We start from the raw sequence: 72,089 nt of genomic DNA on the forward strand, positions 1-72,089 counted from the left end.
GTCTCCACGAAGATCTTCTTCTCGTTCCCAGGTGGCTTCTTCCTCGGTGTGATGACTCCACAAAACCTTGCAAAACTTGATGATCTTGCTGCGAGTAACTTTATTGGCAGTCTCGAGAATCCTGACGGGTTTCTCCTCATAGGTCAGATCACTTTCAAGATGTATGGCCTCTAGGGGCTCTGTGTCTCTTAACGGAATATAAGTCATATCAGCATGGCATTTCTTCAACTGGGAAATATGGAGAACATCATGAACTCCGGACAATCCTTCTCGCAATTCCACCTTGTAAGCAACTTCGCCTCTACGTTCAAGAATATTGTAGGGGCCAATGAATCTGGGAGCTAACTTTCCTTTTACACCAAACCTCTTGATTCCTCGAAGTGGGGACACACGAAGGTATGCTCGGTCTCCCACTTCGTATGTTACTTCCTTGCATTTGCTGTCAGCATAACTCTTCTGTCTGGACTGAGCTATCTTGAGTCGGTCACGAATCAGTTTGACCTTCTCTTCAGAATCTAGGATAAGGTCGGGACCAAAAAGTTTTCAGTCTCCAACACCATTCCACATCAATGGTGTTCGACACCTCCTTCCGTATAAAGCTTCGAAAGGGGCCATCTAGAGACTGGTCTGATAGGTGTTGTTGTATGAGAACTCGGCATAAGGCAAATTGTCGTCTGATGACCCACAAGTGTAGGGGATGTATCATAGTCCTTTCGATAAGTAAGAGTGTCGAACCCCACGAGGAGCAGAAGGAACTGACAAGTGGTTTTCAGCAAGGTATTCTGTGCAAGCACTGAAATTATCGGTAATAGATAGTTGTGTGATAAGATAATTCGTATCAAGTAGCAAGTAACAATAGTAACAAAGGTGCAACAAGATGGCTCAATCCCTTTTGTATCAAGGTACAAGCCTGGACGAACTCTTATAAGAGGTAAAGCGCTCCCGAGGACACATGGGAATACCTGTCAATCTAGTTTTCATCATGTTCATATGATTCGCGTTCCCTACTTTGATAGTTTGATATGTGGGTGGACTGGTGCTTGGGTGCTGCCCTTACTTGGACAAACATCCCACTTATGATTAACCCCTCTCGAAAGCATCCACAACTACGAAATAAGAATTAGGACTAAGTCTAAACATAGAATTAAACTAGTGGATCCAAATGAGCCCCTTACGAAGCAACGCATAAACTAGGGTTTAAGCTTCTATCACTCTAGCAACCCATCATCTACTTATTACTTCCCAATGCCTTCCTCTAGGCCCAAATAATGGTGAAGTGTTATGTAGTCGACGTTCACATAACACCACTAGAGGAAAGACAACATACAACGCATCAAAATATCAAACGAATACCAAATTCACATGACTACTTATAGCAAGACTTATCCCATGTCCTCTGGAACAAAAGTGACTACTCACAAAGCATAATTATGTTCATGACCATAGAGATATCGAATAGCATTAAAGATCTGAACATATAATCTTCCACCGAGTAATCCAACTAGCATCAATTACAAAGAGTAATTAACACAACTAGCAACCATACAAGTACCAATCGGAGTCGCGAGACGGAGATTGGTTACAAGAGATGAACTAGGGTTTGGAGATGAGATGGTGTTGATGAAGATGTTGATGGAGATCAGTCCCCTCCGATGAGAGGAGTGTTGGTGATGACGATGGCGACGATTTCCCCCTCCGGGAGGGAAGTTTCCCCGACAGGACGGCCCTGCCGGAGCTCTAGATTGGTTCTTCTCAAGTTCCGCCTCGTGGCGGCGGCGGTTCCTCCCAAAAGCCTCCTTACGATTTTTTCTGGAACCAAACCCTCTATATAGCGAAAGATGAGCGCCGGAGGGGCAACAAGGGGCCCACAAGCTACCTAGGCCCGGCGAGGGGGTAGACCGGGCATGGCAGGCTTGTGGCCTCCTGGTGGCTCCCCTCCGGTACTTCTTCCGCGTAGTATTTTTTATAAAATCCAAAATAATTCCTCATTGATTTTCACGGCTTTTGGAGTTGCGCAGAATAGGTGTGTCAAACTTTCTCCTTTTCAGACCAGAATTCCTGCTGCCTGCATTCTCCCTCTTCATGTAAACCTTATAAAATAAGAGAGAAAAGGCATAAGTATTGTATCGTAAAGTGTAATAACAGCCCATAAAGTGATAAATATGAACATAAAACCATGATGCAAAATGGACGTATTAACTCCTCCAAGCTTAGACCTCGCTTGTCCTCAAGCGGAAGCCAAGATCAACAAACATGCCCACATGTTTAGAGATAGAGGTGTCGATAAAACAAAATACGGACATGCAGGCACCATGATCATAATTAGAACAGCAATATCGTCATATAACCTCTTATGCTAAAGTGACAATTCCTTCACAAAGTAAAGTATGGATCAAGAACCTTATTGAGAATTAACAACCAATAGCCTTTAATCATTGAAGCAATTGCAATTTATCATAACATCGGAATGAGTCAAATGAGAGCTTGTAAAGCAAATCCACATACTCAATCATCCTTTCGTCTTCAACAAATTCTAAAACTCACGTGGTACTCATGAGATCAAAGTTTCAGTTGGACACACAGAAAGATAGGGGCTTATAGTTTTGCCTCCCAACTAATTACCTCAAGGGTAATGTCAATAATAATAATTCCTGAGTACTTACTTCCAAGTTGACATATGAATCTAGATCCTTCCCTAGCACATGACGTTAGCCAAGATAAAGGCGAAATAAGGAATTGGTGTCGATCACCATGACTCTTTTAAGGATAAAAATTAAAGGTACAAGATAGGCCCTTCACAGAGGGAAGTAGATGTTGTCATCCGCTTTTGATGTTAGGAAGTGTGATCTGTTAGTGTGGAGGAACGTCACTTTATATTGCCTCCTGTGATAAAGAACTTTATTTTGCAGTCTGTCTCTTTTATGTCTTCTTCATCACAGGTTCGTACAAAGCTTATTTTCCACACACTAATAGATCATACATATTTAGGGAGCAACTTTTATTGCTTGCACCGATGACAAATTACTTGAGGGATCTTATTCAATCCATAGGTAGGTATGGTGGACTCTCATGGCAAAACTGGGTTGATGGTATATGGATGCACAAGTAGTATCTCTACTTAGTGCGGAAGTTTTGGCTGATATGAGGTGGAAGCAAGCGTCACATGCTAAGGGATCTCTAGTCATATAACATTTTTCGGAACCAAGCAAACATAATTCATTATGTTGTCTTCCTTGTCCAACATCTACATCTAATCATGTAATAGTTTAATGAGTGTTCACAATCATAGATGGTGCCCAAGATGATATATTTATATGTGAACCTCTCTTTCTTTATTACTTCCTATTAATTGCAACATGACCAAGGTCTATGTTTGTCCATCCGCAACAAGTTTCAATCAACATTATTTTTATATGTGAAGTCATCACTTCCCATAAGATCATTACTTGATCTTTCATGCTATTGTTCTTTTATTATTCTTTTCTTTTGATCATGGCATGAGGCAAGGCCCTTACCTAAAACACTCTTTTTTATATGAATCACGAACTCGATTACATCGAGGGTGACAGAAAGGAAAACTCAAGCCTAGATCATACTAAGAACTTTATTCTACTAGAAAAAAGATAAAACCAAAAAGGATCGAACTAAGAAAAAGGTAAAGGCAAAAGATGTGATGGTGATATGATACCGGGCAAACTCCCCCAAGCTTGGCACAATACAAGGGGAGTGCCCATACCCGTGCTTAATTGTCTGCCCTAGAAGGTGATGGTGGTGGAGTTGTTGCAATATGGGGTTGATTCTCCATCTTCCAAGGCAAAGGTGCTCCATCATGGAAAGATGATCGAGTCTCCAGAATCCTCAAATCTGCAGCCAACCGTATTGATTTGAATCTATACTCATACTCACAGTTTTGGTTTTGCAGGTCGTAGAACTGGGCTTGGAGGTGATCAATTCTATCATAGAGCCTAGAGAGGTGCTTCCCGATGTCATTGCCATCGATCTTGTGCTTGTTGGTGAACTCCGTGATCATCATGTGGTTGGCGTTGAGTCCGCGTTCCACCATCCCTTTGCACTTGAAGACTTGCTGCTCCATTCTTCGAGCCTCGCCTCCATGCTTCCGGTCTTCTTGGGCCCCTCAACATAACGGATGTGCAGCACCCCCTCATGCATCTCGATAGGTTGAGAGTGTTGCAGCACTCCTGCGAGGTAGGATTGATGACCTTCCCGAAGAACTTGTCCTTCGGAACTTTTGGGGACGCCATAGTGATCTAGATCTGTGTGCATAGCAGCTCGAAACAAAAACAGAGGAAATTTGCGTGATACGAGGGTTAGACCTTTCGGGAGAATATATAATGAATTTTTCACGACCAAAAGGAGTACTCCGTAAGAAAATGGAGTCCGAGAGGAACACGAGGTGCCCACAAGCCACCCAGGCCCGGCCAGGGGGGTAGGCCAGGCCTCTCAGGCTTGTTGCCTCCTCATCTGCTTTCCGGACTACTTTAAATTTTTCTATTTTTCTAAAAAATTCCAAAATGGAGAAAAATTGCTACTTGCAACTTCTCAAACAACAGCGCCAGAAATTGACACGTTGACGAAGACTTGCTTGCGTTGGTTTTTCCCTTGAAGAGGAACTGGTGATGCAGCACACGAGCAGTAAGTATTTCCCTCAGTTTGAGAACCAAGGTATCAATCTAGTAGGAGAATCTCGTCAAGTCCATAATACCTGCGCAAACACAAAAGAGCTTGCACCCAACGCTATAAAGGGGTTGTCAATCCCTTCAAGATTGATTGCAAAGTGAGATCTGAAGGCGGAAAGTGCAATGAAGTAAAAGAGTAAGGCTGAAAATATTGTGTGAAGTAGACCCGGGGGCCATAGTGTTCACTAGAGGGTTCTCTCAAAATAGAAAATATTACGGTGGGTGAACAAATTACTGCCGAGCAATTGATAGAACCGCGCAAAGTCATGATGATATCTAAGGAAATGATCATACATATAGGCATCACGTCCGAGACAAGTAGACCGATACTTTCTGCATCTACTACTATTACTCCACACATCGACCGCTATCCAACATGCATCTAGTGTATTGAGTTCATGACAAACAGAATAACGCCTTAAGGAAGATGACATGATGTAGAGGGATAAACTCAAACCAATGATGAAAACCCGATATTTTTACCGTTGATGGCAACAACATGATGGGTGCCTCGTTACCCCTTCTGTCACTTGGGGACGTCACCGCACCGTATGAACCCAAAACCAAGCATTTCTCCCATTGCAAGAATCATAGGTCAAGTTGGCCAAACAAAACCCACAACTGGAAGAGAATTACAATGATATGAAATCATGCATATAAGAGATCATAAGAAACTCAAATAACATTCATTGATAATTTAATCATAAATGCACAATTCATCGGATCTCGACAAACACACCGCAAAAGAAGATTACATCGGATAGATCTCCATGAAGATCATGGAGAACTTTGTATTGAAGAACCAAGAGAGAGAAGAAGCCATCTAGCTACTAGTTATGGACCCGTAGGTCTATGGTGAACTACTCACGCATCATCGAAGAGGTCATGGTGTTGATGAAGAAGCCCTCCGTATCCGAATCCCCCCTCCGGCAGGGCACCAGAACGTGCCCCAGATGGGATCTTGCGGAGCCAGAAGCTTGCGGCGACGGAAAAGTACTTTCGATATCTCCTGATTTTTTCTAGGATTTTAGGGAATATATAGTCGAAAGACCTAGGGCAGAGGAGGCCCAGGGGGCCGACAAGCCTGGGAGGCACGGGCCCCCCTGGCTGCGGCTAGGGGGCTTGTGGGGTCCCTGGTGACCCCCTTCCTTGGTTCTCAAGTCTCTCGATTGTCTTGTGTTTCAGAAAAAATCTTTTTGGAAGTTTCATTCCGTTTGGACTCCGTTTAAAATCCTCCTCTGAAAAGGGTCAAAAACACGGAAAAACAGGAACTAGCACTTGGCACTGAGTTAATAGGTTAGTCCCAAACAATATATAAAAGGCATACAAAACATCCAAAGTTTGATAAGGCAATAGCATGAAACCATCAAAAATTATAGATACGTTGGAGACGTATCAAGCATCTCTAAGCTTAACTCCTGCTCATCCTCGAGTAGGGAAGTGATAAAGACTGAATTTTGGATGTGGAATGCTACCTAGCATAGTTTTACTTTGTAACTTCTTTCATGTGACATGAATGTTCACATCCGTAAGATTCAAAACAATAGTTTGCTATTGACATGAAAACAATAATACTTCAAGCAAACTAGCGAGGTAATCATGAACTTTCGAAATAACAAGCCCAAAGAAAGTTATCCCTACAAAATCATATAGTCTGGCTATGCTCCATCATCCTCACACAACTAATTTAAATCATGCACAACCCCGGTATTTGCCAAGTAATTGTTTTCGCACTCTTACTTTCTCAAACCTTTTACAACTATAACGCAGTACATGAGCATGAGCCATGGATATAGAACTATATGTGGAATAGAGTGTGGTGGTGGTTGTGAGACAAAAAGGAGGAGATGGTCACATTGACTCGGCGTATCAAAGGGTTATGGAGATGCCCATTAATAGATATCAACGTGAATGAGTAGGGATTGCCATACAAAGGATGTACTAGAGCTATGAGTATGTGAAAGCTCAAAAGGAGAACTAGTGGGTGTGCATCCAACTTGATTGCTCATGAAGACCTATGGCAATTTGAGGAAGCCCATCATTGGAATATACAAGCCAAGTTATATAATAAAGATTCCCACTAGCATATGGTGGTGATGAAACGAGAGGCTCTCAATCATGAAGAACATGGTGCTATTTATGAAGCACCAGTGGAAAAAGATAGTAGCATTGTCCCTTCTCTCTTTTTCTCTCCCTTTTTTTATTTGGGCTCTTTGGCCACTTTTTCTGTTTTTTATGTGGGCAACTATGGCCTATTTTTTTATATCCTCACATGGGACAATCACTACTTAAATTCATAAATTTGCCGTCTGCTAAAGCGGACGGCAAAGGGTACAACCACGGACGGCAAAGGCTTTGCCGTCGGTCAGCAGACGGCAAAGTAGACGGTAAAAAAAATCCGGTGAAGAGGTTCTTTGCCGTCTGCTTTCCCAAAGCGGACGGCAAAGAAACTTTGCCATGAGGGGGCAGACGGCAAATTAACTGGGACGGCATATATTGCAACGTCCCCGTTAAGTGTTAACGGCAGGCCTCCTCCCTTTGCCGTCCGCCTCCCCCCCTTTGCCATGTGGGGGCAGACGGCAAAGAGGGGAGAGAGAGGGGGCAGATTCCCCCCTTTGCCGTCTGCCTCCCCCCCTTTGCCATGTGGGGGCAGACGACAAAGAGGGGAGAGAGAGGGGGCAGATTCCCCCCTTTGGCGTCTGCCTCCCCCCTTTGCCATGTGGGGGCAGACGGCAAAGAGGGGAGAAAGAGGGGGCAGATTCCCCCTTTGCCGTCTGCCTCCCCCCTTTGCCATGTGGGGGCAGACGGCAAAGAGGGGAGAGAGAGGGGGCAGATTCCCCCCGTTGCCGTCTGCCTCCCCCCCTTTGCCATGTGGGGGCAGACGGCAAAGAGGGGAACCAGCCCCTTATTTATTTATTTTTTGTTATATCCAGCATTTTAACAATAATCAGGATACATATATATATATTTTACATAAACAAATTTCTTTCCGTACTCATAACCATATAAAAATAACCTCTTATATCCATCTTTCAAGTTGCATCCACGTGCATACAAAGTTTCATATATTACACCAGTGTCATCGAGGTGCATACAAAGTTTCATATATTCATATACTACAATAGTTTCAATACAACCCATGGTACAAGAAATCATCTTCAAGCATTCCATCAATATTTTCCAAGCTTCCCGCGAAGTGAAGGTAATCTGCAAAATGACAAATAAGAAAGTTGGAAGAATAATACTAGATGAAGTAGTGTATATATAGCTTATTTCGGAGAGAAATTAGCTAAGTATAGACCATTTAGGAGCTAACTAAGCTAATTATGTCATTTAGGTGGAACCCTAGCTAACTATAGGTCGTTTCGGAGCTAACTTGGGTAAAATAGGTCATTACGGAGCAAAATATGCTTATTAAGCCATTTTTGATCTAGCTAGGCTAATTATATGCCATTTAATACCTAAGTTAGGGTGAATAGGTCATGTTGCAGCTAGGTAAGCCTTATTATGTCATTTAGGAGAGAACTTAGCTAAGTATATGTCATTTTTTATTAAATAGGTCATTTTGGAGCTAACTAAGCTAATTATGTCATTTAGATGGATAATTAGCCAATTTAGGCTTTTTTGGATGAGTCTAAGCTACGTAGAAGAAGAGAAAGAGAAGAAGAAGTAAAAGAAGGAGGAGGAGGAGGAGGAGGAGGAGAAGGAGAAGGAAGAGGAGAAGAAGAAGAAAAGAAGAAGGAGAAGGAGAAGGAGGAAGAAGGAGGAAGAAGAAGGAGAAGGAGGAGCTCCGTCTCCTTCTTCTCCTCCTTCTTCTCCTTCTTCTTATCCTCCTCCCTCTCCTTCTTCTTCTTCTCCTCTTCTTCTTCCTTCCTTCCTTTCATTTTTCCTCTTTCTTCTCCTCTCGTCCCCTTCTTCGGGCGAAATTGGCTAAGAATGCCTTTTTGGAGCTAATTATGTCATTTCAAGGATAATTAGCTAAGTATAGGTCATGTTTTATTAAATAGACCATTCAGGAGCTAACTAAGCTAATTATGTCATTTAGATGGATAATTAGCCAATTTAGCCTTTGTTGGATGAGTCTAAGCTACGTAGAAGAAGAGAAAGAGAAGAAGAAGTAAAAGAAGGAGGAGGAGGAGGAGAAGGAGAAGGAAGAGGAGAAGAAGAAGAAAAGAAGAAGGAGAAGGAGAAGGAGGAAGAAGAAGGAAGAAGAAGGAGAAGGAGGAGCTCCTTCCCCTTCTTCTCCTCCTTCTCCATCTTCTTATCCTCCTCCCTCTCCTTCTTCTTCTTCTCCTCTTCTTCTTCTTCCTTCCTTTCATTTTTCCTCTTTCTTCTCCTCTCGTCCCCTTCTTCGGGCTAAATTGGCTAAGAATGCCTTTTGGAGCTAATTATGTCATTTCGAGGATAATTAGCTAAGTATAGGTCATTTTTTATTAAATAGGTCATTTTGGAGCTAACTAAGCTAATTATGTCATTTAGATGGATAATTAGACAATTTAGGCTTTGTTGGATGAGTCTAAGCTACGTAGAAGAAGAGAAAGAGAATAAGAAGTAAAAGAAGGAGGAGGAGGAGGAGGAGAAGGAGAAGGAAGAGGAGAAGAAGAAGAAAAGAAGAAGGAGAAGGAGAAGGAGGAAGAAGGAGGAAGAAGAAGGAGAAGGAGGGGCTCCTTCTCCTTCTTCTCCTCCTTCTCCTTCTTCTTATCCTCCTCCCACTCCTTCTTCTTCTTCTCCTCTTCTTCTTCTTCCTTCCTTTCACTTTTCATCTTTCTTCTCCTCTCGTCCCCTTCTTCGGGCTAAATTGGCTAAGAATGACTTTTTGGAGCTAATTATGTCATTTCATGGATAATTAGCTAAGTATAGGTTATTTTTTATTAAATAGGTCATTTTGGAGCTAACTAAGCTAATTATGTCATTTAGATGGATAATTAGCCAATTTAGGCTTTGTTGGATGAGTCTAAGCTACGTAGAAGAAGAGAAATAGAAGAAGAAGTAAAAGAAGGAGGAGGAGGAGGAGGAGGAGGAGAAGGAGAAGGAAGAGGAGAAGAAGAAGAAAACAAGAACGAGAAGGAGAAGGAGGAAGAAGGAGGAAGAAGAAGGAGAAGGAGGAGCTCCTTCTCCTTCTTCTTCTCCTTCTTCTCCTTCTTCTTATCCTCCTCCCTCTCCTTCTTATTCTCCTCTTCTTCTTCTTCCTTCCTTTAATTTTTCCTCTTTCTTCTCCTCTCGTCCCCTTCTTCGGGCTAAATTGGCTAAGACTGCCGTTTTGGAGCTAAATATGTCACTTCGAGGATAATTAGCTAAGTGTAGGTCATTTTTTATTAAATAGGTCATTTTGGAGCTAACTAAGCTAATTATCTCATTTAGATGGATAATTAGCCAATTTAGGCTTTGTTGGATGAGTCTAAGCTACGTAGAAGAAGAGAAAGAGAAGAAGAAGTAAAAGAAGGAGGAGGAGGAGGAGGAGGAGACGGAGAAGGGAGAGGAGAAGAAGAAGAAAAGAAGAAGGAGAAGGAGAAGGAGGAAGATGGAGGAAGAAGAAGGAGAAGGAGGAGCTCCTTCTCCTTCTTCTCCTCCTTCTCCTTCTTCTTATCCTCCTCCCTCTCCTTCTTCTTCTTCTCCTCTTCTTCTTCTTCCTTCCTTTCATTTTTCCTCTTTCTTGTCCTCTCGTCTCCTTCTTCGGGCTAAATTGGCTAAGAATGCCTTTTTGGAGCTAATTATGTCATTTCGAGGATAATTAGCTAACTATAGGTCATTTTTTATTAAATAGGTCATTTTGAGCTAACTAAGCTAATTATGTCATTTAGATGGATAATTAGCCAATTTAGGCTTTGTTGGATGAGTCTAAGCTACGTAGAAGAAGAGAAAGAGAAGAAGAAGTAAAAGAAGGATGGGGAGGAGGAGGAGGAGGAGAAGGAGAAGGAAGAGGAGAAGAAGAAGAAAAGAAGAAGGAGAAGGATAAGGAGGAAGAAGCAGGAAGAAGAAGGAGAAGGAGGAGCTCCTTCTCCTTCTTCTCCTCCTTCTCCTTCTTCTTATCCTCCTCCCTCTCCTTCTTCTTCTTCTCCTCTTCTTCTTCTTCCTTCCTTTCATTTTTCCTCTTTCTTCTCCTCTCATCCCCTTCTTCGGGCTAAATTGGCTAAGAATGCCTTCTTGGAGCTAATTATGTCATTTCGAGGATAATTAGCTAAGTATAGGTCATTTTTTATTAAATAGACCATTTAGGAGCTAACTAAGCTAATTATGTCATTTGGATAGATAATTAGCCAATTTAGGCTTTGTTGGATGAGTCTAAGCTACATAGAAGAAGAGAAAGAGAAGAAGAAGTAAAAGAAGGAGGAGGAGGAGGAGGAGGAGAAGGAGAAGGAAGAGGAGAAGAAGAAGAAAAGAAGAAGGAGAAGGAGAATGAGGAAGAAGGAGGAAGAAGAAGGAGAAGGAGGAGCTCCTTCTCCTTCTTCTCCTCCTTCTTCTCCTTCATCTTATCCTCCTCCCTCTCCTTCTTCTTCTTCTCCTCTTCTTCTTCTTCCTTCCTTTCATTTTTCCTCTTTCTTCTCCTCTCGTCCCCTTCTTCGAGCTAAATTGGCTAAGAATGCCTTTTTGGAGCTAATTATGTCATTTCGAGGATAATTAGCTAAGTATAGGTCATGTTTTATTAAATAGACCATTTAGGAGCTAACTAAGCTAATTATGTCATTTAGATGGTTAATTAGCCAATTTAGGCTTTGTTGGATGAGTCTAAGCTACATAGAATAAGAGAAAGAGAAGAAGAAGTAAAAGAAGGAGGAGGAGGAGGAGGAGGAGAAGGAAGAGGAGAAGAAGAAGAAAAGAAGAAGGAGAAGGAGAAGGAGAAGGAGGAAGAAGGAGGAAGAAGAAGGAGAAGGTGGAGCTCCTTCTCCTTCTTCTTATCCTCCTCCCTCTCCTTCTTCTTCTTCTCCTCTTCTTCTTCTTCCTTCCTTTCATTTTTCCTCTTTCTTCTCCTCTTGTCCCCTTCTTCGGTCTAAATTGGTGGTCGGTCGTCGGGAGTTGGGGGTTTGGGGTCGGGGGGTCAATGGTGTCGGGCGTCGGGAGTTGGGGGTCGGGTGTCAGTGGTGTCGAGCGTCGGGGGTGGGGGGTCGGGAGTCGGGTGTCATTGGCGTCGGGGTCGGGGGTCGAGGGTTGGGGGTTGGTGGCGTCAGGCGTCGAGGGTTGGTGGCGTCGGGCGTCGGGGGTCGAGAGTCGGGTGTCGGGGGTCAGTGGTGTCGGGTGTCGGGGGTCGGGAGTCGGGTGTCAGTGGCGTAGGGGGTCGGGGGTCGAGGGTCGGGGGTTTGTGGCATCTGGCCTCGGAGGTTGGTGGCGTCGGGCGTCGGGGGTCGGGGGCGGGGGGTCGGGGTCCTTTTCTTTCTTCTTCTCCTCTCTCCTCTTTTTCTTCTTCTTCTTGTATATCCCTTGTGACCTCACTCGGCCTCCATAACTCTAACTTTCTATTAACCCCCGTTACTAGAAATGGAAACTATCTAGAATCTAGTGTTTTTTTTTAGATTTTTGCTTTCCTCCTTGAAAGAAGAGACCACCATTGCAAAAGCACAAAGAAGCAACTGATGCATATATCTCGGGATAACTTTTATTTCTTATATGTGCCACCGGAACTGTCCGTTCCTTGCGTTGCCCCCCTTGTGCCTCCCTTAACCAGGCCCGTGGATTGCTTTACATATGACTGGACGCAAAAGGCCCAAATTCTAGGAAATATAAAAGGAGATCAGCCCACTATTATGGAAGCAAAGAGGCCATCCTAGTACACCATACGAATAGTTATCCCTAAAAGGAGATCAGCCCACTATTGTGCCTTTCAAACCATAACAGTGTAATGGTAGAACTACACATCAACAATTAGCTTGAAAATTACTGATCATTGATACTAATACTTGGAAATAAAATTTCATATTAATATGGAATGTAATCTTTATTTTGTTTACTGAAGAATGACCAAATATAAACTAGCTAGGGGGCTATTTGGATCAAAGCACATAAGCATTCAACCAAAAAATTCGGGGTTGACCAGATGATATATTGCCTCTGTTTTGGTTAAGGTAAAATTATCTAGAGTCAGGTACAAGGAAACTTCATTGTCAGATGCACTGCAATGAAAAAAAGAAATAAAAAAATGGACTCACCAGGGAAGTTGCCGCGGGAGGGGTGTGGCCGCCGGGAGGGTTGTGGCCGCCGGGAGGGTTGTGGTCGCGGGGAGGGGGTAGCCGCAGGGAGGGGTCGCTGGGAGGGGTGTGGCCGCGGGGAGGGGTGGCCGGAAGGAGGGGTCGCCACGGGGAGGGGTGTGCCCGCGGGGAGGGGGTGGCCACGGGGAGGGGCCGGGGTGGCCGTGGGGAGGGGGTCGCCGCGGGGAGGGGGTCGCCGGTGGGAGCGAGGCGGAGCGGTGGCGGGCGCCGCAGGGAGGGGTCGCCGCGGGGAGGGGTGTGGCCGCGGGGAGGGGGTGGCCGCGGGGAGGGGCCGGAGTGGCCGCGGGGAGGGGAGCGCCGCGGGGAGGGGGTCGCCGGTGGGAGCGAGGCGGTGCGGCGGCGGGCGCGAGCGACAATGAGCGCGAGGGGGAGAGAGACAGTACTGTGTGGGGGGGACAGAGAGAGACAGTGAGCACGAGGGGGAGAAGACGGCCGTTACACGGTCGGCCCCTTCGTCGTCCGCCCCCCGACGGCAAAGGCCCCAAAGGTAGACGACAAAGGCCGACACACGGCAAAGCTAGCATTCCGTCGGGCACGGCAGGCATGGGACCCACCCGTGCTCTTTGCCGTCTGCCCTTGGTCCCTTTGCCGTCCGATGGCAGACGGCAAGGGGCCGACACATGGCAAATAGTACTTTTGCCATCTGTCATCCCTTTGCCGTCCGCCTTGTGTTAACTGACGGCAAAGAGGTTCTTTGCCATCAGCCAGCAGATGACAAAGGGATGGCTGACGGCAAAGAACTGGATTCCAGTAGTGAATGCTCTAATAATGATGATCATCACACTTTTATTTACTCACAACTCAATACTTAGAGCAATGATGACTCTATAGGAAATGCCTCCAGCAGTGTACTGGGATGTGCAACGATCTAGCTTGGTGTATGACATTGAAACATCTCTCTAGCTATCTTACGATCATGCAATGGCAATATGAGAGTGACGGCACAAGTCATGAGACGGAACGGTGGGAGTTGCATGGCAATATATCTCAGAATGGCTATGAAAATGCCATAGTAGGTAGGTATGGTGGCTGTTTTGAGGAAGGCATATGGTGGGTTTATGCACCGGCGAAAATTGCATGGCAATAGAGAGGCAACCAATGGTGGAAGGTGAAAGTGCATCTCTACCATGGACTCACATTAGTCATGAAGAACTCACATACTTGTTCAAAAGTTTTTATTAGTAATTGAAACAAAGTGCTAAAGCATACTCCTAGGGGAAGGGTTGGTAGGTGTCAACCATCGCGCGATCCCGACCTCAACACAAAGGATGACAATCAATAGATCAATTATGCTCCGACTTCCTAACATAGCGGTTCACCATACGTGCATGTTACGGGAATCACTAGCTTCAACACAAGTATTTCTAGATTCACGATACCCTACTAACATAACTCTTAATATCACCAAATCCACGCCTCAAAACTAATTGAGAGGAATCAGAACTTCTCTTTCTACTCAATGCACATGAAGATGGAGGTTTTTGTATCCTCTTTGGGTACCTATCACCTTTGGTACTACTTTCATAGCGCAAGCCAACTACCAAGTCACGCATCGCTGTGCTCTAAAAGATCTAAGTGAAGCACATAGAGCAAAATGGTCTAGGTCAAAAGGTACAAGTGAAGCTCGATGAGCATTCGAGCAAAATCACGATGAGTGTGTATCTCTCTCAAAAGGTGTGCAGCAAGGATGATTGTGACACAACAAAAAGAAAAGACTCCTACGATACAAGACGCTCCAAGAAAAACACATATCATGTGCTGAATAAAAATATACCTCCAAGTAATGTTACCGATAGATTGAAGACGAAAGAGGGGATGACTTCCCGGGGCATCCCGAAGCTTAGGCTTTTTGGTGTCTTTGAATTTGGCTTGGGATGCCTTGGGCATCCCCAAGCTTGAGCTCTTTCCACTCTTTATCCCTTTGTCCATGAGAACATCACCAAAACATGAAAACTTCACAACACAAAACTTAAACAGAAACTCGTGATATCATTAGCACAAGAAAACAAACTACCACCTCTTTAGGTACTGTAGCAATCTTGATTTCTATTAATATTGGTGTTAGATTATTGTATTCTCACTTTTCCATGGCTAGTAGCCCCCTATACTATCCATAGTTTCATCAAAACAAGCAACCAACTCAACAAAAACAGAATCTGTCACAAATAGATCAGTCTGTAGTAATCTGTATATTTCGTATACTTATGGTACCTAAAATATTCTGAACAATTACGACTGCCTGGGCAAAACGCATATCAACCAGAAGCAAAAATAATCAACTCAAAATCTATTTCTGAATAAAAATGAAAAATAATCTCGTGAGCGAAAAGTTTCTGTCTTTTTCCAGCAGGATCAAACAACCATCACCAAGACTAGTCATAAAGGTTTTGCTTGGATCAAACACAAAAAGAAACACAAAAGACACAATCATAACAGAATTATGATGGTGTGGACGCAACAAAACAGAAAGAAAAAGATAAATTCATTGGGTTGCCTCCGAACAAGCGCTATTGTTTAACGCCCTTAGCTAGGCATTGATAAATCAATGATGCTCACACAAAAGACAAGAATGGAAGCACAACAAGAGCATCATAAAGAATGTGAAAATCACATCTAAGTCTAACATACTTCCTATGGATAGGCATTTTATAGGAGAACAAATTGGCAAGACAACCAATAGTTACCAAATGCAAGGAAGAAGAAAGAGACAATAGCAATCTCAACATAACGAGAGGTAATTTGGTAACATGAAAGTTTCTACCACAATATTTTCGTCTCTCATAGAAATTACATGTGGTATCATAATCAAATTGAACAATATAGCTATCACAAAGGATATTCTTTTCATGATCCACATGCATGCAAAGTTGACGCTCTTCAAAAATAGTGGTATTATCATCAACTAAAGTCATGACTTCTCCAAACCCACTTTCCATATTATTGCAAACATCATAATCATCATGAGGGTTAAACAAATTTTCAAGATCATAAGAAAAATCATCACCCCAATCACGATTGTTGCACCAAGTAGTGGACATAAAAAAACTAGCATCCCCAAGCTTAGGGTTTTGCATATTTTTAGCATGATTGTCATTAATAGAATTTATAATGAAATCATTGCAATCATGCTTTTCATTCAAGGAGCCCTCGTGAATCAATTCATAAATTTCTTCATCACGATTTTCAGATTCACGCATCTCAAGCAAAACTCCATAGAGAAAGTCAAGTGCACTCAACTCACTAGCAATTGGTTCCACATAAGTGGATCTCTTACAGAGATTAGCAAGTGGGTGAGGATCCATATCAATAGATTTTCAGCAGGCAAAGATGCAAACATATTGAAGGCACATAGCACACAAGCAAAGGAAAGCAAGCGACAAAGGCAAACAAAGAAAAGGGCAAATGAAAAAGGCGAACGAAAAAGGCAAATATTTTTGTAAATTTTTGTTTTTCAGAAGTGGGGGAGAGGAAAACGAGAGGCAAAATAAATAAATGCAAGAGATGAGTTTGCGACACTTGGATGAGTTCTTGACTTGATCCTCCCCGGCAATGGCGCCAGAAATCCTTCTACTACTTCTCAAACAACAGCGCTAGAAATTAACACGTTGATGGAGACTTGCTTGCGTTGGTTTTTCCCTTGAAGAGGAAAGGGTGATGCAGCACAGGAGCACTAAGTATTTCCCTCAGTTTGTAAACCAAGGTATCAATCCAGTAGGAGAATCTCATCAAGTCCAGAGTACCTGCGCAAACACAAAAGAGATTGCACCCAACGCTATAAAGGGGATGTCAATCCCTTCAAGATTGATTGCAAAGTGAGATCCGAAGGCGGAAAGTGTAACGAAGTAAAAGAGTAAGGCTGAAAATATGGTGTGAAGTAGACCCGGGGGCCATAGTGTTCACTAGAGACTTCTCTCAAAATAGCAAATATTACGGTGGGTTAACAAATTACTGCCGAGCAATTGATAGAACCACGCAAAGTCATGACGATATCTAAGGAAATGATCATACATATAGGCATCACGTCCGAGGCAAGTAGACCGATACTTTCTGCATCTACTACTATTACTCCACACATCGACTGCTATCCAGCATGCATCTAGTGTATTGAGTTCATGACGAACAGAGTAACGCCTTAAGCAAGATGACATGATGTAGAGGGATAAACTCAAACCAATGATGAAAACCCCATATTTTTACCCTTGGTGGCAACAACATGATGCGTGCCTCGCTACCCCTTCTGTCACTGGGTGAGGTCACCGCACGGTATGAACCCAAAACCAAGCACTTCTCCCATTGCAAGAATCATAGATCAAGTTGGCCAAACAAAACCCACAACTCGAACAGAATTACAAGGATATGAAATGATGCATATAAGAGATCAGAAGAAACTCAAATAAGATTCATAGATAATCTGATCATAAATCCACAATTCATTGGATCTCGACAAACACACCGCAAAAGAAGATTACATCGGATAGATCTCCATGAAGATCATGGAGAACTTTGTACTGAAGAACCAAGAGAGAGAAGAAGCCATCTAGCTACTAGCTATGGACCCGTAGGTCTATGGTAAACTACTCACGCATCATCGGAGAGGTCATAGTGTTGATGAAGAAGCCCTCTGTATCCGAATCCCCCCTCCGGTAGGGCACCAGAATGTCCCCCAGATGGGATCTTGCGGAGACAGAAGCTTGCGGTGGAGGAAAAGTACTTTCGATGATCTCCTGATTTTTTCTAGGATTTTAGGGAATATATTGGCGAAAGACCTAGGGCAGATGAGGCCCAGGGAGCCCACAAGCCTGGGAGGCGTGGGCCCCCCTGGCCGCGGCTAGGGGCTCGTGGGGTCCTTGGTGACCCCGTGCCTTGGTTCTCAAGTCTCCCGATCGTCTTCTGTTTCGGAAAAAATCTTTTTGGAAGTTTCATTCCGTTTGGACTCCATTTAAAATCCTCCTCTGAAAAGGGTGAAAACACAGAAAAAATAGGAACTAGCACTTGGCACTGAGTTAATAGGTTAGTCCCAAAAAAGATATAAAAGGCATGCAAAACATCCAAAGTTTGACAAGATAATAGCATGAAACCATCAAAAATTATAGATACGTTGGAGACGTATCACTACTGGAAAAGTTTTGGAGTCGGTTTACTTACCGAATCACATTCCTCTTTGTTTCCGGAGTCTGAAACAGGCTGATAAATATCCCTTATGTACTCCTCCGGAGTTACGGTATTAATGATATTGCTTTCAACATTTATGGGACTACCTGAGATATAATGCTTGATTCTTTGCCCATTTACAACTCTCGGAAAATTACCTTCCGTGTTGTTGATCTTGATGGCAACGGAACGATACACTTCCTCCACAATGTAAGGACCATCCCATTTAGAGAGAAGCTTTCCTACAAAAAATCTTAAACGAGAATTGTATAGCAAGACATAATCAGCTACATTGAACTCACGTTTCTGTATCCTTTTATCATGCCACCTCTTAACTTTTCTTTGAACAACTTGGCATTTTCATATGCCTGAGTTCTCCATTCATCAAGTGAGCTAATGTCAAATAACCACTTGTCACCAACAAGTTTGAAATCAAAGTTTAGCTCTTTGATTGCCCAATAAGCCTTATGCTCTAGCTCAAGAGGTAAATGACATGCTTTACCGTAAACCATTTTGTACGGAGACATGCCCATGGGATTCTTATAAGAAGTTCCATAAGCCCACGGTGCATCATCAAGCTTCTTAGACCATTTCTTTCTAGACCTATTAACAGTCTTTTGCAGAATTAGTTTAATCTCTCTATTGCTTAGGTCTACTTGACCATTGGACTGAGGATGATAGGGCGATGCAATTCTATGGTTGACATCATACTTAGCAAGCGTTTTACGGAAAGCACCATGAATAAAATGTGAACCACCATTAGTCATAGATATCTAGGGACTCCAAATCTAGGGAAAATAACTTCTGTAAGCATCCTAATAGAGGTGTTATGATCATCACTACTAGTTGGGATAGCTTCTACCCACTTAGTAACGTAATAAACAGCAACTAGGATATGGGTATATCCGTTGGATTTTGGAAAAGGTCCCATATAATCGAAACCCCAAACATCAAATGGTTCAATAACAAGTGAATAATTCATGGGCATTTCCTGACGTTTACTGATATTACCTATTCTTTGACATTCATCACAAGACAAGACAAACTTACCGGCATCCTTGAAGAGGGTCGGCCAATAGAAACCAGATTGCAATACCTTGTGTAAAGTTGTATCTCCTGCATGGTGTCCTCTGTAAGCCTCGGAGTGACACTTCTGTAGGATTTGTCCCTGTTCATGTTCAGGTACACAACGTCTAATAACACCATATACTCCTTATTTATAAAGGTGAGGATCATCCCAAAAGTAATGTGTCAAATCAAAGAAGAATTTCTTCTTTTGCTGGTATGTGAAACTAGGTGGTATATATCTGGCAACAATATAATTTGCATAATCAGCATACCACGGTGTACTACATCAAGAATTGATGACATTCAGTTGCTCATCAGGAAAGCTATCATCAGTAGGTTGTGGGGTCATCAAGAACATTCTCCGACCTAGACAAGTTATCTGCTACGGGGTTCTCAGCACCCTTCCTAACAACAACATGCAAATCAAATTCTTGTAGCAAGAGAACCCATCTGATAAGTCTAGGTTTAGCATCTTTCTTTTCCATGAGATACTTAATAGAAGCATGATCAATGTGAATAGTAACCTTGGAATCAACAATGTAAGACCTGAACTTTTCACATGCAAACACGACTGCTAAAAATTCCTTTTCAATATTAGCATAGTTTATTTGGGCACTGTCTAGAGTTTTACTAGCATAATGAATAACATTCAATTTCTTATCAACTCTTTGTCCTAGAACAGCACCAACAACATAGTCACTAGCATCACACATACTTTCAAAAGGTAAGTTCCAATCAGGTGGTTGAACAACAGGTGCAGTTATCAAGGCCTTCTTAAGTATTTCAAAGGCTTCCTCACAATCATCGTCAAAACAAAAGGAATATCCTTTTGCAAGAGATTGGTAAGAGGCCTGGGAATCTTAGAAAAGTCCTTAATGAACCTTCTATAGAAACCAGCATGACCAAGGAAACTTCTTATACCTTTAATGTCTGTAGGGCATGGCATTTTCTCGATCGCATCAACCTTAGCCTTATCGACTTCAATACCTCTTTCAGAAATTGTATGTCCTAAGACGATGCCCTCATTAACCATAAAGTGGCACTTCTCCCAATTCAAGACAAGGTTGGTATCTTTACATCTCTGCAAAACTCGATCAAGGTTGGTGAGGCAATTATCAAAAGAAGACCCGTAAACGGAAAATTCATCCATGAAAACCTCAACAATCTTTTGACAAAAGTCAGAGAATATAGCCATCATACATCTTTGAAAGGTAGCAGGTGCATTACATAAGCCAAAAGGAATACGTCTGTAAGCAAAGGTACCGAAAGGGCAGGTAAAAGTGGTTTTCTCCTGATCAGATTGTGCAGCAGGTATTTGAGAGAAACCAGAATAACCATCTAGAAAGCAGAAGTGTGTGCGTTTATACAATCTTTCTTGCATTTGGACAATAAAAGGCAGAGGGTAATGATCTTTCCTAGTGGCTTTATTCAATTTCCAAAAATCAGTTACCATCCTATTGTTGGAAATATGCCCTAGAGGCAATAATAAATTAGTTATTATTATATTTCTTAGTTCATGATAATTGTTTATTATCCATGCTATAATTGTATTGATTGGAAACACAATACTTGTGTGGATACATAGACAAAACACTGTCCCTAGTAAGCCTCTAGTTGACTAGCTCGTTGATCAAAGATGGTCAAGGTTTCCTGGCCATGGGCAAGTGTTGTCACTTGATAACGGGATCACATCATTAGGAGAATCATGTGATGGACTAGACCCAAACTAATAGACGTAGCATGTTGATCGTGTCATTTTGTTGCTACTATTTTCTGCGTGTCAAGTATTTGTTCCTATGACCATGAGATCATACAACTCACGGACACCGGAGGAATGCTTTGTGTGTATCAAACGTCGCAACGTAACTGGGTGACTATAAAGATGCTCTACGGGTATCTCCGAAGGTGTTCGTTGAGTTAGTATGGATCGAGACTGGGATTTGTCACTCCGTGTGACGGAGAGGTATCTTGGGGCCCACTCAGTAATACAACATCACACACAAGCCTTGAAAGCAATGTGACTTAGTGTAAGTCGCGGGATCTTGTATTACGGAACGAGTAAAGAGACTTGTCGGTAAACGAGATTGAAATAGGTATACGGATACTGATGATTGAATCTCGGGCAAGTAACATACCGAAGGACAAAGGGAATGACATACGGGATTATATGAATCCTTGGCACTGAGGTTCAAACGATAAGATCTTCGTAGAATATGTAGGATCCAATATGGGCATCCAGGTCCCGCTATTGGATATTGACCGAGGAGTCTTTCGGGTCATGTCTACATAGTTCTCGAACCCGCAGGGTCTGCACACTTAAGGTTCGACGTTGTTTTATGCGTATTTGAGTTATATGGTTGGTTACCGAATGTTGTTCGGAGTCCCGGATGAGATCACGGACGTCACGAGGGTTTCCTGAATGGTCCGGAAACGAAGATTGATATATAGGATGACCTCATTTGATTACCGGAAGGTTTTCGGAGTTACCGGGAATGTACCGGGAATGACGAATGGGTTCCGGAAGTTCACCGGGGGGGCAACCCTCCCACCTATATATACGGAGGTATTGGGGCTGATTTGAGACGACTTTTCCACGGCAGCCCGACCACATACCTCCACGGTTTTTCCTCTAGATCGCGTTTCTGCGGAGCTCGGGCGGAGCCCTGCTGAGACAAGGTCATCACCAACATCCGGAGCGTCGTCACGCTGCCGGAGAACTCTTCTACCTCTCCGTCTCTCTTGCTGGATCAAGAAGGACGAGATCATCGTCGAGCTGTACGTGTGCTGAACGCGGAGGTGCCGTCCGTTCGGCACTAGATCGTGGGACTGTTCGCGGGATAGTTCGCGGGGCGGATCGAGGGACGTGAGGACGTTCCACTACATCAACCGCGTTCACTAACACTTCTGCTGTACGGTCTACAAGGGTACGTAGATCACTCGTCCCCTCTCGTAGATGGATATCACCATGATAGGTCTTCGTGCGCGTAGGAAAATTTTTGTTTCCCATGCGACGTTCCCCAACAGTGGTATCAGAGCTAGGTTCATGCGTAGATGTCTTCTCGAGTAGAACACAAAAGTTTTTGTGGGCGGTGATGTGCGTTTTGCTGCCCTCCTTAGTCTTTTCTTGATTCCGCGGTATTGTTGGATTGAAGCGGCTTGGACCGACATTACTCGTACGCTTACGAGAGACTGGTTTCATCGCTACGAGTAACCCCGTTGCTCAAAGATGACTGGCAAGTGTCAGTTTCTCCAACTTTAGTTGAATCGGATTTGACCGAGGAGGTCCTTGGATGAGGTTAAATAGCAACTCATATATCTCCGTTGTGGTGTTTGCGTAAGTAAGATGCGATCCTACTAGATACCCATGGTCACCACGTAAAACATGCAACAACAAAATTAGAGGACGTCTAACTTGTTTTTGCAAGGTATGCTTGTGATGTGATATGGCCGACGATGTGATGTCATATATTGGATGTATGAGATGATCATGTTGTAATAGATAATATCGACTTGCACGTCGATGGTACGGCAACCGGCAGGAGCCATAGGGTTGTCTTTATAACTAAAGTTTGTGCTTGCAGATGCGTTTACTATTTTGCTAGGACGTAGCTTTAGTAGTAATAGCATGAGTAGCACGACAACCCCGATGGCGACACGTTGATGGAGATCATGATGATGGAGATCATGGTGTGACGCCGGTGACAAGAAGATCGTGCCGGTGCTTTGGTGATGGAGATCAAGAAGCACGTGATGATGGCCATATCATGTCACTTATGAATTGCATGTGATGTTAATCCTTCTATGCACCTTATTTTGCTTAGAACGACGGTAGCATTATGAGGTGATCTCTCACTAAAATTTCAAGACGAAATTGTGTTCTCCCCGACTATGCACCGTTGCTACAGTTCGTCGTTTCGAGACACCACGTGATGATCGGGTGTGATAGACTCAACGTTCACATACAACGGGTGCAAAACAGTTGTGCACGCGGAACACTCGGGTTAATCTTGACGAGCCTAGCATGTGCAGACATGGACTCGGAACACATGAGACCGAAAGGTCGAGCATGAATCGTATAGTTGATATGATTAGCATAAAGATGCTTACCACTGAAACTATTCTCGACTCACGTGATGATCGGACTTGAGATAGTGGATTTGGATCATGTACCACTCAAATGACTAGAGAGATGTACTTTTTGAGTGGGAGTTCTTAAGTAATATGATTAATTGAACTAATTGTCATGAACATAGTCTAATGGTCTTTGCGAATTACGATGTAGCTTGCGCTATAGCTCTACTGTTTTTATATGTTCCTAGAGAAAATTTAGTTGAAAGTTGATAGTAGCAAACTTTGCAGACTAAGTCTGTAAAACCGAGGATTGTCCTCGTTGCTGCGCAGAAGGCTTATGTCCTTAATGCACCACTCGGTGTGCTGCACCTCGAGCGTCGTCTGTGGATGCTGTGAACATCCGACATACACGTTTCTGATGACTACACGATAGTTCAGTGCAAAATACTTAATGGCTTAGAAGCAAGGCGCCGAAAACGTTATAAAACGTCACGGAACATAAGTGATGTTCTAAAGAGATGAAATTGTGATTTCATGCTTGTGCCCTTGTTAAGAGGTACGAGACCTCCGACAAGATTCTGTGTCCACAAAGTAAAGGAGAAAAGCTCAATCGTTGAGCGTGTGCTTAGATTGTCTGAGTACGACAATCGCTTGAATCAAGTGGGAGTTAAGCTTCCAGATGAGATAGTGATGGTTCTCCAAAGTCGCTGCCACCAAGCTGTGAGAGCTTCGTGATGAACTATAACAAATCAAGGATAGATACAATGATCCTTGAGCGATTCGCGATGTTTGACACTGCGATAGTAGAAATCAAGAAGGAGCATCAATAGTTGATGGTTTGTAGAACCACTAAGTTTCAAGAAAGGCAAGGGCTAGAAGAGATACTTCGTGAAACGGCAAAACAGTTGCTACACTAATGAAGAGACCCAAGATTAAACCCAAACCCGAGACTAAGTGCTTCTGTAATGAGGGGAACAGTCACTGAGGCGGAGCAACTCTAGATACTTGGTAGATAAGTGGGCTGGCAAAAGTCGAGAGAAGTATATTTGATATACATGATGTCAATGTGTACTTTGCTAGTACTCCTAGTAGCACGAGGGTATTAGATACCGGTTCGGTTGCTAAGTGATTAGTGATACGAAATGAAAGGTACGACATAAACGGAGACTAGTTAAAGGCGAGGTGACGATACGTGTTGGAAGTGTTTCCAAGGTTGATATGATCAAACGTCGCACGCTCCCTCTACCATCGGGATTGGTGTTAAACCTAAATAATCGTTATTTGGTGCTTGCGTTAAGCATGAACATGATTGGATCGTGTTTATTGCAATACGATTATTCATTTAAAGAGAATAATGGTTACTCTATTTGCTTGAATAATCACCTTCAATGGTTTATTGAATCTCGATCGTAGTGTTACACATGTTCATAATATTGGTGCCAAAAGATACGAGTTAATGATGATAGTACCACTTACTTGTGGCACTGCTGCTTGAGTCATGTTAGTATAAATTGCATGAACAGGCTCCATGCTGATGGATCTTTGTTCTCACCTGGTTTCGAATCACTAGTGACATGCAAATCATACCACATGAGCAAGGCCTTGTTTTCATTGAGATGAAACAAGATAGTAACTTGTTGGAAGTGATACATTTTGATGTATGCAGTCCAATGGGTGCTGAGGCATGCAGTGGATATCATTATGTTCTTACTTCACTAACGACTTGAGTAGATACAGGAGTATTTACTTAATGAATCACAAGTCTGAAATATTGAAAAGTTCAATTCCGTTTCAGAGTGAAGTTCGTCGTAACGAGAGGATAAACTGTCTACGATATGATCATAGAAATGAATATCTGAGTTACGAGTTTTGGTACGCAGTTAAGACAATGTGAAAATTGTTTCACAGTTCATGCCACCTGGAACACCATAGTGTGATGATGTGTTTGAACGTCATAGCCATGCACTATTTGGTATGGTGCATGCTGTGATGTCTCTTATCGAATTACCACTATCGTTTATGGGTTATGCATTAAAGACAACCGCATTCACTTTAAATAGGGCACCACGTATTTCCGTTGAGATGACACAGTATAGACTGAGGTTTAGATAAATCTAAACTGTCGTTTCTTGAAAGTTTGGGGCTTCGACACTTATGTGAAAAAGTTTCAGTCTGATAAGCTCGAACCCAAAGCGGATAAATGCATCTTCATAGGATATCCAAAACAGTTGGGTACATCTCCTATCTCAGATCCGAAAGCAAAGTGTTTGTTTGTAGAAACGGATCCTTTCTCGAGGAAAGGTTTCTCTCGAAAGAATTGAGTGGGAGGGTGGTAGAACTTGATGAGGTTATTGAACCATCACTTCAACCAGTGTGTAGCAGGGCGCAGGAAGTTGTTCCTGTGGCGCCTACACCAATTGAAGTGGAAGCTGATGATGGTGATCATTGAGCATCGGATCAAGTTACTACAAGCCTCGTAGGTTGACAAGGTCACGTACTACTGCAGATTGGTACGGTAACCCTGTCTTGGAATTCATGTTGTTGAGCAACAGTGAACCTACGAGTTATGAAGAAAGCAATGGTGGGCCCGGATTCCGACAAATGGCTGGAGGCCATGAAATCCGAGAGAGGATCCATGTATGAAAACAAAGTGTAGACTTTGGAAGAACTACTTGATGGTCAGAGGACTATTGAGTAAAGATGGATCTTTAAAAGAAGACAAACGATGATGGTGATAAGTCACTATTAAGAAAAGCTCGACTTGTCGCAAAGATGTTTTCGACAAGATCAAACAGTTGACTATGATGAGACTTTCTCACTCGTAGCGATGCTAAAGGTCTGTTAGAATTATGTTAGTTGTTGATGCATTATTTATGAAATATTGCACGTAGGATGTCAAAACATTGTTTCCTCGACGGTTTCCTTGAGCAAACATTGTATGTGATACAACCAGAAGGTTTTGTCGATCCTAAAGATACTAGCAAGTATGCAAGCTCCAGTGATCCTTCAATGGACTGGTGCAAGCATCTCGGAGTTGGAATATACACTTTGATGAGATGATCAAAGATTTTTGGGTGTGTACAAGGTTTATGAGAAACTTGTATTTCCAAAGAAGTGAGTGGGAGCACTATAGAATTTCTGATAGGAATATGTGGTTGACATATTGTGGATCAGAAGTAATGTAGAATTTCTGTAAAGCATACAAGGTTGTTTGAAAGAAGTTTTCAAAGGAGTACCTGGATTACGCTACTTGAACGTTGAGCATCAAAGATCTATGAAGATAGATCGAAAGCGCTTAATAGAAGTTTCAACAAGATGCATGCCTTGACAAGTTTTTGAAAGAGTTCAAAATAGATCAGCAAAGAAGGAGTTCTTGGTTGCGTTGTGAGGTGTGAATTTGAGTAAGACTCAAAACCCGACCCCGGCAGAATAAAGAGAATAGACGAAGGTCGTCTTCTATGCCTTAGCCGTAGAATCTGAAGTATGCCATGTTGTGTACCGCACCTGATGTGTGCCTTGACTCAAAGTCTGTTGAGAGGTACAGAGAGTGATCCATGATTGAATCACCAGCAGCGGTCAAAATTTATCCTTAGTAACTAATGGACTAAGGAATTTTTCTCGATTATGGAGGTGGTTGAAGAATTCGTCGTAAAGGGTTACGTCGATGCAAGCTTTGACACTAATCCGAATAACTATGAGTAGTGAAACGGATTCGTATAGTAGAGTAGATATTTGTAGCATTTCCGAATAGCACGTAGTAGCAGCATCTATAAGATGACATAAAGATTTGTAAAGAACGCACGGATCTGAAAGTTTCAGAACCGTTGACTAAAACCTCTCTCACGAGCAAGAGGTGATCAGACCCCATAACTATATGGGTGTTGGATTCGTTGGAATCACATGGTGATGTGAACTAGATTATTGACTCTAGTGCAAGTGGGAGACTGTTGGAAATATGCCCTAGAGGCAATAATAAATTAGTTATTATTATATTTCTTAGTTCATGATAATCGTTTATTATCCATGCTATAATTGTATTGATTGGAAACACAATACTTGTGTGGATACATAGACAAAACACTGTCCCTAGTAAGCCTCTAGTTGACTAGCTCGTTGATCAAAGATGGTCAAGGTTTCCTGGCCATGGGCAAGTGTTGTCACTTGATAACGGGATCACATCATTAGGAGAATCATGTGATGGACTAGACCCAAACTAATAGACATAGCATGTTGATCGTGTCATTTTGTTGCTACTATTTTCTGTGTGTCAAGTATTTGTTCCTATGACCATGAGATCATATAACTCACGGACACCGGAGGAATGCTTTGTGTGTATCAAACGTCGCAACGTAACTGGGTGACTATAAAGATGCTCTAAGGGTATCTCCGAAGGTGTTCGTTGAGTTAGTATGGATCGAGACTGGGATTTGTCACTCCGTGTGACGGAGAGGTATCTCGGGGCCCACTCAGTAATACAACATCACACACAAGCCTTGCAAGCAATGTGACTTAGTGTAAGTTGCGGGATCTTGTATTACGAAACGAGTAAAGAGACTTGCCGGTAAAAAAGATTGAAATAGGTATACGGATACTGACGATCGAATCTTGGGCAAGTAACATACCGAAGGACAAAGGGAATGACATACGGGATTATATGAATCCTTGGCACTGAGGTTCAAACGATAAGATCTTCGTAGAATATGTAGGATCAAATATGGGCATTGACCGAGGAGTCTCTCGGGTCATGTCTACATAGTTCTCGAACCCGCAGGGTCTGCACACTTAAGGTTAGACGTTGTTTTATGCGTATTTGAGTTATATGGTTGGTTACCGAATGTTGTTCGGAGTCCCGGATGAGATCACGGATGTCACGAGGGTTTCCGGAATGGTCCGGAAACGAAGATTGATATATAGGATGACTTCATTTGATTACCGGAAGGTTTTCAGAATTACCGGGAATGTACCGGGAATGACGAATGGGTTCCGGAAGTTCACCGGGGGGCAACCCACCCCGGGGAAGCCCATGGGCCATGAGGGTGGCGCACCAGCCCTTAGTGGGCTGGTGGGACAGCCCAAAAGGGCTCTATGCGCCATACAAAGGAAAATCAAAGAGAAAGAAAAAAAAGGGGAGGTGGGAAGGAAGGGAAGGACTCCCACCCACCAAACCAAGTCCAACTCGGTTTGGGGGGGAGCCTTCCCCCCTTGGACTCGGCCGACCCCCTTGGGGCTCCTTGAGCCCCAAGGCAAGGTCCCCTCCCTCCCACCTATATATACGGAGGTATTGGGGCTGATTTGAGATGACTTTTCCACGGCAGCCCGACCACATACCTCCACGGTTTTTCCTCTAGATCGCGTTTCTGCGGAGCTCGGGCGGAGCCCTGCTGAGACAAGATAATCACCAACCTCCGGAGCGCCGTCACGCTGCCGGAGAACTCTTCTACCTCTCTGTCTCTCTTGCTGGATCAAGAAGGCCGAGATCATCGTCGAGCTGTACGTGTGCTGAACGCAGAGGTGCCGTCCGTTCGGCACTAGATCGTGGGACTGTTCGCGGGATAGTTCGCGGGGCGGATCGAGGGACGTGAGGACATTCCACTACATCAACCGCGTTCACTAACGCTTCTGCTGTACGGTCTACAAGGGTACGTAGATCATTCATCCCCTCTCGTAGATGGATATCACCATGATAGGTCTTCGTGCGCGTAGGAAATTTTTTGTTTCCCATGCGACGTTCCCCAACACCTATAGCTAGTAATAATTCTCTGTGGGATCAATTCACATTTATCATTAGGGACAACGGTAATAATTCCCGTCTTAGGGATGCAATGCACACTACTTACCCAATCGCTATGAGCAACAGGATAGATAATACCTACTTCCAGGAGCTTTAGTATTTATTTTCTTACTACCTCCTTCGTCTTAGGATTTAATCTCCGTTCATGATCAGCAACTGGTTTGGAATCAGGATTGCTTTTAATTTTGTGATGGCATAGAGTGGGACTAATGGCCTTAAGATCATCAAGAGTATATCCAATAGCAGCACGCCGCTTCCTCAGAGTTTTCAATAATTTCTTTTCTCCATGCTCTGAAAGGCTAGCACTAATAATAACATGATATATCTCTTTTTCATCAAGATAGGCATACTTAAGTGTATCAGGTAACTATTTAAGATCAAACATAGGATCACCCTTTGGTGGGGGTGGATCTCCAAGCAGTTCAACAGGCAAATTATTCTTAAGGATAGGATGATGTTCAAAGATAACTCTATCTATCTCGTTCCTTTCATCCATATGCATATCATTTTTATGCTCAAGCAAGTATTGCTCTAAAGTATTAGCAGGAGGCACAGCAATAGAAGCTAGGGCAATAATTTCATCCTTACTAGACAATTATTTTTCATGAGGTTGTCTACCAAACTTGGAGAAATTGAATTCATGTGACACTCCTTCAAAGCCAACAGTGACAGTTTGCTTCTCACAGTCAATATGAGCATTGACAGTATTGAGGAAAGGTCTGCCAAATATGATGGGACAAAAGCTATCTTGTGTGGTAGCAAGAACGAGAAAATCAGAAGGATAGTTAGTTTTACCACACAAGACTTCAACATCTCTAACAATTCCCAAATGGCAGATAGTATCTCTATTGGCAAGCTGGATAGTAACATCAATAGGTTCCATCTCGACAGGTGCAATCTCGTCTTTAATTTCATCATATAAAGATTAAGGTACTGCACTAACACTACCACCCACGTCACATAAACCATGATAACAATGATCTCCTATCTTAACAGAAACAACAGACATGCCAACAACATGCCTATGTTTGTCTCTAGCATGAGGTTTAGCAATTCTAGTAGCATCTTCATAGAAGTGAATATCATGGCCATCAACATTGTCGGACAGGACATCTTTGATAATAGCAATGCTAGGTTCAACTCTAATTTTCTCAAGGGGTGTACGTGTTCTAATGTAGCCCCTACGTATCACAGTTGAAGCTTTAGAATGATCCTTTATTCTAACAGGGAAAGGTGGTTTCTGAAGGTAAGCACTAGGAACAATAGGATCATTATAAGCAATGACTTTCTCTTCAACTGGATTGGGTTTAACTACATTGACTTCTATGGGAGGATGATATTTAAACCACTTCTCATTAGGGATATTAATATGAGCATAAAATGATTCACATAATGAAGCTACTATCTCAGAGTCAAGTCCATGTTTAGCGCTAAAATCACAAAAATTATTTGTTTCAACGAAGGATTTAACGCAATCGAACTTAAGATTCATACCTGACTCCTTACCTTCATCAAACTCCCAATATTCAGAGTTGCATTTAATTCTTTCCAATAAATTCCATTTGAAGTCAATATCTCTCTTCATAAAAGAACTGGTACAAGAAGTGTCAAGCATGGTGCGATTATCATGAGAAAGCCGAGCATAGAAGTCCTGAATAATAATTTCTCTCGAGAGCTCATGGTTGGGGCATGAATATAACATTGACTTAAGCCTCCCCCAAGCTTCAGCGATACTTTCTCTGTCACGAGGCCAAAAACTATATATATAATTCCGATCACGATGTACTGGATGCATAGGATAAAACTTTTGATGAAATTCCAATTTCAGTCGGTTGTAGTTCCATGATCTAGTATCATGACATAGCATATACCATGTTAATAATTTATCCCTCAAAGATAAGGGAAAGACCTTCTTCTTGACCTCATCCTCGGGCAAACCTGCAAGCTTAAATAAACTACAAACTTCATCTACATAGATTAGATGCAAGTCGGGATGTGATGTTCCATCTCCTCTAAAAGGATCAGCCAACAGTTTCTCTAGCATACCCGAAGGAATTTCATAAAAAATATTTTCAGTAGGTGCAGTAGGTTGAGGAGCAACTCCTTGTACTTCCGTTCGAGGTGAAGATACCCTGAACAAGCTCCTCAAAGGATTAGTTTCCATAGTGACAAGTGACAATAAATTTCAGCACACTATATAAATGTTTCCTTACCAAATTCCACTTACCAAAGGCGCTTCACTCCCTGGCAACGGCGCCAGAAAAGAGTCTTGATGACCCACAAGTGTAGGGGATCTATCGCAGTCCTTTCGATAAGTAAGAGTGTCGAACCCAACGAGGAGCAGAAGGAACTGACAACTGGTTTTCAGCAAGGTATTCTCTGCAAGCACTGAAATTTTCAGTAACAGATAGTTGTGTGATAAGATAATTCGTAGCGAGTAGCAAGTAACAATAGTAACAAAGATGCAGCAAGATGGCTCAATCCCTTTTGTAGCAAGGGACAAGCCTGTACGCACTCTTATAAGAGGTAAAGCACTCCCGAGGACACATGGGAATTTCTGTCAAGCTAGTTTTCATCATGTTCATATGATTCGCGTTGATAGTTTGATATGTCGGTGGACCGGTTCTTGGGTGCTGCCCTTACTTGGACAACCATCCCACTTATCATTAACCCCTCTCGCAAGCATCCGCAACTACAAAAGAAGAATTAAGACTATGTCTAACCATAGCATTAAACTAGTGGATCCAAATCAGCCCCTTACGAAGCAACGCATAAACTAGGGTTTAAGATTCTGTCACTCTAGCAACCCATCATCTACTTATTACTTCCCAATGACTTCCTCTAGGCCCAAATAATGGTGAAGTGTTATGTAGTCGACGTTCACATAACACCACTAGAGGAAAGACAACACACAACGTATCAAAATATCGAACGAATACCAAATTCACATGAGTACTTATAGAAAGACTTATCCCATGTCCTCAGGAACAAAAGTGAGTACTCAAAAAGCATAATTATGTTCATGACCAGAGAGGTATTGAATAGCATTAAAGATCTGAACATATAATCTTCCACCGAGTAATCCAACTAGCATCAACTACAAAGAGTAATTAACACTACTAGCAACCTTACAAGTACCAATAGGAGTCGCGAGACAGAGATTGGTTACAAGAGATGAACTAGGGTTTGGAGATGAGATGGTGCTGATGAAGATGTTGATGGAGATGTGTCCCCTCCGATGAGAGGAGTGTTGGTGATGACGATGGTGACGATTTCCACCTCCGGGAGGAAAGTTTCCCCGGCAGGACGGCCCTGCCGGAGCTCTAGATTGGTTCTGCTCAAGTTCCGCCTCGTGGCGGCGGCGATTCCTCCCGAAAGCCTCCTTATGATTTTTTCTGGAACGAAACCCTCCATATAGCAAAAGATGAGGGCTGGAGGGGCAACAGGGGTCCCACAAGCCACCCAGGCCTAGCCAGGGGGGTAGGCCGGGCCTGGCAGGCTTGTGGCCTCCTGGTGGCTCCCCTCCGGTACTTCTTCCGCCCAGTATTTTTTATAAAATCCAAAATAATTCGTCGTTGATTTTCATGGCTTTTGGAGTTGTGCAGAATAGGTGTCTCAAACTTGCTCCTTTTTCAGACCAGAATTCCAGCTGCCGGCATTCTCCCTCTTCATGTAAACCTTATAAAATAAGAGAGAAAAGGCATAAGTATTGCACCGTATGTAATAACAGCCCATAAAGCGATAAATATCAACATAAACGCATGATGCAAAATGGACGTATCATCGTCCTAGCTAGACCCATAGTCTAGTGCACAAGCTCTCAACATGTCCTCCAGAATCTGATTGACTCTCTCGGTCTGTCCATCGGTCTGTGGGTGAAAAGTTGTACTGAACTCCAACCTCGTTCCCAAGGTTTCGTGACGTTCGTGTCAAAACTTTTACGTGATCTGGGTTCCTCTATCTGACACGATAATCCTTGGAACTCCATGCAGACATACAATCCTGGTCATATAGATCTTGGCCAGCTTAGCACTCGTGTAGGTAGTCTTCACGGGAATGAAGTAAGCTACCTTAGTCAAACGATCGACCACTACCCAGATAGAATCATAACCTGACCGGGTCCTGGGTAATCCTGTGATGAAGTCCACACCAAGCTTCTCCCATTTCCACTCGGGTATCGGCAAAGGTTGAAGTAATCCTGCGGGTTTCCAATGCTCACCCTTTACTTGCTGACAAACATCGCATATTGCTACAAACTCGGCAATGTCCTTCTTCATTCCTGTCCACCAGAAACTTTCCTTTAAGTCCAGATACATCTTGGTGTTGCCTAGATTTATAGAGTACGGGGAATCATGGGCCTCCTGAAGTATCAACTTCCTGAATTCAGGATCATTGGGCACATAGATACGGTCCTTAAACCATATAGTTTCGTGTTCATCCTCACGAAAACCGTTAGCCTTTCCATCATTCATTCTTTCCTTTATCTCAGCTATTTCCTTGTGTGTCTTCTGAGCTTCGCGGATTTTTCCGGTCAAGGTGGACTGAATTTCCAGCATGGCCACATATCCTCTTGGGACTATCCCCAATTTGAGCTCTCTGAGATCGTCGGCTAACTCCTGGGGTAATCCTCCCGCTAGGAGCGTGTTCACATAACTCTTATGGCTCAAAGCATCTGCTACAAAATTTACCTTCCCTCGATGATAATGCCATCTCATGTCATAGTCCTTGATCAACTCTAGCCATCTTCTCTGTCTGAGGTTCAACTCCTTCTGTGTGAAGATATATTTCAGGCTCTTGTGGTCAGTGTAAATATCACAACTATTTCCGATAAGTAAATGTCTCCAGGTCTTGAGTGCGTGCACTACGGCTGCGAGATCCAAATCATGCGTGGCATAATTTAACTCATGAGTTATGAGCTGTCTCGATGCATAGGCTACAACTTTTCCTTCTTGCATGAGTACTCCTCCGAGTCCTTGACGAGAATTGTCACAATAAACGTGGAACTCCTTCCGAATGTTAGGCAATATCAGCACTGGGAATGTAACCAAACGTTTCTTCAATTCCTGGAAACTGGCTTCACATTCCTCGGTCAAATTATACTTGGACTCCTTCTTCAACAACTCTGTCATGGGCTTGGCAATCTTTGAGAAATTCTCGATAAACCTCCGGTAATATCCGGCAAGTCCGAGGAAACTGCGGATCTCCTAAACTGAAGTGGGTGCTACCCATTCGGTGACTGTTGCAACCTTGGCAGGATCCACTGCTATTCCGTCTCCTGAAGTAATATGTCCAAGGAATCCGACTTCCTTCAGCCAGAATTCACATTTGCTGAACTTCGCATACAGTTGATGCTCTCGAAGTTTCTTCAAAACTAGATGCAAGTGTTCCTTGTGTTCTTCCTCGTTCTTGGGCAATATCAGTATGTCATTGATACGTCTCCAACGTATCTATAATTTTTGATGGTTTCATGCTATTATCTTGTCAAACTTTGGATGTTTTGCATGCCTTTTATATATTTTTTTGGGACTAACTTATTAACTCAGTGCCAAGTGCGATTTCCTGTTTTTTCCATGTTTTTGACCCTTTCAGAGGAGATTTTGAAACGGAGTCCAAACGGAATAAAATCCCCGAAAAGAATTTTTCCGTAACGGAAGAAGATCAGGAGACTTGAGAGCCAAGACAGGGGGCCCAGGGGCCCCACAAGCCCTCACCCCGCGGCCAGGGGAGAGGTCGCGGCCCACAGGCTTGTGGGCCCTCTGGATGCCCTCTGCCCTAGGGGTTGCGCCTATATATTCCCTAAAAATCCCAAAAAAATCAGGAGATCATCGAAAGTACTTCTTCTCCGCCGCAAGCTTCTGTCTCCGCAAGATCCCATCTGGGGCACGTTTTGGTGCCGTGCCGGAGGAGTGATTCGGACATGGAGGGCTTCTTCATCAACACCATGACCTCTTCGATGATGTGTGAGTAGTTCATCATAGACCTACGGGTCCATAGCTAGTAACTAGATGGCTTCTTCTCTCTCTTGGATATTCAATACAAAGTTCTCCATGATCTTCATGGAGATCTATCCGATGTAATCTTCTTTTGCGGTTTGTTTGTCGAGATCCGATGAATTGTGGATTTATGATCAGATTATCTATGAATCTTATTTGAGTTTCTTCTAATCTCTCTTATGCATGATTTCGTATCCTTGTAATTCTCTTCGACTTGTGGGTTTTGTCTGGCCAACTAGATCTATGATTCTTGCAATGGGAGAAGTGCTTGGTTTTGGGTTCATACCGTGCGGCGACCTCACTGATGACCCACAAGTATAGGGGATCAATCGTAGTCCTTTCGATAAGTAAGAGTCTTGAACACAACGAGGAAAAACAACAGGGGGAAAACATGGTGAAGTGTTATGTAGTCTATGTTATGGTGAAGTGTTATGTAGTCGATGTTCACATAACACCACTAGAGGAAAAACAACATACAACATATCAACATACCGAACGAATAAAAAATTCACATGACTATTATCAGCATGACTTATCCCATGTCCTCAGGAACAAAAGTAACTACTCACAAGACATAATCATAATCATGACCAGAGGTGTAATGAATAGCATCAAGGATCTGAACATAAACTCTTCCACCAAGTAATCCAACTAGCATCAACTACAAAGAGTAATCAACACTACTAGCAACCTTAAGTACCAATCGGAGTCGTGAGACGGAGATTGATTACACGAGATGAACTAGGGATTGGAGAGGAGATGGTGCTGATGAAGATGTTGATGAAGATGCCTCCCCTCTGACGAGAGGAGCGTTGGTGATGACGATGGCGATGATTTCCCCCTCCGGGAGGGAAGTTTCCCCGGCAGGATCGTCCTGCCGGCGCTCTAGATTGGATCTGCTCAAGTTCCGCCTCCTGGCAGTGGCGAAACCACGAAAAAGCTACCTATTGATTTTTTTTTCAGACCAGGATGCTTCATATAGCGAAACAGGGGGGCTAGTGGGCCTTCAAGCAGCCCACAAGCCTGCCCTGCGCCACCAGGGGGGTGGCGGTGGGCAAGCTTGTGGAGCCCTGGTGGCCCCCCTCCGGTAGTTCTTTCGCCCAGTATTTTTAATATATTCTAGAAAATATCCACTTAAATTTTCAGGGCATTTGGAGATGTGCAGAATAGTGGACTAGGATTTGCTCCTTTTCCAGTCCAAAATTCCAGCTGCCAGAATTCTCCCTCTTCAAATAATCCTTGCAAAATAAGAGAGAAAAGGCATACATATGGTACCACAAGTAATATAACAGCCCAAAAAACAATAAATATCAACAAGAAAGCATGATGCAAAATGGACGTATCAACTCCCCCAAGCTTAGACCTTGCTTGTCCTCAAGCGAAAACCAAGCTCCATAAACATGTCCACATGTTGAGGGACGAAGGTGTCGATAAAACATAATACGGACATGAGGGCATCACGATCACACATACGACAACAATATATCATAAATATTCTTATGGGAAAGTAACAATTCCTTCACAAAGCAAAGCATGAAGCAAAAACCTTACCGAGAAGTAACCAACAATAGTCCATAGTCATTGAAGCAATTGCAATTTATCACAACATCAGAAAGAGTCAAATAAGAGCTTGTAAGGCAAACCCACATACTCAATCATCTCTTTTGTTTTCCACAATTGTTACAACTCACGTGGTACTCATGGTGTCAAAGTTTCAGCTGGACACAGAGGAAGATAGGGGCTTATAGTTTTGCCTCCCAACCATTTACCTCAAGGGTAAAGTCAACAACAATAATGCATAAGTACTCAACTCCAAGTTGATATATGAATATAGATCTTTCCCAAGCATGTGAAGGTAGCCAAGACAAAGGCAAAAAGGGAATTGGTGAAGATCACCATGACTCTTACAAGGGTAAAAATTAAAGGTACAAGATAGGCCCTTCGCAGAGGGAAGCAGAGGTTCTCATGCGCTTTTGAGGTTTGAATGTGTGTCCTCTTAGTGCGGAGGAACGTCACTTTATATTGCCTCCTGTGACAAAGAACTTTATTATGCAGTCTGTCGCTTTTATGTCTTCCTCATCACAGGTTAGTACAAAGCTTATTTTCCACACACTGGTAGATCATACAGATTAGAGAGCAATTTTTATTGCTTGCACCGATGACAACTTACTTGAAGGATCTTATTCAATCCATAGGTAGGTATGGTGGACTCTCATGGCAAAACTGGTTGGAGGTTTATGGATGCACAAGTAGTATATCTACTTGGTGGGGAGTTTTGGCTAATATGAGGTGGAAGCAATCGTGACATGCTAAGGGATCTCTTATCATATAACATTGTTTGGAACTAAGCAAACACAATTCATTATGTTGTCTTCCTTGTCCAACATCTACTCCTAGGCATGTAATAGTTTGGTGACTGTTCACAATTTTAAAAAGTGTCTAAGATGATATATTTATATGTGAACCTCTCTTTCCTTATTACTTCTTATTAATTGCAACAATGACTGAGGTCTATGTTGATTTATTCTCAACAAGTTTCAATCATCATACATGTCATAAGTGAAGTTATCACTTTCCATAAGATCGTCTCATGATCTTTCATGCTATCGTTCTTTTCATACTTTTGATCATGGCACAAAGCAAAGCCCTTGACTAAGAAACTCTTTATTATATAGCTCATAAGCTCGAATACATCGGGGGAGAGACAAAAGCAAAAGACTCAAACTAAAAACTAAAGACTTATTCCTCTAAAAGAAGAAATAAAAACTGAAAAGGAAAGAACTAAAACAAAGGTAAAAGCAAAAGATATAAAGGTGATACGATACCAGGGCAACTCCCCCAAGCTTGGCAGAAGCCAAGCGGATTGCCCATACCAATGCTTAGTTGTCTTCCTTTGGCGGTGATGGTGGTTTTGTTGTCGCCTTTGATTCCAAGAGAGCTATCAATCTCTGATTTATACCTTTGAGATCTGTGACATGGTTTTCCAGCAAAAAAACTTCATGAGAAAGAGAAATATTGCGAGCACGAGTTGTTTTGCAAAACCTCAAGAGTTCAATCAAGGATGGAGATAGCACATGGAGGAAGGGTTGGAGAAAATCTACTCCTTCAAATTCTTCAATGTTGAACATAGGTTTAACTTCCTCCCTAGCTTGGGTTTTCTCCTTAGCTTGGTCCCTGGCTTTCGTGACTTCTACTCTTTTTAGATCAGCATCTACTTCCTCATGAACTAGGTGAAGATCATTCTCCCCAACAGATTCCTAAGACATCTTTGCTCTAAATCTGTGGCAGACAACAAGCTCGAAACGAAAACAGAGGAAAACTACGCGATACAGAGATCAAAACCTTCGGGCGACTATATATTGATTTTTTCTGGGCCAGAAGGAGTCCTCCGCAAGAAAACGGAGTCCGGGAGGCACACGAGGTGCCCACAAACTTGCCCACCGCCACCAGGGGGTGGTGGCGGAGTGGGGGCTTGTGGCTGCCTCGTTCGCTCTCCGGACTGCTTTTTATTTTTCTAATTTTCCAAAAATTCCAGAACGGAAGAAATTTCCTATTGGAAAAGTATCGGAGTCCAATTTCTTGCCGAAACACATACATTTTTGTTTTCAAGGTCTGAAACAGGCTGATAAACATCCCTTATGTACTCCTCTGGAGTTATGACATTGATGATATTGGTCTCAACATCTATGGGAGTACCACAAATGTAATGCTTGATTCTTTGACCATTTACCACTCTAGGAAAATTTCCTTCGTGTTATTGATTTTGATGGCACCGGAACGATATACTTCCTCGACAACATAGGGACCTTCCCATTTAGAGAGAAGCTTGCCCGCAAAGAATCTCAAATGATAATTGTATAGCAAGACATAATCACCTACATTGAACTCTCGTTTCTGTATCCGTTTGTCGTGCCATCTCTTAACCTTTTCCTTGAACAACCTGGCATTCTCATATGCCTGAGCTCTCCATTCATCTAACGAGCTGATATCAAACAACAGCTTCTCACCGGCAAGTTTGAAATCAAAGTTGAGCTCTTTGATAGCCCAATAAGCTTGGGTTCCAGCTCAAGAGGGGCCTTACCGTAAACCATTTTATACGGTGACATGCCCATGGGATTCTTATAAGAATTCCTATATGGCCATAGTGCATCGTCAAGGTTGCTAGACCAGTTCTTTCGAGATCTATTGACAGTATTTTGTAGGATCAACTTGATCTCCCTATTACTCAACTCCACTTGACCACTAGACTGAGGATGATAATGAGATGCAACTCTATGGTTGACATCATACTTAGCTAGCATCTTGCGGAAAACACCATGAATGAAGTGTGAACCGCCATCAGTCATCAAGTATCTAGGGACTCCAAATCTTGGGAATATGACTTCTTTAAGCATTTTAATAGAGGTGTGGTGATCAGCATTTTTAGTGGGGATAGCTTCTACCCACTTAGTAACGTAATCCACAGCAACTAAGATGTGAGTGTACCCATTGGAAGTCGGGAAGGGTCCCATATAATCAATGCCCCAGACATCAAATGGTTCAATGACAAGTGAATAGTTCATAGGCATTTCTTGACGCTTACTAATGTTCCCTATCCTTTGGCATTCGTCACACGACAAGACAAACTTGCGAGCATCCTTGAAGAGAGTGGGCCAATAGTAACCTGATTGCAATACCTTATGGGCAGTTCTATCTCCAGCATGGTGTGCTCCGTAGGCTTCGGAATGACACTTCTGCAGGATCTGTCCCTGTTCATGTTCAGGCACACAACATCTAATAACAGCATCTACTCCTTCCTTATAAAGATGAGGATCATCCCAAAAGTAGTGTCTCAAATCAAAGAAGAATTTCTTATTTTGCTTATAAGTGAAACTGGGTGGTATGTATTTGGCTACGATATAGTTTGCATAATCTGCATACCACGGTGCACTATGTGAAGTGCGGATGACATTTAGTTGCTCATCAGGAAAGCTATCATCAATGGGTAGTGGGTCATCAAGGACATTCTCTAGCCTAGACAAGTTATCTGCTACAGGGTTATCAGCACCCTTTCGGTCAACGACGTGCAAATCAAATTCCTGTAGCAGGAGAACCCATCTGATCATCCAAGGCATAGCGTCCTTCTTCTCCATGAGGTACTTAATAGCAGCATGATCAGGGTGAATAGTGACTTTGGAGACAACTATGTAAGATCTGAACTTTTCACATGCAAACACGACTGCTAAAAATTCCTTCTCCATAGTGGCATAGTTTCTTTGGGCACTATCTAGAGTTTTACTAGCGTAGTGAATGACATTCAACTTCTTGTCAACTCTTTGTCCTAGAATAGCACCAATAGTATAATCACTAGCATCACACATGATTTCAAAGGGCAAGTTCCAGTTAGGTGGTTGAACAATAGGTGCGGTTACCAAAGCCTTCTTAAGTATTTCGAAAGCTTCCTCAAAATCCTCATAAAAAACAAAAGGAACATCCTTCTGCAAGAGGTTGGTAAGAGGCCTATAAATCTTAGAGAAGTCTTAATTGAACCTTCTATAGAAACCAGCATGACCTAAGAAACTTCATATACCTCTGATATCTGTGGGGCAACGCATTTTCTCAATTGCATCAACCTTAGCCTTATCAACTTCAATGCCTCTCTTAGAAATTTTGTGCCCTAAGACGATACCTTTATTAACCATAAAGTGGCACTTCTCCCAATTCAAGACGAGCTTGGTTTCTTCGCATCTTTGTATGACTCGATCAAGGTTGCTGAGGCAATCATCAAAGGAAGACCCATAAACGGAGAAGTCATCCATGAAAACCTCGACAATCTTTTCACAAAAGTCAGAGAATATAGCCATCATACATCTTTGGAAGGTGGTTGGTGCGTTACATAAGACAAAAGGCATACATCTGTAGGAAAAGGTACCGAAAGGGCAGGTGAAAGTGGTTTTCGCTTGATCAGATTGTGCAATAGGTATTTGCGAGAAACCTGAATAACCGTCTAGAAAGCAGAAGTGTGTGTGTTTTGATAGCCTTTCTAGCATTTGGTCGATGAACGACAAAGGATAATGATCTTTCCTGGTTGCCTTATTTAGTTTCCGGAAGTCTATCACAATTCTATAGCCGGTAATAATCCTTTGTTGGATTAGTTCATCCTTATCATTAGGAACGACGGTGATACCTCCCTTCTTAGGTACGCAATGTACTGGACTTACCCAATCACTATGAGCAACATGATAAATGATTCCTGCTTCCAAAAGCTTTAATATTTCTTTTCTAATGACCTCTTTCATCTTAGGATTTAATCTCCTTTGATTATCAGCAACTGGTTTAAAGTCAGGATCGGTTTTAATCTTGTGCTGACATAGAGTAGGACTAATACCCTTAAGATCATCAAGAGTATATCCAATAGTAGCGTGGTGCTTCCTCAGAGTTTTTAGTAACTTCTTCTCTTCGCGCTCTGAGAATGGAGCACTAATAATGACAGGATATATCTCCTTCTCATCAATATAGGCATACTTAAGAGAATCAGGCAACTGTTTAAGATCGAACACAGGATCACCCTTTGGTGGGGGAGGATCCCCAAGCAGTTCAACAGGCAGATTATTCTTGAGAATAGGATATTGTTCTAAGAAAATTTTATCTATCTCATCTCTCTCCTCCATATGCAAATCATTTTCATGCTCAAGCAGATATTTGTCTAAAGGATCCGTAGGAGGTACAACAATAGAGGCAAGAGCAACGATTTCATCTCTACCAGACGACTCTCTTTCATGGCTTTGTCTTCCAAACTTGGAGAAGTTAAATTCATGAGACACACCCTCGAAACTAACTATGACAGTCTTCTTAATGCAATCAATGTGAGCATTGATAGTGTTGAGAAAGGGTCTACCGAATATGATGGGATAAAAGCTATCTTGTGCAGTATCAAGGACGAGGAAATCAGTAGGATACTTCGTCTTACCACACAGGACTTCTACGTCTCTCACAATTCCGAGAGGGCAAATAGTGTCTCTATTAGCTAGTGTAATAGTGACATCAATGGGTTCTAACTCAGCAAGTGCAATCTCATCTTTGATTATATCATATAGTGAACGTGGTATTGCACTAACACTAGCTCCCATATCACATAAACCATGGTAACAGTGATCTCCTATCTTAACAGATACAACGGGCAGTTCAACTACATGTCCGTGTTTGTCTTTCACGTGAGGTTTAGCAATTCTAGCGGAGTCCTCACAGAATTTGATAACATGCCCGTCTATGTCTTCAGCTAAGAGATATTTGATAATAGCAACACTAGGTTCAACTATAATCTCCTCAGGGGTGCAAGTGATCTAATGTAACCCCTACGTATCATAGTTGGAGCTTTAGAATAATCCTTTATCCTAGCAGGGTATGGTGGTTTCTGAGTGTAAGCACAAGGAACAACAGGATCACCAAAAGCTATGATTTTCTCCTCAACTAGATTGGTTTTGGCTATGTCGCTTTCTACACGAGGATGATATTTAAACCACTTCTCTTTGGGAAGATCAACATGAGAAGCAAAAGATTCACATAGAGAAGAAACTATCTCAGAGTCAAGTCTATACTTAGCGCTAAAATCTCTAGAAGTGTTTGTCTCAACAAAAGATTTAACGCAATCAAACTGGAAATTCATACCGGACTCCTTACCTTCCTCCAGCTCCCAATCTTCAGAGTTGCGTTGGATTCTCTCCAATAAATTCCATTTGTGTTCAATATCCTTCTTCATAAAAGAACGAGCACAAGAAGTGTCAAGCATGGTACGATCTTCATGAGAAAGCAGAGCATAAAAGTTTTGAGTGATGATTTCTCTCGAGAGCTCATGATTGGGGAATGAATATAGCATTGATTTAAGCCTCCCCAAGCTTGAGCTATGCTTTCCCTGTCATGAGGCAAAAAGTTATAAATAAAGTTCTGATCACGATGTACTAAATGCATAGGATAGAACTTTTTATGAAATTCCAATTTCAACCGATTGTAGCCCCATGATTCAGCATCATCACATAGCATATACCATGTCAACGCCTTATCCTTCAAAGATAAAGGAAAGACTTTCTTCTTTACCTCATCCTCGGGCAAACCTGCAAGTTTAAATAAACCACAAACTTCATCTACATAGATTAGATGAAAGTCTGGATGTGAAGATCCATCTCCTGTAAAAGGATTAGCCAGTAGTTTCTCAAGCATACCCAAAGAAATTTCATAAAACATATTTTCAGTAGGTACCTCAGGTTGAGGAGCATCTCCTCGTGCTTCCGTTCGTGGTGAATATACCCCGAAGAAACTCCTTAAACGAAGAGTTTCCATAGTGACAAGTGACAATAAATTTCAGCACAGTATATAAATGTTTCCTTATCAATTTCCACTTACCTAAGGCGCTTCACTCCCTGGCAACGGAGCCAGAAAAGAGTCTTGATGACCCACAAGTATAGGGGATCAACCTAGTCCTTTCGATAAGTAAGGGTGTCGAACCCAACGAGGAGCAGAAGGCTCTGATAAACGGATTTCAGCAAGGTAATAACTGCAAGCACTGAAAGTAGCGGTAACAAGTGATTGTGTAGCGAGGTGAAACGTAGCAAGCAAAGAGTAACAAGTAAAAAGTAGTAGCAACGATGCAGCAAGTGGCCCAATCCCTTTTGTAGCAAGGGACATGCCTGAATAAAGTCTTATAGGAGGAAAAACGCTCCCGAGGACACACGGGAATTTCTGTCATGCTAGTTTCATCATGTTCATATGATTCGCGTTCGTTACTTTGATAGTTTGATAGGTGGGTGGACCGGCGCTTGGGTACTTCCCTTACTTGGACCAGCATCCCACTTATGATTAACCTCTCTCGCAAGCATCCGCAACTACAAAAGAAGAATTAAGACAAAGTCTAACCATAGCATTAAACTAGTGGATCCAAATCAGCCACTCACAAAGCAACACGTAGCCTGGGGTTTAAGCTTCTATCACTCCACTAACCCATCATCTACTTACTACTTCCCAATGCCTTCCTCTAGGCCCAAATATGGTGAAGTGTTATGTAGTTGACGTTCACATAACACCACTAGAGGAAAAACAACATACAGCATATCAAAATACCGAACAAATATGAAATTCCCATGACTATTATCAGCATGACTTATCCCATGTCCTCAGGAACAAAAGTAACTACTCATAAGACATAATCATAATCATGACCAGAGGTGTAATGAATAGCATCAAGGATCTGAACATAAACTCTTCCACCAAGTAATCCAACTAGCATCAACTACAAAGAGTAATCAACACTACTAGCAACCTTACAAGTACCAATCGGAGTCGTGAGACGGAGATTGATTACAAGAGATGAACTAGGGATTGGAGAGGAGATGGTGCTGATGAAGATGTTGATGAAGATGCCTCCCCTCCGACGAGAGGAGTGTTGGTGATGATGATGGCGACGATTTCCCCCTCCGGGAGGGAAGTTTCCCCGGCAGGATCGTCCTGCCGAAGCTCTAGATTGGATCTGCTCAAGTTCCGCCTCGTGGCGGCGGCGAAACCACGAAAAAGCTCCCTATTCATTTTTTCAGACCAGGACGCATATAGCAAAAGAGGGGGGCTAGTGGGCCTTTAGGCAGCCCACAAGCCTGCCCTGCGCAACCAGGGGGGTGGTGGCGGTGGGCAAGCTTGTGGAGCCCATGTGGCCCCCCACTACAAGAAATAAGATCAATTATGACTCCCTATATTGGTCGTTGATTCGTCATTGTTGTCGTTTATTGACCTTTTTTTGACAAAATTTACAACGTCAACAGTTGGCCGTCAAGAATGAACAAATATGACCTTCCTAAAATTTTGGTCGTAGGTCTCTATCGACCAAAATTTTGGTTTGGTCATTACCCATTTGTGTGAGCTACGTAGGATCTGACGTGGCGAAGCTGATGTGACATTGCTAGTGACCAAATGAAATCATCATAAATTTCAAAGCCAAGTCCACCAATCTAGCCTACATGGGCCTGCCCCAATACCTATTTTGTTGTTGAAAATGTCTCATTTGTTTGGGTTGATGCATTATTTTGCAAAAGCACACATATCTCAGGATATACCCATTAAAAAACAAATAAAACAAAATAAAAGATTACAAATAAACTATATATTTCATTTCAATAGCACATCAAATAAAATACAATACATCATCCACCGACTCCTCTACACATCAAGGTTCAACGCCTAACAAGTGCACATCAAAATAATTTTACAAGTGCACAACAGAATACTTCTGCAAGTGCAAAGAAAAAAGATCCAACAAGTGCACAAGCGCACATCAAGAGAGTTATACAAAGATTGGATGAGAAGCACAAGTTTCTTCTCATCCTCTTCCTTTGCACAATATGCCACTCCTGCCATTGCCGCCTGCAAGAATAAAATGATGGTAAGGCTCAGAAAGCGGACCTAGGAAACTAACATGATAGAGCATCAAATACTAATGCATAGATAAGCTTGTAGACAACGAGCCACGTATAATTAAAAAAAGGTCAACAGATAATAACCGATTATAGGTTCGGGCACATGTAACACAAAAATATCCTTATATTATTTATCTCAAGAATGACATGTAGATGTTAGACATGCTTGAAAAGAAACCTAGCTTCAAGAGAAAAATAAATCTACAATCTTAGGATAATCAGGACAATCTTGGTATAACAAGAATCTGTCCATGAGCAGCAGATCAGGCAACATACAGATAAAAGAATTAACAATTGTAATTTTTGCTCATAACCAGTTCTAGAAATTCTATACACACAACAATACAGACTATATATATATACAATATATTTATTCACAACTAGAAATACAAAATATATACTTATGCACACCCAGCAATACAGACTATATATAATATATTTATTCACAACTAGTAATTCTGAATATACTTATGCACACAGCACACCGATTCAACACAGCGGGTAAAGAACCATTAAGACAGTTAAGAGCAACTTTAACCACAAGTGTTGCATATATACTTGTTTTCTCATGTTTATTACCATACTTTATACTACAGAAAGTACTCTAATCGATCAAGGGTCTGGAATGCTTAAACATAAAAAGGTCATCTTAAAAGGGCTGATATAGTGATATTGCAGCAGAGTTATCCTGCAAGTTTAAGCTCAGTTCCCACAGTGGAACAACTTCAGCCAACGATCACCAATCTAGAAGAAGTTATTAGGAACGGGAGCCCATCTAAAGAACAATGCAGCAATTCATTTTCTCTTGTATACAAAGTGGGGATCGCAAAAAATCAATGATCATTATGTCGATAGCTCAGTTAGAAAATGGAGGACGATACTCACTTTATGAGCAGGTAGGTCAAGGACTCATGGTCTTTGTTGTCCTTGATGAGTTTCCAAAATTCTTGTGAGGTAAATGAAAACCCTGATGCTAGAAAAACACCACATTGATCTCCCGCAAATCCACCAGAAGCAATAGAATGTTGAAACATATCTCTCAAACTGGAAACCTTCAGAAATGCAATGTATTGCATTATTCATATTTACACCGACCTGCTTTTTGAAAGTATTAGCAGCATGTATATACTGAAACTGAAATGGTATTATTATGTAGGATTCTTCTCACAAATAACCCAAATCAGCAAACTATAGTTGAAGATGCAGATTTTAGTTTCCCTAAATGGCCGAGATGCTTCTGTAGCTCCAACATAACAAAACAAGGAGCAACTAACTATATGAATCTGAGAATACAGTACATGTCCTGGATAATATGTCCAGAATAAATGGATGCTAAGTCACTAACATGTCTAGCACGAAGGGCCGAACTTATCAGACTTTTTGAGCGACAAATTTAAAGGGAGCAAAAAAAGAATAAATTTCATTTTAGTGCATCACTTTCCTTGGTACTCGCATCATCGCATGCCGTAGTGAGAGGTGCAAGATCAACCTCTTCTCAGAAGAGCAACATAAACAACTAATAGATAATCAATGCAGTTATATTGCATATATGATCAGATCAATACAGGTTGGAAAATTTGACACAAGGAAACATCAAATGGTAACAACTATATTTACCTGTTTTAGATTGAAAAGGAAGTTTTTGTCAGATATGCCTGGACAACAGCTCTAGCACCAAGGAATATTAGTTGATAACCATTTTCCTGGTTGGAAAATAGAATCCTCATCAGAAACATATCTTGTTTATGTGCACAAAACTGGATACAATCTAATCTAAAAATAAAACCCTGAAACTAAATCACAAAATTCTGAATCACGCCTTTACTGCAGAAAAGAGTAGAGCAACACCACACTGACTCCAATCTTGTGATGATCCAACTTATGAGAGAAACAGTTGATTAAAATCGGTATTTACCTCCTAATTAGCATAAATCCAGATGTTTACGTGCAGAACAAGTATTAATATAGGAGTAAAATGAATCACCACGAACTCTCTAGTCTTTTCTCGTCCAATAGGTACACGCAAGCACAATACATGGCAAAACTAATTGTGGGGATCGCTATATTCCACTGTCAAATGGGATTCGCTATAAGGCAAGGTCAAAACTGTACAGGCAAGCACAACACCAGACAAGGTCAAAATTGTACAGGCAAGCACAATATATTCGTACTAATAGGAATGGGGATCGCTATATTCATACTAACAGGTTCAACAGCTTTTTAATGGCGACCTCTAGCCAGCGGCTCCCTGCTCACACGTACCTGCGCGGGGGGCCCTTGTTTTCCCTAGGGCAGATGGATCCACTGGCGGCGATGTCCGGGCCAGCAGCACGAACCGCATCATCTCCTCCAACACCGCATGGATCCAGTGGATATGCCTGCAGCACGAACATGAAAAGAGGAACAGGGCGTGAGGAGAACGAAATGAATCCTAGGGAGAGGAGGGATGGGAGTGAGGAGGCACCTTGATCTGTGGAGAGGAAAATAAGCACGCGCTCCATCACAGATCCGTGGAGAGGAGACCTCCGTTGTCGGCATCCATCACCGGCTGACCGGGCCCTCCGACCGCAAACTGCTCTCATAGGAGCTCCTTGACGAACAACTCCATGGCGTGGGTCTCCTCCCTCCATGATATGGGTCTTCAGATGCAGATCCTGTCCCGGCACAGATCTAGCCGCCGCCATGGCCTTCCTTCTGGATCCGCGTCTCCTCGCCTCTCCTAATGACCGGATGCAAACCACACCATCGAGGTACATCTGCCGCCACCCCATTTGGGTGCGTGCCAGGACGGATGCCTCACCGGCGTCGAGGTGGCATGAGAAGGCGCCGAAGTGGGGACGATGGTGGCTGGAACATGTGGATTGGGATTGGACGGGGTGATTGGGAGAGATGGAGGCGGCTGCAGTAACTTGCTAGGGTTTCGGCATAGAGGCGCCCGGGTGTGGGCTTGTGGAATTATGGGCTGGCACTAAAAATTTGGTCTTCCCACGTATGTTACACCAAATTTTCCTTCTCCCGGCATTGCTTCAGCTAGTTTTGGACTTTATTTTTTTTCTTCCGTGGGTGGCTGCTAGTGGGCCCTATTTCAGCTTCCTATGAGAGCAGTTCGTTGTGATTGAAATTATGAAACGTTCACATATTTTGACTAATCTATGATGCCTTTCAATAATTTCATCATTAATCCATCATGGATTAACAGTATTTTTTAGTGAGACCATGGCATATGTCCCAAACAAACAGCCAGAGACGTGAAACGTGCGTCAAAGAAGCAAATTGAGAGTGGTGGATGCACAGGGGGCATATTTGAGATGACCGTGGCCAGGGAAGGTAGCAGCAGTTGGAGTATGTTGATTGAGTGGCGGTCGGAGTTTGACCTCGATTTTTTATTGCTCTTTAATCTCTCGTAACCTCGAAAGCTCATTGTGCGCCCTAGATTTGTGTTGTCCAAGGAAAGAAGAATTGGAAAAGACCAAAACTGACGCTCATCTCTCGAGTGGGAAGGCGCTACCTCCAAGGCTTTATTGTGGTGAGCCCTACATGCTAGCACGTCCCACATGTCGGTTGGCCACAATGTCATATCTTGGTCCTTCCAAAGACAATTGGATTCCTCATATACTCTGTTCACCCCACAGATAGGTTGATTTGACAAGTATGTGCAACACATAAACAACATTACTGCACGCATGCATGACATATGTGAAATTATAGAGTTGTTTGTCCAATCACCCTTATTCAAGCCTATGACCTTATTAATTTGGTCAAGCTGGACCCAAAATAAGGCCATGGATAGTGTTATATGATTTATGACCTATTGACATAGATAATACTTTGACCTTTTTAACAGAAATGGTCACAAGGGTGTACAGTTGGGACTCCCTTGGATACCGCATGACCATTCTGTATTTTTTGGTCATAGATCTATGACCAATTGAGCACGGTCAATATATTTTTGTCATAAACGGGCATATTTCTTGTAGTGCCCCTCCGGTAGTTCTTTCGCCCAGTATTATTAACATATTCCAGAAAAAAACCACGTAAATATTGCAGAATAATGGACTAGAATTTGCTCCTTTTCCACTCCAGAATTCCTGCTGCCTGAATTCTCCCTCTTCGAATAATCCTTGAAAAATAAGAGAGAAAAGGCATAAATATGGTACCACAAGTAATAAATATCAACATGAAAGCATGATGCAAAATGGACGTATCAATCACCCAGTGACAGAAGGGGTAGCGAGGCACGCATCGTGTTGTTGCCATCAAGGGTAAAAAGACGGGGGTTTCATCATTGGTTTGAGATTATCCCTATACATCATGTCATCTTGCTTAAGGCGTTACTCTGTTCGTCATGAACTCAATACACTAGATGCATGCTGGATAGCGGTCGATGTGTGGAGTAATAGTAGTAGATGCAGAAAGTATCGGTCTACTTGTCTCGGACGTGATGCCTATATGTATGATCATTACCTTAGATATCGGCATGTCTTTGCGCGGTTCTATCAATTCCTCGACCGTAATTTGTTCACCCACCGTAATACTTGCTATTTTGAGAGAAGCCTCTAGTCAACACTATGGCCCCCAGGGTCTACTCCACACCATATTTTCAGCCTTACACTTTTTACTTCGTTGCACTTTCTGCCTTCAGATCTCACTTTGCAAACAATCTTGAAGGTATTGACAACCCCTTTGAAGCGTTGGGTGCAAGCTTGTTTGGGTTTGCGCAGGTACTCTGGACTTGACGACACCGTCCTTCTGGATCGATACCTTGGTTCTCAAATTGAGGGAAATATTATTGCTCCTGTGCTGCATCACCCTTTCCTCTTCAAGAGAAAAACCAATGCAAGCCCAGTCTCCATCAACGTGTCAATTTCTCGCGTTGTTGTTGGAGAAGTAGGAGAAGGATTTCTGGCGCCGTTGCCGGGGAAGGACTTTTGTTGTCGTAGCAGAAGAATTTCTGGCGCCGTTGCCGAGGAGGAAGATCAAGTCAAGAAGTCATCCAAGTAAGTGTCGCAAACTCATCTGTTGCATTTACTTTGTTTGCCAGTTTCCTCTCGTTTTCCTATCCCCCACTTCACAATTTGCCTTTTTCGTTTGCCTTTCTCGTTCGCCTTTTCGTTCGCCCTTTTTCTCGCCTGCTCTTTGTTTTCTTGTGTGCTTGCTTGCCTGCTGAAGTCACCATGAATGAAAACACCAAACTTGGTGACTTCTCGAATACTAATAATTATTATTTTATTAGTACTCCGATTGCTCTCGCCACTAGTGCGGAGTCATACGAAATGAATGCCGCTTTGCTGAATCTTGTTATGAAAGAGCAATTCTCTGGCCTTCCTAGTGAAGATGCCACATCCCATCTCAATACCTTCATTGATCTTTGCGATATGCAAAAGAAGACAAATGTGGATAATGACGTGATTAAATTGAAGCTTTTTCCATTCTCGTTGCGAGGTCGCACAAAAACTTGGTTTTTTTCTTTGCCCAAAAATAGTATCGATTCTTGGGATACGTGCAAAGATGCTTATATATCCAAGTATTTTCCGCCGGCTAAGATCATCTCTCTCCGTAATGATATCATGAATTTCAAGCAACTTGATAATTAGCATGTTGCACAATCTTGGGAGAGAATGAAATTAATGATTAGAAATTGTCCCGTTCATGGCTCGAGTCTTTGGATGATTATTCAAATCTTTTACGCTGGCTTGAATTTCGCTTCTAGAAATATTTTGGACTCCGCCTCAGGTGGAACGTTCATGGAAATCACGTTAGGGGAAGCCACAAAGCTCCTAGACAACATCATGACAAAATACTCTCGGTGGCACACTGAAAGGTCACCTACTAGTAAGAGGTACACGCTATAGAGGAAATTAACTCGTTGAGTACTAAGATGGACGAGTTAATGAATTTGGTTGCTAGTAGAAGTGCCCCTTTGGATCCTAGTGATATGCCCTTGTCTTCTTTGATTGAGAGTAGCAACGCTAGCTTGGACGTTAATTTTGTTGGTAGAAATAACTTTGGCAACAACAATGCTTTTAGAGGAAACTATATTCCTAGGCCTTTTCCTAGTAACTCTTCTAATAATTTTGGCAACTCCTACAACAATACTCATGGAAATTACAATAGATTACCCTCTGATCTTGAGAGTAATATCAAAGAGTTCATCAACTCTCAAAAGATTTTCAATGCGTCCATAAAGGAAAAGCTACTCAAAATTGACGATTTGGCTAAGAACGTTGATAGAATGTCTAGTGATGGTGATGCTTTGAAAGTTAGATGTGCTCCTCCCAAAATCAACATGGATGAAACTTTGAAAGCTATACATGTTTCCATGATTGAGAGCCAAGAAAGAACCGCCCAAATTCGTTCTAGACATGAATGGCTTAAAAAGGCGTGTTCTCGTGATGAGAATCATGAAGATCTTAAAGTGCTTGGTGTGACTCCCATTGAATCTTTGTTTTCTTGTGTCAAACCTAATGATTATGGGGCTGGAAATGAATCCACTTTGGTTGAAAAGTGCCCCAATGATTCGGAGTCCATCTATCTTGATGCTAAAAGCATTGAAAGTGGAGTAGAAGATGTTAAAACTTTGAGTAGTAATAAAATTACTACCGTGGATTTCAAGGAATTCAATTATTATAGTTTCTCCTTGATTTAATGCATTTCTTTGATGCAATCCATGTTAAACTCTCCACCCGCTTATATCCAAAACAAGGACTTTACTGATCATATCGTCGAAGCTATGATCAAATCTCTTGAAGAGAAACTTGAATTGGAAGTCTCTATACCTAGAAAGCTTCATGATGAGTGGGAACCTACCATCAAAATCAAAATCAAAAACTATGAATGCAATTCTTTGTGTTATTTGGGTGCTAGTGTTTCTGCGATTCCAAAGTCTTTATGTGATGTTCTGGGTTTTAATGAGATTGAAGAGTGTTCTCTTAATTTGCATCTTGCTGATTCTACTGTCAAGAAACCCATGGGAAGGATCAATGATGTTCTTATTATTGCAAATAGGAACTATGTACCCGTGGATTTCATTGTGCTTGACACTGATTGCAATCCTACATGCCCTATTATTCTTGGTAGACCTTTCATAAGGACTATCGGTGCTATCATCGATATGAAGGAAGGGAATATTAGATTTCAATTTCCTTTAAGGAAGGGCATGGAACACTTTCCTAGAAATAAAATAAGATTGCCTTATGAATCCATGATGAGGGCCACTTATGGGTTGAGCACCAAAGACGACGATACGTGATTCTATCGCTTTTATGCCTAGCTAAGGGCGTTAAACAATAGCGCTTGTTGGGAGGCAACCCAATGAATTTATCTTTTTTCTTTCTGTTTTGTTGCGTCCATACCATCACAATTCTGTTGTGATTGTGTTTTTTTTTGTTTCTTTTTGTGTTTGAGCCAAGCAAAACCTTTATGACTAGTCTTGGTAATGGTTGTTTGATCCTGCTGGAAAAAGACAGAAACTTTTCGCTCACGAGATGATTTTTCATTTTCATTCAGAAAGAGCTTTTGAGTTGATTCTTTTTGATGTTGTTTGATATGATTTTTCCCAGGCCTTCGTAATTGTTCATATTTTTTGAGGTACCATAAGTATACGAAGTATACAGATTTCTACAGACTGATCTGTTTTTGATAGATTCTGTTTTTGTTGAGTTGGTTGCTTGTTTTGATGAAACTATGGTTAGTATCGGGGGGTGCTAGCCAAGGAAAAGTGAGAATACAGTAGCCCAACACCAATAAAGATAGAATTCAAGTTTGCTACAGTACCAAAAGAAGTGGTAGTTTGTTTTCTTGTGCTAATGTTATCACGAGTTTCTGTTTAAGTTTTGTCTTGTAAAGTTTTCAAGTTTTCGGTGATGTTCTCATGGACAAAGAGATAAGGAGTGGAAAGAGATCAAGCTTGGGGATGCCCAAGGCATACCAAGCCAAATTCAAGGACACCAAAAAGCCTAAGCTTGGGGATGTCCCGGGAAGGCATCCCCTCTTTCGTCTTCAATCCATCGGTAACATTACTTGGAGCTATATTTTTATTCACCACATGATATGTGTTTTGCTTGGAGCGTCTTGTATCCTAGGAGTTTTTTCTTGTTTTTGTGTCAGAATCATCCTTGATGCACACCTTTTTTAGAGAGAGAGACATGCACTCATTGTGATTTTGCTAGAATGCTCATAGTGCTTCACTTATATCGTTTGAGCTAGATACTTTTGCTCTGTGTGCTTCACTTATATCTTTTAGAGCACGGCAGTGCGTGATTTGGTAGTTGGCTTATGCTATGGAAGTAGTCCCAAATGTGATAGATACCCAAAGAGGATACAAAAACCTACATCTTCATGTGCAATGAGTAGAAAGAGAAGTTTTGATTCCTCTCAATTAGTTTTGAGACGTGGATTTGGTAATATTAAGAGCTATGTTAGTAGGGTGTTGTGAATCTGGAAATACTTGTGTTGAAGTTAGTGATTCCCATAGCATGCACGTATGGTGAACCGCTATGTTAGGAAGTCAGAGCATAATTGATCTATTGATTGTCATCCTTTGTGTTGTGGTTGGGATCGCACGATGGTTAACACCTACCAACCCTTCCCCTAGGAGTACGCGTTTAGCACTTTGTTTAGATTACTAATAAAAACTTTCGCAACAAGTATGTGAGTTCTTCATGACTAATGTGAGTCCATGGTATAGATGCAATTTCACCTTCCACTATTGCTAGCTTGTCTAGTGCCGCGCATTTCTTGCCGGTGCACAAACCCACCATATGCCTTCCTCAAAACAGCCACCATACCTACCTACTATGGCATTTTAATAGCCATTCCGAGATATATTGCCATGCAACTCCCACCATTCTGTCTCATGACTTGTGCCGTCACTCTCATATTGCCATTGCATGATCGTAATATAGCTAGCGAGATGTTTCAATGTCATACGCCATGCTAGATCGTTGCACATCCCGGTACACTGCCACAGGCATTTCCTATAGAGTCATCATCATTTTGAGCTTTGAGCTGTGAGTAAATAAAAGTGTGATGATCATTATTATTAGAGCATTGTCCCATGTGAGGAAATAAAAAAAAAAGGCCAAAGAGCCAAAAAATAAAATAAAATACAAGAGAAAAAAAGAGGCCTAAGAGCCCAAATGAAAAAAGAGAAAAGAGAGAAAAACAGAGAAGGGACAATGCTACTATCTTTTTCCACACTTGTGCTCCATAATAGCACCATGTTCTTCATGATTGAGAGCTTCTTGCTTTGTCACTACTATATGCTAGTGGGAATCTTCATTATATAATTTGGCTTCTATATTCCAATGATGGGCTTCCTCAAAATTGCCCTAGGTCTTCGTGAACAAGCAAGTTTGATGCACCCCCACTAGTTTTCCTTTTGAGCTTTCACATACTTATAGCTCTAGTGCATCTCTTGGATGGCAATCCCTACTCATTCACATTGATATCTATTAATGGGCATCTCCATAGCCTTTTGATACGCCGAGTCAATGTGACCATCTCCTCCCTTTTGTCTCACCAGCACCACCACACTCTATTCCACCTATAGTGCTATATCCAAGGCTCACGCTCATGTATTGCGTGATAGTTATAAAAAGTTTGAGAAGGTAAGAGTGCGAAAACAATAACTTGGCCAATACCGGGGTTGTGCATGATTTACATTGGTTCTGTGAGGACGATGGAGCATAGCCAGACTATATGATTTTGTAGGGACAACTTTCCTTGGCCTTGTTATTTTGAAAGTTCATGATTACCTTGCTAGTTTCCTTGAAGTATTATTGTTTTCATGTCAATAGAAAACTATTGTTTCGAATCATACGGATCTGAACATTCATGTCACGTGACAGAATTTGCAAAGGACAACTATGCTAGGTAGCATTCCACATCAAAAATTCATTCTTTATCACTTCCCTACTCGAGGACGAGAAGGAGTTAATCTTGGGGATGCTTGATACGTCTCCAACGTATCTATAATTTTTTTATGGTTTCATGTTATTATCTTGTCAAACTTTGGATGTTTTGCATGCCTTTTATATATTTTTTGCGACTAACTTACTAACTCAGTGCCAGTTCCTTTTTTTCCATGTTTTTCAACCCTTTCAAGGAGATTTTGAAACGGAGTCCAAACGGAATAAAATCCCTCAAAAGAATTTTTTCGTAACGGAAGAAGATCAGGATACTTGAGAGCCAAGGCAGGGTGGCCAGGGGCCCCACAAGCCCTCACCCGGCGGCCAGGGGGGAGGCCGCGGCCCACAGGCTTGTGGGCCCCCTCGACGCCCTCTTCCCTAGGGGTTGCGCCTATATATTCCCTAAAAATCCCAAAAAAATCAGGAGATCATCGAAAGTACTTTTTCGCCGCCGCAAGCTTCTGTCTCCGCAAGATCCCATCTAGGGCATGTTCTGGTGCCCTGCCGGAGGGGGGATTCGGACACGGAGGGCTTCTTCATCAACAACATGACCTCTTCGATGATGCGTGAGTAGTTCACCATAGACCTACGGGTCCATAGCTAGTAACGAGATGGCTTCTTCTCTCTCTTGGATCTTCAATACAAAGTTCTCCATGATCTTCATGGAGATCTATCCGATGTAATCTTCTTTTGCGGTGTGTTTGTCGAGATCCGATGAATTGTGGATTTATGATCAGATTATCTATGAATCTTATTTGAGTTTCTTCTGATTTCTCTTATGCATAATTTCATATCCTTGTAATTCTCTTCGAGTTGTGGGTTTTGTGTGGCCAACTAGATATATGATTCTTGCAATGGGAGAAGTGCTTGGTTTTGGGTTCATACCGTGCGGTGACCTCACCTAGTGACAGATGGGGTAGCGAGGCACGCATCGTGTTGTTGCCATCAAGGGTAAAAAGATGGGGTTTTCATCATTGGTTTGTGATTATCCCTCTACATCATGTCATATTGCTTAAGGCGTTACTCTATTCGTCATGAACTCAATACACTAGATGCATGCTGGATAGCGGTCGATGTGTGGAGTAATAGTAGTAGATGCAGAAAGTATCGGTCTACTTGTCTCGGACGTGATGCCTATATGTATGATCGTTGCCTTAGATATCGTCATGACTTTACGCGGTTCTATCAATTGCTCGACAGTAATTTGTTCACCCACTGTAATACTTGCTATTTTGAGAGAAGCCTCTAGTGAACACTATGGCCCCCAGGGTCTACTCCACATCATATTTTCAGCCTTACACTTTTTACTTCGTTGCACTTTCCGCATTCAGATCTCACTTTGCAAACAATCTTGAAGGGATTGACAGCCCCTTTGAAGCGTTGGGTGCAAGCTTGTTTGTGTTTGCGCAGGTACTCTGGACTTGACAAGACCCTCCTTCTGGATCGATACCTTGGTTCTCAAACTGAGGGAAATACTTACTGCTCCTGTGCTGCATCACCCTTTCCTCTTCAAGGGGAAAACCAACGCAAGCCCAGTCTCTGTCAACGTGTCAATTTCTGGCGCTGTTGTTTGAGAAGTAGCAGAAGGATTTCTAGCGCCGTTGGCGGGGAAGGCCTTTTGTTGCCGTAGCAGTCATCGATGAACACCACAACAAACTTGTCCAAGTATTCCATAAATACCTTGTTCATCATACTCATAAAATATGTCAGAGCATTAGACAAACCAAACGACATGACTTTGTACTCATACAGACGATACCTTGTGGTGAAGGTTGTCTTGGGTATATCTTGTTCACGAATTTTCAGCTGATGATACCCGGATCGAAGATCGATCTTGGAGAACACTCGGGCTCCAACTAACTTGTCAAACAAATCATTGATCATCGGCAAGGGATATTTGTTCTTGATGGTCGCCTCGTTCAACGCACGATAATCGACTACCATTCTCAAGGATTTGTCCTTCTTTTCAACCAAGAGAACTGGGCTCCCCAAGGTGAAGAACTCGGGCGAATATACCCTTTTTCTAGTAACTCCTTGATCTGCTTCTTGATTTCCTCTAAATCATTGGCGGGCACCCAATATGGTCTCTTGGATATTGGGGTTGTCCCTGGTAATAGATCAATCAGAAACTCAATCTCCCTATCCGGTGGCATGCCTGGCAATTGCTCCGGAAATACATCTGGAAAGTCTTGTACAATCGGCACTTCCTCCTGAACTACTCCCGTGAGAGAATTTACCCGTTTACTCTGTGACGGTCGTTGGGATACGTACTTAATCCGTTTTTGCTCGGGGGTGGTGAGAAAAATTGACTTAAGGGTAGAATCAATATTTCCTTCATACTTGGCCAACCAATCCATGCATAGGATTACATCCAATCCCTGAGACTCTAATACAGTGAGGTCGGTGGGAAACTTATGGTTCCTAATGTTGAGACTCAATGCATGGGATCCTATCCCGGCTATCATCATGCCTCCAGGGGAACTGACCTTAATGGGATGGCTCAGGGTTCTAGTTGGTAAACTATACTTTTCCACAACTACCCTTGATATGAATGAATGTGTTGCACCAGAATCAAAAAGTACCAATATTGGACGTGAATTTAGCAAAAACTTACCAACCACTATATCAGGGTGATCATAGACCTCTTCAACATCAATGTGGTTCACGTGAACTCAGGGAAAAGGATTGGGCTTCCTTGCTGCTGAGTTTCCATTGCCCTTTCCATTTCCCTGCTTGTTCTGGGGACATTCAGTGGCATAGAGTCCCGTCTTCTGGCACTTGAAGCAGGTGATATGGTTCAGATCCTTCTGAGCTGGAGTGGGATGGTGCTGAGTGCCATTACCTCCATTACCATTCTTGAAATTTCCGCCATTGCGATTTTTCCCATTTCCTACATGGTTGTGGCCTCCATGGTTGTGCACTGGATGGTTATACTGGACGTGTCCTCCAAACAAACCGGCTCCTGCTCCGGTGTTCCCTGGATAGGGGGTGTAACGAGGCTTCTGCTGAACGCCAGAATTGAACTTCCCATGTCCATACTTCCATTTGCGGTTCTCCATCTGCTGTTGTTTTCCCTCCAAGATGAGGGCCTTATCTACCAGCTCTTGGTAGTTGTTGAAGTTGGCCACAGTCAGCTAAATGCTCAACTCATCATTGAGTCCTTCCATGAACTTCTCGTGCTTGGCCGCATCATCGGCCACATCTCCAGGTGCATATCAGGCAAGCATGCTGAATTCATCAACATACTGAGCCACAGAGCGAGTTCCCTGGCGTAATTCGCGAAAGTCACGCTTCTTCTGACTCATGGCTCCAGCTGACACATGAGCGGTGCGGAAGGCTTGCTTGAACTGCTCCCAAGTCACTCCAGCAATGGGGTATGTGGTGGTGTAGTTCTCCCACCAAGCAGCTGCGGGTCCTTCGAGTTGGTGCGCGGCAAAGCGTACATTCTCATCTTCATTACATCCAGCAGTGATTAATTCTCTCTCCATCTTGCGGAGCCAATCATCTGCCACAATGGGCTCAACGCTGCTGGATAAAGTCGGAGGGTTCAACCTCACAAGCGGGTGAGATTGTCGGCCTGGGGTGGTTGATGGTGGTTTTTGTTGTTCTGATTCTGAATGAGCAAATGCATCAGGGTGTTCTACTGTTGGATCAACTGAGCAAGTTGCGGCGGGAAGTTGGAAGCAGGGTCACGTCTCGAAGTAATCTGGTGTTTGTAGAGGGATAGGATTAGCATAAACAAGGGTCTAAAGAGTAATTACACTACCCATATGAAATGCAACAAACAATTATCACACCACACATTTATTCATTAATCACCTCAAAAGGTTCAATCACGGTGATACAAGTTGCGATATCCTAAACATCGGCCTAAATGTTTACCGATAAGATAAATTGGTGGACTTGTCTATGTGTCCTCCTCAAAAAAGCATGGTGGTGGGTCCGTCGGTAGAGCTTGCTTCGTAGTCCTCCTCATTGATGATCAAGGGGGCTATGTCTCCTTCAGGGTGAAAGTTCTCGCCCATGTCCAATTCTTCCTCCAGATATGGGACACTAGCCTTCAGCTTCTCGGTCCTCTCCAAGAAGTCCTTCACCTCCAATTCGTGCTCTTAGTGGGATTCTCGGGCTTTGTCTTTGAGGTCGATTTCACGGAGCGACAATTGCTTGATTTTCTTTGTGTCCTTGCCAACACGAATCTCCAGAGTTCTGATATGTGCCTCCATGGTCTGGGCATAGGACAGGAGAGCGTCTTCAGTCTTGGTCAGAACGATTTCTCCATCAGCTCCTCTCTAAGCGACCGTGAATAAGTCTGGGGAGATGGGACAGCCTCTGTACTCCTCCTTGATTCTTCTGAGTGCACAGTGAACCGCTATGTCCCTTTCGAGAATCCAGCTGGGTGCGACGAACTTGAACTCCACAGGTTCTGTGCGCGGCTCGAAAGTTCTTCCGGGGATGTGCACCTCAATCCTGTAGCGTGTATCTTCCGGGTAAGACGAGGTAGGCTTCCAAGTGATGGTTGGCAGAGCAATCCTTAAGTCCTTGGTGATCTGCATCAGCTCCTTTCTGAAAGGCATTGAGGCGTACGTCGGGCTGGCAAAACTTCGTGATCTTAACGGGGATGAAGGTGGACATCTAGAAAATATTGGAAGATCGGAGAGAAGTCAGAAATGAGCAGAAGAGAAGTAAAGAATATTTAAATATATAATAAAATAGTTTTCTTCCTAAGGCTTTTCCAATCCTAGAGGTCACGTCCTACGGTCAGCGTGTGCTCTGATACAATATGTATAGCGACCCGACTTGAAACGGCCAAGTCTATGGTGTTTTTGTACCATCCCAAGATCATGCTGGTACACACAGTACATCAATGTATATACCGAGAGTTCAATCACACAGCTTTATTAATCCGATCTCTTATCAAGTACTTTATTACAATAATGACTATAATAAAGAGGCTGAAGACCAAACTCATGAGATAACTAAATGAAGACTAGCGGAAGCTTCAAATGTAGTAGAGTCCATCTGACTCCAGGGCATATCACCGGGCGTAGACCGTGACCTCACTCCTGGTCGGAAAAGTACTCTGCAACATGACACGTTGCAGCCGTGTAGGTCAGCATATTGAATATGCCGGCAAGTCACAAAAGAGAGAGGTGAAAAAGTATCATCTATACTACATGCATATATGGCAGGTGGGGCTTGTAAGTTTTTAGCGGAAAGCAAGGTTTTCTCCTACAACGAGCGGGCTAAAAGCAAAATATTACTACATTGTTGGTTGTTAACGAGATGATTCCACCAACCAATTCTCGTACCCAAGTTGTCAATAATACCCACATCATTATTAATTGTGTTGAGAATTCCAGATAGTTTCGGTTTCTTCGGCTCAAGTCGTCCATGACCATGGACACGGCTAATCGATTAGGTTTGGGTACTTTGCAGTGTTTTGCACACGTTCCCCACGAGATTTGATCACCTCCGTTGAATGTCCTCGCACTACAGACTGTTTGAGGACCGGATGATGAAAACATGGTCTTTCAACGGGTTCCTCTGAGCCTCTGTCGGTGCCCCTCCAATCGTACCGTTCTTCTACATCTCATAGCACCCCCCGTCCAGAGTTGTCGCATTGTCCAACCAAGCCAGAGCCCATAATGACTTGTGGCTGTTCAGGTAAGCCTTGGTTCTTGAAGCATCCATCCATATCTTCGTGCCTGGGTGAAGCTTGCCACAAGATTTCATGGCGCTTCTCCATGCATCCCGGGTCCTCCGCTGGTTTATCCCAGGGAGCCCATCTGAACCGTCCTTCACCCAGACTTGCATTTCATCACGAGGTCTCGAAAAGTCTTAACATATCCGGTCTTGATTATAAAAATTTTCTCACAACACTCGTGATAGACTCTCAACCAAAACTTCATCTACTTAAGAATAGCAAAATAACATGTATCGTCCCGGTCCAAGTAACAAGGGTGATGGGTGCCTACCACATGATACTACATCAAGAACCAATTTTTCGAGTTCCTACTTAGCATGCAATAGGTGAAGAAAGGTTGATCTACAATGCATATAAAACATAGGAAATATGATCAACGTGACTTGCCTTGTTGACGACTGTCAAACTCAAACACTTCTAGATAACAAGCTTCGCACTCTGGGTGATCTATCGACACAAACAAAATCACACAATAAGCACCACAATGACAAGTAATCAAGATAAACCATGTAATAAAGGAATAGCTATAGCACAAGGTGAAGAATTGTCTTCCATAACAAAATCAGAATCTTTTTGTTGAAAACCCCAAGATAAAATATTTAAACATTCTGAAACTTACCCTACTGGTAAATAAGATCACTAGTGATCATTAGAAAAAAGAATCAATAAAAAGTGTATTTTTAAACTCCCGGTATTCACAAAATCTGTTTTAACTCAAATTTCATAAATTCAAACATAGTCAAATTTTATATTTTCAGAGACTGCATACAATTTGTGATCTAATGCAAAAATAATAACCTTAATTGGATTTGTAGATTAAAAGTTATTAAACAAAAACTGAACTATTTCTGTTACAAATTTAAAATAGAAAAGGACACGATGACGTGGCATGCTCTGATTGGCTCAAACCGTGCGCTGCTAGAGCTAATCTAGAAAATGGCCGATATATAAGAAAAATGGCCGATATATAAGAAAAACATTTCGGCTAATGTAAAAAAAATAACAGATCGACCGGTTCTTTTTAAAGAACCGAAGGGGTAAGTCCCTTCTAATCTACACTGTATGCTATAGATCCTACGGTGGGAAAGAAAAAGAAAAAAACATAAGAGGAAAGAGACCTCACCATGGCAGGGAGGTTGGCCGGCCGGAGGTGACGTCGGCGTGGGGCGTGGAGGTGGTGGAGCTCGGGTTTGGGGGCGGATGGGGTGCGGTGGGGTGGAGGGGGCTCCTGGCGGCGGTAGGAGGCGCGGGGACACGCGGCAGGGGCGCGGGGAGCGCGACAGGGGCGCGGGGCTTCTTCTGGAGCTCGGCTCCGGTAAGCTCTACAGGGGGCGATGAGGCGGCACTCCCGGTACACTATCGATGAGCTATATATCAATATTTAGATGTGGACCATTCCAGAGCTCCTTGTGACATCTGGGATCTCAGCCGGGACTCCAAACAAGCTTCAGTCACCAACATACATAACTGAACTATACCAAAACATCACCGAACCTTAAGTGTGCAGACCCTGCGGGTTCAAGAACTATGCAGACATGATCTGAGACACTCTCCGATCAATAACCAATTGCGGGGCCTAAATGCCCATATTGGCTCCTACATATTCTACGAAGATCTTTATCGGTTGAACCTCTATGTCAAGGATTCAGTTAATCCCGTATGATGTTCCCTTCGTCCATCGGTATGTTATTTGCCCGAGATTCGATCGTCGGTATCACTATACCTATTTCAATATATTTACTCGTTCCATAATACAAAATCCCGTGACTAACTCTTTCCTCACATTGCTTTCAAGGCGTGTTGTGATGTTGCATTACCGAATGGGCCACGAGATACCTCTCCGTCACACAGAGTGAAAAATCCCACTCTTGATCCAAGCCAAACCAACACACACCCTCGGAGATACCTGTAGAGCATCTTTACAGTCACCTAGTTGCGTTGGGACGTTTCATACACACAAGGTATTCCTCCGGTCCGAGATTTGCATGATCCCATGGTCATAGGAACACATGCTACGTTCATAGTTTGGGTCTTGTTGATCACATCATTCTCCTAGTGATGTGATACCGTTATCAAACGACATCTCTTGTCTATGGCCTGGAAACCTTGACCATCTTTGATCAACGAGCTAGTCCTTGAGAGGCTCACTAGGGACAGTGTGTTGGAAATATGCCCTAGACGCAATAATAAATTGTTTGTAATTACATTTCCTTATTTATGATAATCGGTTATTATCCATGCTAGAATTGTATTGATTGGAAACTTAAATACATAGACAACACATTGTCCCTAGTAAGCCTGTGAAGGACTAGCTCGTTGACCAAACATGGTCAAGGTTTCTTGGCCATAGACATGAGATGTCGTTTGATAACGGGATCACATCATTAGGAGAATGATGTGATGGACAAGACCCAAACTATGAATGTAGCATGTGATCGTGTCAGTTTATTGCTACTATTTTCTACAAGTCAAGTATATGTTCCTATGACCATGAGATCATGCAAATCCCGGACACCGGAGGAATACCTTGTGTGTATCAAACGTCACAATGTAAATGGGTGACTATAAATGTGCTCTACAGCTATCTCTGAGGGTGTCTATTGGGTTCGCGTGGATCAAGATTGGGATTTGTCATTCTGTGTGACCGAGATGTATCTTGTGGCCCACTCGTAATGTTGGGGAACGACGCATGGGAAACAAAAATTTTCCTACGCGCACGAAGACCTATCATGGTGATGTCCATCTACGAGAGGGGATGAGTGATCTACGTACCCTTGTAGACCGTACAGCAGAAGCGTTAGAGAACGCGGTTGATGTAGTGGAACGTCCTCACGTCCCTCGATCCGCCCCGCGAACAATCCCGCGATCAGTCCCACGATCTAGTACCGAACGGACGGCACCTCCGCGTTCAGCACACGTACAGCTCGACGATGATCTCGGCCTTCTTGATCCAGCAAGAGAGACGGAGAGTTAGAAGAGTTCTCCGGCAGCGTGACGGCGCTCCGGAGGTTGGTGATGACCTTGTCTCAGCAGGGCTCCGCCCGAGCTCCGCGGAAACGCGATCTAGAGGAAAAACTGTGGAGGTATGTGGTCGGGCTGTCGTGGAAAAGTCGTCTCAAATCAGCCCTAAAACCTCCGTATATATAGGTGGGAGGGAGGGGAGGAGGCAGCCTCAAAACCTAAAGGTTTGGCCGAAATTGGAGGTGGAGGAGTCCTACTCCAATCCTACTTGGAGTAGGATTCCACCTTCCCACTTGGAAACTCTTTCCACCTTGTGTTTTTTCCTTCTCAAACCTTATGGGCCTTAGTGGGAACTTATTCCAGCCCACTAGGGGCTGGTTTATCTCTTCCCACAGCCCATGAGACCCCTTGGGGCGTGACACCCCTCCCGATGGTCCCCGGCACCCCTCCCGGCACTCCCGGTACACTACCGATGAGCCCGAAACTTTTCCGGTAATGCACGAAAACCTTCCGGTAACCAAATGAGGTCATCCTATATATCAATCTTCGTTTCCGGACCATTACGGAAACCCTTGTGACGTCTGTGATCTCATCCGGGACTCCGAACAACATTCGGTAACCAACCATATAACTCAAATACGCATAAAACAACGTCGAACCTTAAGTGTGCAGACCCTGCGGGTTCGAGAACTATGTAGACATGACCCGAGAGACTCCTCGGTCAATATCCAATATCGGGACCTGGATGCCCATATTGGATCCTACATATTCTACGAAGATCTTATCGTTTGAACCTCAGTGCCAAGGATTCATATAATCCCGTATGTCATTCCCTTTGTCCTTCGGTATGTTACTTGCCCGAGATTCGATCGTTAGTATCCGCATACCTATTTCAATCTCGTTTACCGGCAAGTCTCTTTACTCGTTCCGTAATACAAGATCCCGCAACTTACACTAAGTCACATTGCTTGCAAGGCTTGTGTGTGATGTTGTATTACCGAGTGGGCCCCGAGATACCTCTCCGTCACACGGAGTGACAAATCCCAGTCTTGATCCATACTAACTCAACTAACACCTTCGGAGATACCTATAGAGCATCTTTATAGTCACCCAGTTACGTTGCGACGTTTGATACACATAAAGTATTCCTCCAGTGTGAGTGAGTTATATGATCTCATGGTCATAGGAATAAATACTTGACACGCAGAAAACAGTAGCAACAAAATGACACGATCAACATGCTACGTGTATTAGTTTGGGTCTAGTCCATCACGTGATTCTCCTAATGACGTGATCCAGTTATCAAGCAACAACACTTGCCTATGGCCAGGAAACCTTGACCATCTTTGATCAACGAGCTAGTCAACTAGAGGCTTACTAGGGACAGTGTTTTGTCTATGTATCCACACAAGTATTGTGTTTCCAATCAATACAATTATAGCATGGATAATAAACGATTATCATGAACTAAGAAATATAATAATAACTAATTTATTATTGCCTCTAGGGCATATTTCCAACAGTCTCCCACTTGCACCAGAGTCAATAATCTAGTTCACATCACCATGTGATTCCAACGAATCCAACACCCATATAGTTATGGGGTCTATCACGTCTTGCTCGTGAGAGAGGTTTTAGTCAACGGTTCTGAAACTTTCAGATTCGTGCATTCTTTACAAATCTTTATGTCATCTTATAGATGCTGCTACTACGTGCTATTCGGAAATGCTCCAAATATCTACTCTACTATACGAATCCGTTTCACTACTCATAGTTATCCGGATTAGTGTCAAAGCTTGCATTGACGTAACCCTTTATGACAAACTCTTTAACCACCTCCATAATCGAGAAAAATTCCTTAGTCCATTAGTTACTAAGGATAAATTTCGACCGCTGCTAGTGATTCAATCATGGATCACTCTCTGTACCTCTCAACATACTTTGAGTCAAGGCACACTTCAGGTGCGGTACACAGCATGGCATACTTTAGATTCTATGGCTAAGGCATAGAAGACGACCTTCGTCTATTCTCTTTATTCTGCCGTGGTCGGGTTTTGAGTCTTACTCAAATTCACACCTCACAACGCAACCAAGAACTCCTTCTTTGCTGGTCTATTTTGAACTCTTTCAAAAACTTGTCAAGGCATGCATCTTGTTGAAACTTCTATTAAGCGCTTTCGATCTATCTCCATAGATCTTTGATGCTCAACGTTCAAGTAGCATAATCCAGGTACTCCTTTGAAAAATTCTTTCAAACAAACTTGTATGCTTTACAGAAATTCTACATTACTTCTGATCCACAATATGTCAACCACATATACCTATCAGAAATTCTATAGTGCTCCCACTCACTTCTTTGGAAATACAAGTTTCTCATAAACCTTGTACAAACCCAAAATCTTTGATCATCTCATCAAAGTGTATATTCCAACTCCGAGATGCTTGCACCAGTCCATTGAAGGATCACTGGAGCTTGCATACTCGCTAGTATCTTTAGGATCGACAAAACCTTCTGGTTGTATCACATACAATGTTTGCTCAAGGAAACCGTCGAGAAAACAATGTTTTGACATCCTACGTGCAATATTTCATAAATAATGCATCAACAACTAACATAATTCTAACAGACTTTTAGCATCGCTACGAGTGAGAAAGTCTCATCATAGTCAACTGTTTGATCTTATCGAAAACATCTTTGCGACAAGTCAAGCTTTTCTTAATAGTGACTTATCACCATCATCGTCTGTCTTCTTTTAAAGATCCATTTTTACTCAATAGTCCTATGACCATCAAGTAGTTCTACCAAAGTCTACACTTTGTTTTCACACATGGATCCTCTCTCGGATTTCATGGCTTCCAGCCATTTGTCGGAATCTGGGCCCACCATCGCTTTCTCCATAACTCGTAGGTTCACTGTTGCTCAACAACATGACCTCCAAGACAGGGTTACCATACTACTCTGCAGCAGTACGCGACCTTGTCGACCTACGAGGTTTGTAGTAACTTGATTCGAAGCTCAATGATCATCATCATCAGCTTCCACTTCAATTGGTGTAGGCGCCACATGAACAACTTCCTGCGCCCTGCTACACACTGGTTGAAGTGATGGTTCAATAACCTCATCAAGTTCTACTACCCTCCCACTCAATTCTTTCAAGAGAAACCTTTCCTCGAGAAAGGATCCGTTTCTAGAAACAAACACTTTGCTTTCGGATCTGAGATAGGAGATGTACCCAACTGTTTTGGATATCCTATGAAGATGCATTTATCCGCTTTGGGTTCGAGCTTATCAGACTGAAACTTTTTCACATAAGTGTCGAAACCCCAAACTTTCAAGAAACGACAGTTTAGATTTCTCTAAACCTCAGTCTATACTGTGTCATCTCAACGGAAATACGCGGTGCCCTATTTAAAGTGAGTGCAGTTGTCTCTAATGCATAACCCATAAACGATAGTGGTAATTCGATAAGAGACATCATAGTATGCACCATACCAAATAGTGCGTGGCTATGACGTTCAGACACATCATCACACTATGATGTTCCAGGTGGCATGAACTGCGAAACAATTTCCACATTGTCTTAACTGTGTACCAAAACTCGTAACTCAGATATTCATTTCCATGATCATATCGTAGACAGTTTATCCTCTTGTTACGACGAACTTCACTCTGAAACGGAATTGAACTTTTCAACATTTTAGACTTGTGATTCATTAAGTAAATACTCCTGTATCTACTCAAATCGTCAGTGAAGTAAGAACATAATGATATCCACTGCGTGCCTCAGCACCCATTGGACTGCATACATCAAAATGTATCACTTCCAACAAGTTACTATCTTATTTCATCTCAATGAAAACAAGGCCTTGCTCATGTGGTATGATTCGCATGTCACTAGTGATTCGAAATCAGGTGAGTATAAAGATCCATCAGCATGGAGCCTCTTCATGCAATTTATACTAACATGACTCAAGCGGCAGTGCCACAAGTAAGTGGTACTATCATCATCAACTCGTATCTTTTGGCACCAATATCATGAACATGTGTAACACTACGATCGAGATTCAATAAACCATTGAAGGTGATTATTCAAGAAAATAGAGTAACCATTATTCTCTTTAAATGAATAATCATATTGCAATAAACACGATCCAATCATGTTCATGCTTAACGCAAGCACCAAGTAACAATTATTTAGGTTTAACACCAATCCCGATGGTAGAGGGAGCGTGCGACGTTTGATCATATCAATCTTGGAAACACTTCCAACACGTATCGTCACCTCGCCTTTAGCTAGTCTCCGTTTATGTCGTAGCTTTCATTTCGCGTCACTAATCACTTAGCAACCGAACCGGTATCCAATACCCTCGTGCTACTAGGAGTACTAGTAAAGTACACATCAACATCATGTATATCAAATACACTTCTTTCGACTTTTGCCAGCCTTCTTATCTACCAAGTATCTTGAGTTGCTCCGCCTCAGTGATTGTTCCCCTCATTACAGAAGCACTTAGTCTCGGGTTTGGGTTTAATCTTGGGTCTCTTCATTAGTGCAGCAACTGTTTTTCCGTTTCACGAAGTATCCCTTCTAGCCCTTGCCTTTCTTGAAACTTAGTGGTTTTACAAACCATCAACTATTGATGCTCCTTCTTGATTTCTACTTTCGCAGTGTCAAACATCGCGAACCGCTCAAGGATCATTGTATGTATCCTTGATATGTTATAGTTCATCACGAAGCTCTCACAGCTTGGTGGCAGTGACTTTGGAGAACTATCACTATCTCATCTGGAAGATTAACTCCCACTTGATTCAAGCGATTGTCGTACTCAGACAATCTGAGCACACGCTCAACGATTGAGCCTTTCTCCTTTACTTTGTGGACAAAGAATCTTGTCGGAGGTCTCGTACCACTTAACAAGGGCACAAGCATGAAATCACAATTTCATCTCTTTAGAACATCACTTATGTTCCGTGACGTTTTACAACGTTTTCGGCGCCTTGCTTCTAAGCCATTAAGTATTTTGCACTGAACTATCGTGTAGTCATCAGAAACGTGTATGTCGGATGTTCATAGCATCCACAGACGACGCTCGAGGTGCAGCACACCGAGTGGTGCATTAAGGACATAATCCTTCTGCGCAGCAACGAGGACAATCCTCGGTTTTACAGACCCAGTCTGCAAAGTTTTGCTACTATCAATTTTCAACTAAATTTTCTCTAGGAACATGTAAAAACAGTAGAGCTATAGCGCAAGCTACATCGTAATTCGCAAAGACCATTAGACTATGTTCATGACAATTAGTTCAATTAATCATATTACTTAAGAACTCCCACTCAAAAAGTACATCTCTCTAGTCATTTGAGTGGTACATGATCCAAATCCACTATCTCAAGTCCGATCATCACGTGAGTCGAGAATAGTTTCAGTGGTAAGCATCTCTATGCTAATCATATCAACTATACGATTCATGCTCGACCTTTCGGTCTCATGTGTTCCGAGGCCATGTCTGCACATGCTAGGCTCGTCAAGCTTAACCCGAGTGTTCCGCGTGCGCAACTGTTTTGCACCCGTTGTATGTGAACGTTGAGTCTATCACACCCGATCATCACGTGGTGTCTCGAAACGACGAACTGTAGCAACGGTGCACAGTCGGGGAGAACACAATTTCGTCTTGAAATTTTAGTGAGAGATCACCTCATAATGCTACCGTCGTTCTAAGCAAAATAAGGTGCATAAAAGGATTAACCTCACATGCAATTCATAAGTGACATGATATGGCCATCATCACGTGCTTCTTGATCTCCATCACCAAAGCACCGGCACGATCTTCTTGTCACCGGCGTCACACCATGATCTCCATCATCATGATCTCCATCAACGTGTCGCCATCGGGGTTGTCGTGCTACTCATGCTATTACTACTAAAGCTACGTCCTAGCAAAATAGTAAACGCATCTGCAAGCACAAACGTTAGTTATAAAGACAACCCTATGGCTCCTGCCGGTTGCCGTACCATCGACGTGCAAGTCGATATTTCTATTACAACATGATCATCTCATACATCCAATATATCACATCACATCGTTGGCCATATCACATCATAATCATACCCTGCAAAAACAAGTTAGACGTCCTCTAATTTTGTTGTTTGCATGTTTTACATGGTGACCATGGGTATCTAGTAGGATCGCATCTTACTTATGCAAACACCACAACGGAGATATATGAGTTGCTATTTAACCTCATCCAAGGACCTCCTCGGTCAAATCCGATTCAACTAAAGTTGGAGAAACCGACACTTGCCAGTCATCTTTGAGCAAAGGGGGTTACTCATAATGATGAAACCAGTCTCTCGTAAGCGTACGAGTAATGTCGGTCCAAGCCGCTTCAATCCAACAATACCGCGGAATCAAGAAAATACTAAGGAGGGCAGCAAAACGCACATCACCGCCCACAAAAACTTTTGTGTTCTACTCGAGAAGACATCTACGCATGAACCTAGCTCATGATGCCACTGTTGGGGAACGACGCATGGGAAACAAAAGTTTTCCTACGCGCACGAAGACCTATCATGGTGATGTCCATCTACGAGAGGGGATGAGTGATCTATGTACCCTTGTAGACCGTACAGCAGAAGCGTTAGAGAACGCGGTTGATGTAGTGGAACGTCCTCACGTCCCTCAATCCGCCCCGCGAACAATCCCGCGATCAGTCCCACGAGCTAGTACCGAACGGACGGCACCTCCGCGTTCAACACACGTACAGCTCGACGATGATCTCGGCCTTCTTGATCCAGCAAGAGAGACGGAGAGGTAGAAGAGTTCTCCGGCAGCGTGACGGCGCTCCGGAGGTTGGTGATGACCTTGTCTCAGCAGGGCTCCGCCCGAGCTCCGCAGAAACGCGATCTAGAGGAAAAACTGTGGAGGTATGTGGTCGGGCTGCCGTGGAAAAGTCGTCTCAAATCAGCCCTAAAACCTCCGTATATATAGGTGGGAGGGAGGGGAGGAGGCAGCCTCAAAACCTAAAGGTTTGGCCGAAATTGGAGGTGGAGGAGTCCTACTCCAATCCTACTTGGAGTAGGATTCCACCTTCCCACTTGGAAACTCCTTCCACCTTGTGTTTTTTCCTTCTCAAACCTTATGGGCCTTAGTGGGAACTTATTCCAGCCCACTAGGGGCTGGTTTATCTCTTCCCACAGCCCATGAGACCCCTTGGGGCGTGACACCCCTCCCGATGGTCCCCGGCACCCCTCCCGGCACTCCCGGTACACTACCGATGAGCCCGAAACTTTTCCGGTAATGCACGAAAACCTTCCGGTAACCAAATGAGGTCATCCTATATATCAATCTTCGTTTCTGGACCATTCCGGAAACCCTTGTGACGTTCGTGATCTCATTCAGGACTCCGAACAACATTCGGTAACCAACCATATAACTCAAATACGCATAAAACAACGTCGAACCTTAAGTGTGCAGACCCTGCGGGTTCGAGAACTATGTAGACATGACCCGAGAGACTCCTCGGTCAATATCCAATAGCGGGACCTGGATGCCCATATTGGATCCTACATATTCTACGAAGATCTTATCGTTTGAACCTCAGTGCCAAGGATTCATATAATCCCGTATGTCATTCCCTTTGTCCTTCGGTATGTTACTTGCCCGAGATTCGATCGTTAGTATCCGCATACCTATTTCAATCTCGTTTACCGGCAAGTCTCTTTACTCGTTCCGTAATACAAGATCCCGCAACTTACATTAAGTTACATTGCTTGCAAGGCTTGTGTGTGATGTTGTATTACCGAGTGGGCCCCGAGATACCTCTCCGTCACACGGAGTGACAAATCCCAGTCTCGATCTATACTAACTCAACGAACACCTTCGGAGATACCTGTAGAGCATCTTTATAGTCACCCAGTTACGTTGCGACGTTTGATACACACAAAGCATTCCTCCGGTGTCCGTGAGTTATATGATCTCATGGTCATAGGAACAAATACTTGACACGCAGAAAACAGTAGCAACAAAATGACACGATCAACATGCTACGTCTATTAGTTTGGGTCTAGTCCATCACATGATTCTCCTAATGATGTGATCCCGTTATC

This window comes from Hordeum vulgare, chromosome 6H (assembly GCF_904849725.1).
Source record: "Hordeum vulgare subsp. vulgare chromosome 6H, MorexV3_pseudomolecules_assembly, whole genome shotgun sequence".
Taxonomy (NCBI): Eukaryota; Viridiplantae; Streptophyta; class Magnoliopsida; order Poales; family Poaceae; genus Hordeum; species Hordeum vulgare.